The sequence below is a fragment of the Leptinotarsa decemlineata genome, unplaced genomic scaffold, assembly GCF_025532065.1.
Source record: "Leptinotarsa decemlineata unplaced genomic scaffold, Ldec_3_MD MMD2_tig00026369_RagTag_RagTag, whole genome shotgun sequence".
Classification (NCBI taxonomy): domain Eukaryota; kingdom Metazoa; phylum Arthropoda; class Insecta; order Coleoptera; family Chrysomelidae; genus Leptinotarsa; species Leptinotarsa decemlineata.
In genome coordinates, this window is record NW_027412709.1 from 1,536,731 (window position 1) to 1,608,819 (window position 72,089).

General features: G+C 35.5%; 3 protein-coding genes across 3 annotated transcripts; all 3 read right to left on the reverse strand.

The window, feature by feature from the left end:
* Positions 1-18,488: 18,488 nt before the first annotated feature.
* Positions 18,489-20,545, reverse strand: LOC141486751 (uncharacterized). Its single transcript, XM_074185264.1, has 2 exons — positions 20,331-20,545; positions 18,489-20,267 (listed from the first exon to the last, which is right to left on the reverse strand). Exons 1-2 carry the CDS (start codon positions 20,480-20,482, stop codon positions 19,556-19,558), a joined length of 864 nt encoding a protein of 287 aa, XP_074041365.1. The 5' UTR covers positions 20,483-20,545; the 3' UTR covers positions 18,489-19,555.
* Positions 20,546-21,924: 1,379 nt separating this feature from the next.
* Positions 21,925-26,558, reverse strand: LOC141486748 (uncharacterized). Its single transcript, XM_074185254.1, has 2 exons — positions 25,280-26,558; positions 21,925-25,217 (listed from the first exon to the last, which is right to left on the reverse strand). Exons 1-2 carry the CDS (start codon positions 25,836-25,838, stop codon positions 21,934-21,936), a joined length of 3,843 nt encoding a protein of 1,280 aa, XP_074041355.1. The 5' UTR covers positions 25,839-26,558; the 3' UTR covers positions 21,925-21,933.
* Positions 26,559-27,097: 539 nt separating this feature from the next.
* Positions 27,098-47,715, reverse strand: LOC111507246 (fork head domain transcription factor slp2). Its single transcript, XM_023162533.2, has 2 exons — positions 47,366-47,715; positions 27,098-28,017 (listed from the first exon to the last, which is right to left on the reverse strand). The coding sequence occupies exons 1-2, from the start codon at positions 47,631-47,633 to the stop codon at positions 27,242-27,244; spliced, it is 1,044 nt and encodes a 347-aa protein (XP_023018301.2). The 5' UTR covers positions 47,634-47,715; the 3' UTR covers positions 27,098-27,241.
* Between the last annotated feature and the right edge of the window lie 24,374 nt (positions 47,716-72,089).

Here is a 72,089-nt window from a genome sequence, read left to right on the forward strand (position 1 = left end):
CTGAAGGTCTTGATCTGCCAATATCCTCTCTCTCATAAAACAAAATGTAGGGTGTCTCCAGAGGCTCCACTAAATTCAATGCATCGCCAGAACACTTAGTGACACGACTATCGTCAAACTTAAACCAATCCGTTTCGTCTTTGACCAAGGCGTAATAATGACCAGATTCAACGCCAGAATCACAGTGAACAATGACTGCATGGATATTACAATAGTGGTCTGCTAGATTTAAGTGTTCATCTTTTTCGAACATTCCTAAAAGAGTTTAGTGTTTCCGTCAGAGTTTGAGTCATGTTTCAAGATCATCAGTGTTATTATTAGATTGACTGATGCCTCAGCTATACTTGTTTTTTATAACAGTCAGTTAGTTTGGCGCATGTTTGGCAATACAGTCAATCATCACTTGTTGAAAGTTTCATTTTCAGAAGATTTAACAATGAGCTTTTCACGGAGTGGTTATTAGTCATATTAGGAAACGCTAGTTGAAGTTCCTGAAATTCACATACGTTTTTGCTACCTCTTGAACATTTACTACAAAGTAAACAAATGACGATTCTTACAGCAAAAAATATACAAACTCAAGACGAGTTAGACTGTACGGAATCATTCAGTCCAGAGCGGTCAGGAATATTGATTCTGCTATTGTTCTGCCCAAGAAGAGTATTCATCAAGAACCCCAAGAATTCGGAACAATCCTCTTATTGTCCTAACGAGTATCTAATGGACTTCATAGACTCCAGAAAATCGGTTGGAGGGAAAGATGATACATTCTTACAAAACTGCCGCTGCATGAACAGGTGTTTGAGTTTGGTGAATAAGTAGAAACATTCTCGTTCTCGTTCATCGTTAAAACCTCGTTCTTGAAATTGTAAAATGCTATTCATATAGCAAGTGTTTCCTAAATTATCTAATTAAATTTTCTTTTCAAGATTTTCAGAACAACTCTCTACTGATTTGTACGGAAGAACATGTTTCACAGAATCTGACTAAGAATCATTTCTCAAGCTGCAATCGATCCTTCCAAATGATGAAGGATCGATTCGGCTCTTGCTCCACGAAGCTCTTCCATTGAAAGGGAACCAGAACCACTAGGACTGCAACTCTCATTTGGGGGGCAAGAATGAACTGATTCCATTGGCCGCACTGAAAAAGATGAAGGTGGATCAACCTTGATAGGAGACTGACGAATATCTACATGTGTCGGCTTGTTTCGAAGAGATTTTAGTTCCGTACTGAAATGAGGGCAATGCATGATCTCATCAAAATTATGTGAAGGAGGAATTATTCCAAGGACCGTAGCAGCATTACCACGTTGAATAGCAATACTGATTCTTTTTATCAAAAAAGTGGTAGAACGGTAATCTTTTGTTGCTTGGCCTATTCTCCTTTCGAGTTCATAAACGAATAACAGAGACTCCGGGTTATAAACATCAAAAGTTTCAACCACTACTGGATGGAACAATTAGTTGTTACCAAAGTTTTGGTACGTTTCAATTTTTCGCCAGACAATGCTGCAATTCCAGCAGACTTCGAACTTTCGGCTAGATGGGAAGCCGCGACCGTGTCAACACAAGTGAAGTCTCATACCACAGGTTTGCCGTATTTCCATGATATGAGATACATATCACCTGATCGTTTTCCATCATCTCGACTGATACCTAAGGGTTTCAGAATTGCTGGAACATTCGCTGACACCATAGCTCGTTTCAATTTGTCGTTCACCTGGTGATTTCGAGATGTACGCCGTACACTTCTCCTGCAACTCAAATCATGTGTATCTTTCTCATCAACTATAACTACCGCAAACACAAGTATAAGGCACACAAATACATAAACCTATCCTAAGTCCTACTGCTATTCTGAAAGATTCATTGTCTAATAGTGTTCCAAGAGATGCACCAGGTAAAGCAATCAGCCAAGCACCCGATTCCTTGATCATTGCTGCTTTCAGATGAGCCTCATCGTATACACTTGTAGATTTCAGAAGTTTATCAGTTACAATGTTTAGAAGAGGTCGGTCCCATGCACTTTATATTTTCTTTTTATCTGTAGAAGGAGCAATATTAGTTGCGGCATACCAAAGTGATTCACCTTTAGCATAAAAAACGTCTTTGATATTGATAAATATGGAAGGAAGGATGGAATCGATAAGATCAGAAACACTATCGACTGACGACAGAAAAGCTGGTAAAACTAAGGAAGAAGCCGAACGTAGCCCTAGTCCGCCAAGATTTACAGGAAGCGTTGCTTGGAACTATGAATCATTATTGAAACGATTGTTCGTAACATTTAATCGTGTTGCGGAGTAAATTATCCAATTCGTCAAGCTCTAACTGACTACACCAAGTGGGGGAACATCTGAGGGCGTACATGTGTTTTGGAATCGACAAACAATTTTCAAAAGAAAAAATGCAACGTTTTCAGGAAGTTCATTCAATCTGGTGATCACCAATTTGAGTGATTCCCGTTTTTCTCGAAGATATTCTGAATGTGAATCGTTAGAAAGGAAAGCACCGAGAAGACTCCATTTAGACTTTTCCAAAATTCTTATACCAGGAGATAATTTCAAAATGATGGATTCGGAAATATTATTCGGAGTTGAAAGAGTAATCAATTCGCATTTATCAAAATTCTTTCTAAATATTTTTAAACAATGTTTTCATCGCCATCGATTGAGCCATCGTCCAAATACCCACAATCAAATTCTGAAGAATCGTGTGGTGGTTGCCAATCCAGAGAATACGTGAAGTAATCTGATCGAGAGTGTTTTATCGGTGAACTGAAAGTGTCGATTAATGGTATTCGGCCAACGTATCACTTGAGCTTAAGATTCTGATAGCTGACCTATTGTCACCATCAGCTATTTTACTCAAAACAAGCTTAGAAAAGTTTTGATTATATTTCCTTTTATCGATCTGAGATGGAATGACATTGGTCTTGGAATTAAGAAGTTTGATGTTTTTCTTTATAAGAAATGTGGGAGAAGATCTACGGGAGTCCTTGGCATGTGGGATGGAGAACAAAGTATAAGGAAAATTTATCAAGTTTTCCCAGCTTGTTGGAAAGTTTGTATGTAAACATCATGTTTGTGTGTGACACATCATCAGAAACGACAGCTCATGTGAAAGCTGATTTATTCAAAGAATATTTTGTATTCGAAATTTTATGAACTCCAACCATTATGAATTTTGAGACCTTTCGTTGTTTCAAAGGATTTTTCACAAATTTTACACAATTTGTTTTCAAGAGAAGGGACATCATCGGTAGTCATTGGAATGAATGATATACAACTACGGAATTAACCATAAATAATAGAATGATTATATGCAAGTTGTTGAAAATGAACAAAGTATGTGTTTGATATATTGAAAGATATATTTTAAGAATACTTAGCTTTTGGTTAAACTGGTTCATCAAGTTTTACTCCACTTGAATTTGACAAACTAATTTAGAAAAATGACAGTTGTCAGAAATTTCTTCATATGGTAATATTTTCCTTATATCGATGAGAACTGGCTGAACTGCAAATTCTATGGGTTTTTCTTATTGTTATAAATTGTGAATTATTTTGGCAGTGAAAAAAACTATTTTTTTACGGTGAAAAAACACTTTTTTTCGTGGTGAAAGTTTTTTTGACCGGTATGACAGTTTGACAGTGGTTTAATTTTTTTATTTTTTCATTTGTTTTTTAACTTTTTGCTTAATTTTGTATTTTTTTCATTTATTTCTACTCTGTGATTATTTTCATTTTGTATCTTGATTACTTCATTCGTTTCATTGTATTTTCATTACAGGCTTTATTGCCTAATATTGATTAATATTTCAGCTATTCATTCTGATTTTATTTGTTTTTTCATACATTTCGAAACATGGTGGAAGTCCGAACTAACAAAATTCTCCGAATATTTTTCCCTATGATTTTAGCAATTGTAGAGAAGAATATCTCAAAACTTGGCAAACAACTTCAAAAAGTGAGTGGTTCACAATTCGGTTATTATTTTGATGGACAAACTACTTCCACGAAATAACTGACCAATGGTGGGAATTGTCAAAACCTATTCAGGAAGAGATTGACAGGAACCTACAGAAGACCCAGTACTGAAGATATGTCTCTTGAATCTACTGGAAATGCGTAATGACTGAGCCAGATGCCATTACAGGAGGGAGAAATTTTGAATTCAGATTGGCTTTAGTTTTATTTCCCTTCGTATATTTCATTTGAATTTCCATCAGTTAATATCAGAAACCATGTATAAATGAAGTTGTTATTAAGTTTTGTCAGTTCTGAATAAATGAGTTTCATAGAACAAGTCGTTTTAAAACACTTGGAATTTTACCTTCTGCCGGATCAAACAAAATAGTTAAAGCTTATAACGCAAGTTTTATCGAAGTAGTTGGTTGTCATCAGAATGGTCGTTCACAGTGTGAGCATAGGCGAAACAATTGATGGAAAGAAGATTCACTCATACGCGGAGTCATGAATAAAAGTCAGTTGCACATTTATGGTTTTGGTTATTTAATAATAATAATGGTACTGATTCATTGAATATATAATTGAAAACCCTCTCATCGACTTACATATTCTGCAACACAGTAAAAAGTAACGAAATCAGGAATTCTTTCAAGATTTGTTTGAAATTATTTTCTACATTTTTACTTTTCATGCAATCGGCAAGATTATTGAAGAGCTTTGTAGAATGGACTATTTTTATATAAGTAACTTGAATGTTTTTTCAACCTAATAAAATTACCATATCTTGTAGGATATGCATGCAAATCTTTATTGCGGAGATGACTGTGAAAATGTTTTCTCAAGTTCAGATACATATGATATACGTTATGATCTTCCAATACATAATCCTTAATGAAAATGTTTAAATCTACACGCGGAAGAAACTTCAACATATGGCGTTATTGACAAATGTCGAGATTCATTTTTTGATGTCAGGTTTTTACGCATTTCTTACCGCTGATAACTAGATGATATGAAAAATGCTTATGTACTAGCGATTAGTTTGAATATCCGAAAATTTTTTTTGTGGTTACAACAATTACTAAAACTTGGTACAATTTGTTAAATATCAGTTTTTCGTATAATATATATCTGATAAAAAATATAGTGAAATGTTGAAAAATTTTATACAAATGAAAAAATATAGAGTGTTTGTTCCATTCGAAAAAGTTGAAATATGTCTGCTTAAAAATGAATGAAACTTGACCGGTTTTACCGAGGACCCTATATATTGTTTCCGAAAGTTTAGATTCCCCAAATTATCATAGTGATGTTGAATAACTAACTATTCCTAAAAAATCCACTTAATTGCTGTAGACATGAGGGTGATGAATTAATTTAATTATTGTCTGAAAAATAGGTTTTTCTGGAATAACTTGGCAATGCCGCAATGGAAATTCTAAAACAAAACTTCCTCAGAGAGCTGAAAAATATGAAATCGAATAATGTATTTATATACTGGGTGTTCTATTGAAAAAAATATATCTTTGGTTGGCCACGCTTGGCTGAACCACCCAGTTTGAGAAAAAATAATTTCAAAAGATAGTATTTATCAAAATGACTGCGAAAAAATTTATAAGGAAACGAACAAAAATTCCGATATTTTACTCGTATAGTAATGCCTTGCATTATTGCTCTTCTAATTAGTGACGTAGGAATAATTCGGTTTAATTCGTATCATGATATAGAGGGAGTTCGATGTAGCGAGACTCCATGCTCCTATGCAAATTATTCTTTTTACGTCGAAATGTCACTTCGACGAAATCTCACTACGTCGAATTCTCACTACATCGAATTGTCATTTCGACTAATTCCTGCAATCTAAAATTAAATCAAATTTCAACAGCTTTCGTATTTTTTTACGTCACTGGAAGAGATGTCTTTCGACGTAAGTAGTTGTTTACAGCTGATTCTCGGCCTCCCCCCACCACTATGACGTATTAATTGCTTTTTTTATTGGTTGTTGTTTGGTGAAGTTTTTTTGTTGTGCAGTGAAGTCAAGGCATTGTGACCTTGAAGTGTCTGGTGCATGGATCGTTCAGATTTTTTTTTTTCATATGAGATTTTGTGTGTTTATGTGTGTGTGTAGGAGAATGCACGGTACAGGGTTTCATCATGTGCTTGTTTGTCTATGTACAAACATACGTCTGCATACTTCGAAGATCCTCCAAGTAATAAATGCTCCATCGGTGTTAGGGCACCAAGTTAGTAGTGGAGTGACGTCACAGCAATAACCGTTCAACGGCTAGAGAGCGACATGTTCACTCCACGACGTGTGGCAGAGTAATGCGTATTCATCGGTCTGCCCTCACCTCTCCTGAAGCGATGAAGGTTCGCTCTAGCCCCGCTATCGATGGTGACACAACGGCAGCCGAGGACTGTTTGCCTAGCGTCTACCCTCTCCGAGACCGCAACGACCACTGCTTGCTCGTACCGGCAACTGTTATCGCATCAAGTTGGGAGATGGGCTTGGCTGTGACGTCAGGCATCTCTAGTGGATAGCAACTAGCAATGTGAATCTTTCACGGTTTCATGGTGGGGGTGACTCACACTGTTTAATATAAAAGAAATGCCTGGCACACTATGAAATCAGTAGACGAATATATCTGCAGCAGTTAGCAATTGGTAGAGTGTTATTCAGTTCGTAATAGAAGGAAGACGGTGAGTGTATTTGTCTGTTGGAAATTGTTTATATTTTCATATATATTTTCATCATGTCCGTTTCAAAAGTAGACTTGAATAAAATTAATAATTTGATTGTACAGGAGGTTGAAATACTAGAGCAAAAGGCCTTATCATCATTGCCAATTGATGAAGTGTACATAATTAAAAATATGTCAACTTATTCTACACGATTTGGTAAATCAATTTTATTAACTTTGCAAGATGTGAGCAATGATAAATTATTTAAAACATGGCTACCAAAACGTATTTCGTTGCAATTCAGTGATGACGATATATCTTGTATCAACTCATCAGGTGGTAAATATACGATGATGTATTTAGGACAGAGCCAACAAAGTTTTGCTGGCATGAAAACGCGATCTCTAGTCAAATTCAATATGATTGAATAATAGTAATAATTTATAGTGAATTTCTTTAGGTCATAGCTTACAAAGTTTTTTTGGTGTGAAAACGATAACTCTAGTCAAATTCAATATGATTGAATAATAATAGTAATTATAATGAATTTCTTATTGTTTTATTAATATTCATATATTAGATGATAATTATATGGAAATATAAACATTACTAACTTAGTTGAATACACTCACTTTGTAACTACAAGTAAAATGGGAATGTGAGTATTATATCACTGAAAAATTGGAGGTTGCTTATTGTTTTTTTTATTCGATTTCAGTTCCACCATTTAAAGATGTGGATGCAGTACGCAAGTCAAGATTGGGTCGATATTGTAGATCTCAAATCATCGGTTCAACATTTGTCGTCTAAATTGAAGGTGTTGGGTGATGGAGCCGAACATGCAAGCGTTTATGATATGAGTGTATGCTATGATGAAAAACAAATCGAATTATGCCTTCGTGATGCTGAGAACTATTGGAGTGGTGCAGAAGTTTGCAACAAATTTTTGGATAATGAATTGGAATTGTGGCAACTTTGTGAGGTTATGATTGAACTGAACCTAAGAAGATTCCTGTATAGCCTCCAACCATACTTGCCAGAATGGATTATTCATCACTTTGAATTGAATGATGAAAATCGAGAGGAAATTGAAGATGGTCGCGAAAATGATGATTATGAGGAAGAAGTTATTTTAGATAGTCTGTATGTTCCTGTGAATCATAAATAATGTCAAATAAAAAACTTTGTATTATTTTCATGTTTTATTTATTTAAATCTGATGAAATACAATAGAAAATGATTACAAAACAATAAATATGATATAAAATACAATACATGATATAAGTCAGTTACAAATAAAAAAAAAAAAGATCATAAAACAGTACATGATAGAGTGAAAAAAAAAGTGTCAATATCTGCTATGAACTGAACCATCCAATGCATTGTATGTTAAAACTGTATCATGCAAAATTAATGCATATACTTTAGTGTTGTCTGGAAACTTGGTCTTCCTCGTCTCAAACTCAATCTTTATATCAATAGTTGATGATTTTGTTGCATTCGGTTGATGGGAACAATCGATGACGAATAGTGGATTCTCTCTAAATTGTCCAATGTCCATCAGAGGTTCACTCATATCTTTATCATAATAACTTCGCTGGAAACTCTCAAAAGCATAATAAGCAGGAGCATCAAGTTTTTTATCGAAATTCAAATTCCAACGCTCATATGGATAAACTTCAGAATTCAAGTATACTCGAATACTATTGATATCAGCAGTTGTGAATTTTGTAATATCTTGTGTTCTATCTTCAGATGTGGTAGTACTTTGGAATGCGATGATGACAAAACGAGGAGTTTCCAATGCGTTAGTTGTTTTGATGGCCCATATGTCTGAAGGAGTCCCACGTAATGATGGTAGTTCATAGAGGTCCCACATACGATACGCCAACTTGATTTTGGCATTCAGACCGCTTTTGTTTATTCTACTCAAAAGTTTGAGCTTGTGTTTATCATCTGGTACAATATGCCTTATTTTCCATTCGATTTTATTTATTTCCAAATCAGCATCAACCTCACCTATATATGAGTTTTTGAATGATCGAGCGATAATCAAAATCAATTCCTGTTTGGCATTCAAGATACTTTTGTTGTAATCTTCAGCAAAACCCATCAAATATTTCAGTGGTAGTTTTCCACTAAAAACATGACTGTTTGTATCCAAGATATCTTGCTTCAATTGTGAAAGTCCCCAACCAGATGTCAATAATGTGTTAGCATGAGATTGTCCAAATGATATCATGGTTTTCATTGTAGATGTTATCCCAGGTTTTCTAACAACAGCCACTTGTTCACCTCCCATTTCATAACGAATTTCGTCAAAGAGAAATGCAATTGCATTATTCGAGAGATAGCATGTTTTCGCTACATCTTTGGGGGTGAATTTACCTTCTATGTAAATGAAGCTCTCGGCAATATCTAGTATAACATCTTGATTATTGATTGCAATTCTGATTTCATCCGAATTCCTGAATAGCGGTGATCCATAGGGCTTATATGTGTGCTCATGTAAACTTATGAGAGAATGATCGAGCACTGGTTCATTGAATATATTCAACTTTTCATTGTTTGTTTCGAGCACCATTGTTATTTTCTCACTTTCAATCCAATCGATTTCAAAAATTTAAGATCACTCACAGACAGAGCGTTATGTGCTAACTGTTTAGCATACACTTGTGGAATGAGCTTCTTTTTATGCACACCTTTCTTTTTGATAGTGCAACTCGTTTGGGATTGTTCAATGCGATTTTGTCTATTATAAATGAAACCCATAACAACAGTTATTCGATTTTCTTCAATTCCAAAATAATGAAAATCTCTTCTTCACTTCCAAAATCGATAAGGTTATTTTTTTCATCCAAAATACGCACTGTAATGTTGTGAATCAATTGACGACCTTCTGGACTGACAGGCATATATATAATACTGTGTGGTTCTTTAGTGAGATTGTAGCCAGGTTCAACATCAATATCGAATGAGAAAAGAATGTGGGATTCTTCACCATTTATATATGAACCAGATATTATATTGCAATCTAAGCGGATAAGTCTCACAGTTGTAATGTTTATTGGTAATGATGATTCATGTATCTGATTTGGTGGAAATATTTCATGAGCGAACCCCATCATTTCTGCTATTGAATTTGGATGTGTCAGATCAATTTCATATTTGGATCGCATTTCACATTTGAATGTATTATTATTGGCGTGTAGATAGAAAATATCATCTGCAACGACATCATTTGGTTTTTTATCATGAAACAATCTGAACATGATATGTTTCTGTATGACGGCATTGATCTCTTCTATTTCATAAGCACCACATGGAATTTCAATTGTCAACTTTTGGGGTATCGATGGGTTGTCATTACTGATTCTAAAACTAACTAAGTTATTAGCTTCAGTTATATTATTGATTGTATTGCACCCATAGAATCCCAAAAGTCCTAATCCATAACGACTGTTCCTATCCAATTCAATTGGTGGAAAAAAATCCGCACTCAAGACACTTGTCCCGACAGCTTGTAGCTCGAACTTTCGTGACATGACTGATGAATATTTTGAAACACATTTCAATTTATTATTGTACACAGCAACAGCACATTTGAGACAATTTACACTTTTTGGAAGGTGTTGTATTGTAATAAGTATCATTTTTATTGATACCAATATTCACATCCTCTATATTACAAATACAACACATAGATTTCCGAGGTATAGGACCGTCATTAACATCCGATTCTGAATTTTGATCGTGGTGGTGGTGCTCATAACAATATCTATGTTTCATTATATCGATGTCATCTTGCAGATGCTTAGGCAACTTTTCCCAAACATATGCAATCTCATGTGCAACACATGCAAGTATCACTTCCTTAGGCATATTTGCAAGCATCACTTTATCCATTTTTTTCAAGGTACCATATTTTGAAAACATTCTAAGTGAAAACCCCATTCCCTTGATAGCCTCCCGATTCAGTTTTGGTGTTGAATCCATTTTTATTTGGAAAATTATTTAGAGAGAAACTGCAAGCACAAGTGACCACAGAGAACTGTATTAAATTTCTGTTGTCGATCATAGTTATATTTGATTTTTACATTCGAACATTTTCGAAAGAATCGAGTCAATTCCAATGGTGGGGGTAGATCTCCAAAACTATCGAAATATGTGACTTCTTTCCCACATTTTTTATATGCCACCCAATGTGTTCCTGGTCCACTTATTCCATCTAAATTAACAATAGCTGTCTCGTTTTGTTTTGGACCTGAAGATGGTAATCTATCACGCATAAAAACACCACGAAAATGTGGAATTTTCATTTTTTGTGCATAATAACTGAGATCGAGATCAGTAAGAGGCCTCTGAGGTAGGGGTTCAATTAGTTTTTTGTTTTGTTTGTGGCTTTGTATGGTTTTAAATATAGTCCTAAACCTTTACGGTATGGTTTGAGATATATTCCACTTCCGCGTTTGCCTAATGCTACAGCCTCCATGGTTTTATTGTGACGATTGGCTTCCATTAAAGCCGCTCTGCTGGCTTTTGCCGAATTCACGGCCTTGGTAATACCAGCAGCAGCTCCCGCCAAACTTCCTAGTGCGGATAGTCCAGCAAAAATTGGTATCAATGGTAAAAGTCCACCGATCTTGGGAACAGGAATTATGCGTGGTGTGCGGATTTTCTTCTTTCCACCGGCAGCTTTAAGGTATTTACGTGCCGCCTGCAATGCCACAGTGATAGCTTTTTTGCTATTATTAGTCACAAATTGATTCCCACCAGCTTTCTTCAATACATTTCGCACTTTATGGACTATCCCAGCACCAAATGCAACTTTTTTAATTTTATTTTTCTTCGTTTGTTTCCTCTTACATTTTTTCTTATTGGTACTACAACTCATGCCCATATGTCTTTTCGCTTTCATAATGTTGGTGACAAGTAATGCAGCTGCTCTTTCCCCAATACTCGCGTCCTTCGATTTAACCCTATCCCAAGCGCTGTATTCAAGTTCTTTGTCGGCTAAATGTCTTGCTGCAAGATCGGATGGATGCTTAGAATATTGAATATCGTGTTTTTTGCATTCAATATCTAATTTATTGATTCCAGGGTCGTTACGAGCTAAACGTTGTTTCAATTTTGTACCCGGTCCACAGTATTGATAACCTCCGGTAGATGTAATTCGAAAGGAAGTTTGTTTATTAAATCATTAACAAAACCACAACCTCTTTTAATTTTACGATCACTTTCAATACGTCCGTATCGTTTGATGGTACACATTGAAATGAATAAGCTAATAACATTTATATAGTCTCCAACCACGGCACGATGCGCATTGTAAAACAGAAAGAAAAGTTTGCTGTAGATAATCTAGATGAGAAATTTGGTTGTGGATTGAATGGACAAAGGGTATTCAGACATGGTCCACTACTTCCATCATCAGTTCGAGGACTCATTATAGGACCTTCAAATTGTGGAAAGACGAATGCAATGATATCACTATTAACACATCCACAAGGACTGAGATTTAGAAATGTGTATCTCTATTCGAAATCACTCAATCAACCTAAATATCAGTACTTGCGAAGTGTTTTGGAACCTATAAAAGGATTAGGTTTTTATACATTCAGCAATAATGCAGAAATAGTGGAACCCTCCGACGCTAAGCCTAATTCTGTTTTCATTTTCGATGATGTGATATGTGAAAAGCAAGATATTATTAGATCATATTTCTGTATGGGACGTCATAAGGATGTTGATTGTTTTTATCTAGCACAGACATATTCACGGGTACCCAAACAGTTAGTGCGTGACAATACCAATTTCATTATAATGTTCAAACAAGATGAGACGAATTTACATCACATTTATTCAGATCATGTTTCACCCGATGTAACATTCAAACAATTCCAATTGATGTGTGTTAAATGCTGGGAGGACCAATATGGATTTCTAGTCATTGATAAGGATAGAAAAATAGATGAAGGTAGATATCGCAAAGGATTCGATAGTTTTATATACCCATGATCTTGTTTTTGGAACTTATTCGATCACTGAATATTGTAGTGGTCACTTCACCAACGAATTAAGCTTTAATTCAAAAAAAGGGCATTATGAATACAAAAAAAGATCCTGAAAATAAAAACAATGAAATAAATTTGAAACGTCAACTAGTAGAGACAACAGAAGCTGTCAGGCAGAAATTCAACTCTATCAAGAATGATAATATTGAAAATCGTACGACACTTGAAAGATTGTATGAGCCCATAATGAAACCATTGAATGTTTTATCATCAAACGCTACTTCTAAATCACCAGTGTTATCACCAAATCATGGAACTGTTCAATCTACTTCAAATTATCCCATGAGTACTCCAATAGGAAGAAAACAATCTTTTGGTAGTGTATCATCTGTGAATAGTGACACGAGCACACTTCAAGACGATATGAGAACAACTCTATTCGAAACACCATCATCGTCCCACATCGATTCCTCGGATCCTGACATCTCACCTGTTATGAATGAAAGTGGTGAAGATGTTTTGATGAAACATTTGAATAATAAAAAATCTAGAAATCCAGCATATGATGGAACATTTGGCGTACGTATGGATCCAATTACACAAAAGCTGAAAATGGGAAGTCTAGTGGTAAATTTCAAAGATGGAAACATTTCATTTTGGGATGCTAATAAAGTGAAAAAATATGAATGCGCAGGTAGTCCAGAATTGTATGATATGATTTTTTTGAAGAATCCACAAGATGTTGATAATGAAGAAACTCGTCAAGTATATTCCAAAATATTGAAAATAACGAATGCTCCATATAAACAATATCATCTGAAGAATGGTTTTAAAAATACAAATTCTAAAAAATTTCGTGAAGTTATCAAACCTCTATTAGACTCACGACAATATCCAATAAGAAGTAGAAGTAAAATTGGTGGAGCACTCAAACGAGTGAAAATGGAGAAAATATATAATTCTAAACCTGTGAATTATGTGTACTGGAATTCACCGAAAGAGTTAGTTGCTCGCCTACGACTATTGGTAGCTTCAAAGTCAGCCGGACATACCGGACATGATAATGAAATAATTTCAATAATTGAAGAATTACGTGAAGAAGGTATAATATATTAACATATTCACATGTAATGATCACTGTCACATCATCATTCAATGCAGTAACATTATCACCTTTTCTCTTTAATCATATTGAAATAGAATGACTAATGAAATAAGTGATGTCAAACGACAAGTTGTTAATGAATTACATAAACCTGCAAGACGTAATTTTCGTAGAAGAATAACCACCATCAAAGGTTTTGCAGATCTATGGCAAATAGATTTAGCTGAACTGCAACCTTATGCAAAAAGTAATGAAGGATACCGATATATACTTGTAGTGATAGATTGTTACTCCAAATATCTGTGGACTGTAGCAGTTAAAGATAAAACAGGTAGTACAGTAACTAATGCAATGAAACATGTACTGAAAGAAGCCAAATACTCCCCCAAACACATACAAAGCGATCAAGGGAAAGAATTTTTCAATAAAAGCTTCTCATCTCTCATGCGAGAATATAATATCAATCATTATTCAACATTTAGCACAAAGAAGGCAGCTATAGCAGAAAGAGTGATTCGTACAATAAAGGCATGGCTCTACAAGGAATTTTCGATGAGAGGTCACCACAAATGGCTTGATATTCTTCCAATTATAACTAGTAGATATAATAATAAAGTTCATCGTACAATAGGTATGGCACCCATCAATGTTGATTCAACAACAAAATTAAAATTCGAGGGTATCAATGGAATTGGAGGAAGACAAAGTAAACCCAAATTCCAATTAAATGATATTGTACGTATAAGTAAATACAAACATATTTTTGAAAAGTCTTACACTGCGAATTTTACCACGGAGCTATTCAAGATTGTTGAAATTAATAAAACCATCCCAACGACTTATAATCTTGAAGATATGAATGAACAGCCGATTAGAGGATGTTTTTACGAAGAAGAGTTATTACGAACCGAGAATCCTGACGTATATCTGATTGAGAAGGTGTTGAAGAGAAGAAAAAATAAAGTATATGTAAAGTGGTTTAGGCCTTCCTAGCGAACAAAATTCTTGGATTGATGAATCAAATATGGTTTAAATGTATATAATAGTGACTTTTATGAATAAAGTAATATTAAAGTTCATTATTGTTTTCATTTCAATTATAAGTATGTGAACTGAAAAATATTGCAGCGGTAAACATTGCCCCAGCCATTCGCAATGTTCTGTGTATACCAAACCAAATTAATTGTATACTCCATTCCCGCTTATATTTTTCAACTCACGATATTGAAAACACATTATCATTCCCAAAACTAATCGCCGTCACTTTGAAATGCAGTATCCAACTCTTTTTGCCAATTATCTCTCACTGATAATGCTGTCTCATAAAGCTTAGTCGACTCCTCAAGCTCAGCCTGAGCTTGCATTCTCGAACGTTGATGGAATTGCTTATCTTTACCAATTTTTGAACGGAGTTCATCAGCATCTTTAGACATTCTAGCCAATTCAACCTTCGCTAATGCAATCTTGGCATCTAATGCTTCAAGAGTTTCATTATTAGCATTAATAGCTCGCTCACTCTTTTCAAGTTCAGCAATAGTCATCTGTGCCTTTACAAGACGGCATTTTGCTTTCCTTTTCATTTCCCCAAACCGATGGAGGGGCTGAAAGAAGATAGCGGTTCAGCTTTCAAATCACTCTTCATTTCTTTAGGAGTACCTTTTGGCTTCCTCTTCGATCTGTCACTTTTCGTTGCGGGTTTTTTCTGTCGCACAACACTTTTGGATTCTTTCTTTTCTTTAAAGTCAGTGACAATCGATGAAGATGCCTTAGTAACCTTCCTCTTGATTGTTCTAGATTTCTTATCAACACCAAGAGGAAGGGTAGATGAAGAGTGTTTGAGTGATGATAATTGCGAAACGATCGGATTTTCAATAATAATTTGCTCATTTGGTTCTGGCACATCTGCAAAGTTAACGAAGTCGTTAATATCAAAATCATTTATCGAATCTTGACTCGATAAATGTAATACTGGAATATTTTCAAAATCAGTCTGATCGATATCAACAAGTGGTGAACCATCTTCAGCAATCAATAGCGGCATAGAGCTCATGATTATTAAGGTCTGAGGAATGATATGTGATAGCAATAGAATGTGGATAGGAAAGGTGATGATGTTACTGAGACCTCACCATTTATAGAAGAAAATAAACTAGCGCATGCGCTCTTTCATCAACTGGCACATGCGCTCTCTCACTAAACTATTCACGCATGTAACAATCTTTGTCATTTAAGAGGAAAACTTTGTGTTGCATGCATGTATTTTTAAATGTTAGAAAATAATACAAATAAATTCAAAATATATATATTTATTAATAATAGAGGACAGTAACGATAATAAAAAATGAAAAATGTTAATATGTCTCTGTGGATGTGGAACGTTCTTTGACTCTATTCCTCAATAGTTGTTGCTCGTGCGTCAAACACCAACATTGAAAAAAATGGATTCTCCTATTGGGGTAGAGTTGACCAACCTTCTCACACAGATCCCAAGTACTTCTACATGCATTGCATACATGATTCCAACAATTCATGGAATATGTATCACAACGCAAACAACGTTGCAGTGGAGTTGGAACGGCAGCACAGGTACCACAAATATTTCTACAGATACCTATATTGTTAAATATTATAGGTTCGGAACACTTCAGACACTGTAACTGTTGTTGACGATAATCCGATTTTGTTCGCTTCGGTGGATGAGAAGGAGGCGATAGTTGAATCCGCAACACGCAATCACTACACATACCAGTACATGGATTGATTGAATCCTTAGGTCTACTTATTTGACAAAAGTAGCACACAATAGCCCCTGCAATCATCATTGGGTAGACACACACTTTTGGTTTTTCATTCCACTCTTTTGGAAACGGCATTTTACTAATTCGATTAGAAATATTAAGAGATGACTTACAGAAACTCTGAATGCTCTCTCCTATACCTACGATCTCTATTTATACGAATCAACATCATGTGGAAGTATAGTGGGATAACTTCTCCTACTATTCCACTCTAAACGAGTCAAGTGGGAGTCGCATCACCTCCTATATAAGTTGACTTGCAAACCTAGAGTTCATTCATTCACTCTCTACAACTGTGAGCAAACAACAACAAGATGAATTCTGCAAAAATAAATGCTGCATTAAATAGAATAGCTGCTGTTGATGAAAACAATTGGATAGACGAATCAGATGATGAGGATGTCAATGTTCCGCTAGAGGAAGTGATAGTTGAAGCAGAAGATGTTGGAGTCGATGAAGATGAGATAGACGAAGTTGAAAACGAGGCCAACCAAAGCGACGAAGATGATGACGTGATGGAGTTTGAGAGGGTCATGGATGAAGAAGGAGATGATGAAGGGATAGAAGCTGACACAACTGAAGGTGATGGTGCTATGAGGATCGGTATGCGAACACTCAATGTCAGTGAGACACTGGAAGATCCCTTGGATTTGTATTGTGCATTGGATGCATACGTATTGATCAGCACAATAGATGGAGAGAACAAAAAACTATGTTGGTGCTGCTTTCGGTTTTATTCGCATAGAAACAATAATGGAGGGTGGTATGCCCATGTCAACACCCACAACACTGTCTCAATTATGGAAATGGGACAGAATTGGTGTGAAGCTTGCGAGAGGCCACTAACAAACTTCACCCGAGTATCTACATGTATTATATGTAATAATGTCCAACCTGTGGCACAATAACCGTGGACCTACTGGTCAAAAAAAAAACAACAGCCCTTTTCAGGGCTACATTATTCACACAAACAGTAGTTAGTTGTATTAGTATTCATAGATTATGTGACAAATGAATACTTTGACTAATAAAAGTCTAAGTTGGAAATTTGTTAGTCTTTGAATATCTATACATTATATGACAAATAAATTACTACTTTGACTGAAAAGTCGAAATTTGGAATTTGATAGTCATTGAATATCTATGCATATGATGAGTACTACTTTAAATGAAAGTTGAAGTTGGCATTTGTCAATCATTCATATGCATATAATGATGAATACTTTCACATACATATATTTCGTTTGAGATTATAATGTTAACATAATGTTAACAATGGTATGAATCTGTTTCTGTTTGAAAGTATAATGGTAGCTCTGAAAAGAGCTATTTTTTTTATTGTTTCAGTCTTTAATTGTAGCCCTGAAAAGGGCTGTTATTTTTTTATTAATCCATGCAATGATATGGACTAACGCTCCTCATCATCAGAAACAATAATTATGGTATCGTCATCTGAATCAGATGATATACTAATGATATCATCCTCATAGTAGTCATCTGAATCAGATGATATACTCATGATGTCGTCGTCGTCATAATCAGCTGAATCAGATGATATACTAATCACCGCATTATTATCGTCAACAGCATCTATGTCGTCCTGAATACCTTGTTCCACTCGTTCTGCGAAATCATCAGGAAGATCATAGATTCGCTGCAGAAATTGAGCGAAGGTTGTACTCAAATGATCAGACGTTGAATCTATTTCATGTACTTGGATGGGTCCTGTACTCGACATTGTGGAAGAATGATATAGAACTGGGATTGTTGCTATATTTATATTGGAAGAAATGAAATGGAGGGGGTGAAATGTAGAACAGTGTTTGAGATTCGAAAACATCAAGAATGAAACTCTGAGCGATTATTAGGAGAAATTCTAGTGATTATTATGGAAAAAAAAACTAATAAGAGGGAGAGGAAGGGAGGAAGACACTGCCCCAGCCTCGCAGTGCCTCGTGTACACCAACCAAAAAGTGTGTACTCCGTGGAAGGAAAGGAAAGGAAATGATGGACGAGTAGATGATTATATGTCATCATCGGAATTGAGGACATCATCATCGATTAGGATTGGGGATGGCGGAGGACTATCCTCGATGAGGATAGGGGATGGTGGAGGACGTCTAACGTCAAGCTCGTCATCAGCATCATCACCAGAGTCGTCGTCGTCATCATCATCGTCGTCGCTACTCATTGGGACAATGTCATCATAAGCAGGGTCCCACCATCCGTCAGGATCTGGATATTCCGAGTCATCCAAGTGTCCTTCGTCACTGCCAGTGACATGTTGAACTTGCATCCTGATGTCGTGATCCCGGTATTCGTATGGCGGACTGTGGGGTTCCGTGGTGGAAGAGACTACCTGTACCTGGCTGTTATCCCAGTAATTGAAGTTGTACCCCTGATCCGGGCAGCTATAGGGTTCGGAGGTTGAATCGGGTTCCATCTCGATGCTAGCTGATCAACTGAATGTTTCATCAGATGATTTCTACTTTTATACTTTCGAGAGGGAGTGGGAGAGGAGTGGAACATTGAGTAGGGGTAAATTGTAGTGTGACATAAGATATATTCAATGAGTAGGGGTAAATTGCAAAGTGACATAAGACATATTCAATGAAAGAGATACTTGAATGGATAAAATACAAATGAAATATACTTGTCGATTTCACTATGAAACATGTCTATTTTTTATTTTTTAAATTTTCTTCACATGAAATTATTTACAAGTGATTAGAGGACACAAAAATTGATGTGAGGTATTTGTCTAGAAGAACTTGGAATTGAAATAAAAAAAATAATAATAATAATAAGAGGAAGTGAAGAAAAATGCTCCAACCATCGCATTGTTCAATGTGTACCAAACCAAAAAAACAGTGTACACCCTTTATTTCACTTCCTTTTCCTTTATTCAATATAAACTTAACAAATATAAACTTAAAACTACCATAATTAAATACTCCTAACTAACCTAAAACTAATCTTACATTTACACTTCATCTACAAAAAGAGTGTCCATAACTGTCACTATTTTTTTGTACAGCTTTATCGAAGAGGTCTCTGCTTTACACCTTTCCTGCAGAGATGCATAATTCCGATCTATTTCGGCCATTTCCTTTTGGATTTCCCTCCGTCGGTTATCCATTTCAGCCATTTGTCGCTTCATGGTAACCAACGCGGCCTCGCTAGATCGGGCAGCTCGTTCTGCTTTCTTGCATCTCTGCAGAAAAACACTCATCTTTTCACTAACCTCTCCGATAGGCTGTGGCACCAACACCTCAGGATCCGCCGGTGTCGCTGGCAGCGGTGGTAGTCGCGTCACCAACGGCGACAATATCACCAACTCCGGAGAAGGACTCCTCGGAATTTCCACTGCTGCTGGTGCTGCTGCTGGTGTGGAGGCCCTCTTACGAGAGGTCGAAAAACTACCTGCATAAGGATTAGTCCTATTGCAAGTAGCTCGGTACTTTGAAATAGGACCAACCTTTGCTGCAGGTCGTTGGCAAACCTTCTTCACAGCCCTGACTTCCTCCTCCTCCTCGAATAAGTCAGGGCTAGAAGATCTGCACCTAACTCGCGAACGCGAAGTGGTTGGCTGGTCAACCGTCACCGCTCTCGAAGATGCTGCCTCCTCCTGGTCAGCGGACACCGGCAGAATAGACGCCACAGCATTATTCACCTCCTGTGTATTGGTTGCCATTCTGAAAAAGAAGAAATAATACAAAGTTAGTTGATATAAAAAATAACATTCCTAATTTACTTACTCAAATATCAAGTTGGTCGTTGGAACGTACTGCCTTGTTGTGGAGTGGACTGCTCTCGATGAGATGACTTCTCGAACTGAATGTTGTGGAGTGCTCTCCGGAGGGTATCGACTTCGATGCGTGAGCGGTGGGAAAATGGTGGGAGCGCACATGCGCGATGAGGGTAGGGGTGTACATGCGCAAATGTTGGGAGTCGGGGGGCGGGGCTTCGGGGAGGGGAGGGGCGGGGCTTGGAAAGGGGGCGGGGCTTCGGAAAGGGGCGGGGTATCCGAAAAGTTGGTGGCGACGGGGGGGGGGTGGCCCTAACGGGCCCGCCCACTGCCTGGGCTCCGCCCAGGTGGGTGGGGCCTCCGGCCCCAGGTAGGCGGGACATCTGGAGAGACATCTACGCCCTCTTCGCGCGCGCGTTCGTAACATAATATGCAACCGAACACCTAACCTAACGTATTAACGTAACCTAACCTAGTACGCTAACCTACCGCTATGCAACCGAACACCTAACCTATCGTATGTATTAACGTAACCTAACCTAGTACGCTAACCTACCGCTATGCAACCGAACACCTAACCTAACCTAACCTAACCTAACCTAACCTAACCTAACCTAACCTACAGTAACTATTAACCTAACCTAACGAGGGAATACTAACCTAACACCTAACCTAACGTAAGTATGCAGCTAACCTAACGTAGCTATTAACCTAACCTAACGAGGGAATACATTCACCATGTTGGTTCCATTAATACATCATCAGTTGGTTTTGGTTTTGGTTGTATTATTCTATGATTTGGATTAATGTTCAGTCCTGGATATCCCAGTCCACCTGATGATGATGGCCTGACTTTATAGTTTCTCTCCAAAACTTCTTTATGGTTTTTCTCCAATACTTCAACTCTCTGTTCCAGTACATCATACTTTTTCATTGTAGTCCCTGTTATGTTTGACATAGCATCAAATTTTTTATTTGTAGACGCTGTTATGTCAGACATTTTTATGTCTACATCACTTGTAAGTTTGTCAAATTTACGAGTGAAAGTTATCCGAGCCTCTGCAATTTTATCGTCAAATGCTTGCCGGGCGTCCCGAGCAATATTGCCTATTGTGGATTGTATTGCAGCTTGTAGGGCTAGAAGTATAACTTCCTTTGCTCCATTAATTTCCCCCTCAAGATATGATACAGTTACACAATCACTCTTGTCAATTGGTTCACTTGTATTTTTCAATATTTTCCTTTGCATGTCATAATGACCATCTTTTGTTAATTTAAAACCATTCCCAGGAGGACCTCGAATGACATTACCACCCCATTTTCTTTTTCTACCAAACTTATCGATTGTTTTAGACATTGTGCACTCTACGATGATTCTCTTCAAACTGATATTTCTGTCATTTACATTATACTATATATTGCAGTAATTGATTAGGGAAATAGAAATAATACAAATAAAATTTTAATCATTTTATATTCATTACAGTAATACATATATATATACATACATAATACATTAATATCACATTACTTTTATCATATATTATTAATTATAAATGGCTACATAAATATCAATATTGAATTTTCCGGTTTTGAAGATATTGAATGATATTTCAATCATTGATCTCGGCAGATAATAAATTAATCAATTGATCCAATGGAGTCTCCTGAGATTGTGATTGTTGAATAATATTACTTATCCAACGAATGTTCTCATTTGGATCGTTTTCATAAAATTCAATATCATTATGACCCCAAGGAAGAGTGTGGGTAGTATTCGGAATGATAAATCGTTTATCGTCGTGATATGATAATGCAACTTTATTTTTTAATTCAGTATACATATCATGTAACACGCTTCTAAATGAATTCATCTTTCTGAATATCATACCACCTTGTTCGACGATTTTTTGATAATCTTCGCATGTCAATTCATTCTTTATTACAGATCGTTTAACCCCTTTGGCTTTCTTAAATTCACCATCAACAGATTTCACATAATATGCTTTAGCACCTGTACCATAAAAACTCATGATTGGATCATTTGGAAATTCATCTTTGAAGTTACCCAAGACTGAACTTGTTACTGGAATATTGAATTGGTTAACTATACTGTAATTGGATGTATCAAATCTACTTATGTTAGTTTTTATGAATTCATAAAAATTTTCCGTGTTTACTTTAAGAATGAGCGAGTCGGTATCTGTGTAAAGTAAAGAGACATTTTCATCAAAGTGTTGTTTGATGCATCCATAGAAAAAGTCATACATGACTGTTTTAGATAATTCTAATATGGAAAATCCCAAATATAATGGTTTATCGTAATGAACCTTCACTCTACCCAATTGAATGGCAACGAAATTATCAGTGAAAATTGAACAATTTTTGAAATTTGGTTTGGCTATGAGAGTGCTGGCACCTATATTTTTCTTTATATTTTCCCAATGTGTAACGAGTCTAACATCAATTCGATTATCTACATTCTCCATTGTCTTTCCATACACCGCATTATTCATTAGTTTATAGAAATCTTTAACAGATTTGTTGTTAGACCTATTACGCATTTCAGTATTAAGATCTATATAGGGTTTCATCCAGCATGATTGTTTGAATTTCAATACTCTATGTGTATTCATTACAATCAATCCATTTTTGACAGCTTGCTGTAGATTCCTATAATGAACAATATATTTTCTTTTATCATTCAAATTTGGAATTAATTTGGGAATTTTCGATTGTGTACGAGGTGGTATTATTTTTTCGACTAAAAATGGAAGGTCAGAATGTTTATCATGCAACTCTTGTGGATAATGAATGTCCACTTCAAATACATACCCATACGGACTATCAGTACTCACATCCATCACATCGAGATTAAGAATTTCATTTGGTGTCAACCATGTAAATTCACTTGTTGGTAGAGGTTGTGACATACTGTGACCGTATAGATTTGTTGCATCTAAATATGTAATGAATGTGGAAGGTTCGTTGGGATTATAATTGGGTAAAAATCTATTATTTGCTATATGTTTCCTCTCGCTACATTGACTAATTCCACCTCGTATACCTTTTTGAAAAAAGTGAATCATATCAATGTCAGTTAGTAATTCCAATTCAACATTAGTGAACTTCAACATGGCATCCCATGATAATCCAGGTGCAGTGTAATATTGTGCCGGATCTAAGTTATATATCTCTAAACTTGTGGTGCGGAAGTTTTCAAAAATATCACATAGTAGCAATACATCCGACTTCAAATACAAATCAGAGTATTCCCCCAAATTCTGACACTCGAATAAATTCCAAACTTTTCTAGCCCTATCATAATCAGTTTCCGATATATGTTCACAATTGAGTGTGTCATAAAACTGATTTTTTGTCGGAAGTAATGGATAATTCAATTTGTCAATGTCATCAACAAAACTATATGGAAATACACCTTTCTGTCTCATCAAATTGAATTTCTCAATTTGTGGGAAATGTTTGTGCATCTCCAAACATTGATCGGAGGTCAAGTTTGCACCCAACTTCTCCAACGAATTAGTCATAAATTTATAACTATCGATAAATCTCATTTTGAGATAATTCTTCCTAACCACACCATCTTTATCGGTATAGCTGTGTGTAAAGAGATGCTTCGTGAAAGATATATATTTCTCTTTAGTTTGCGGGATAACATCAACTTTCTCTTTATTCCTATACAATTCTTTTATGAATAAATGACAATCATAACCACTTAAATTATGAAAAATGATAGGTATGAAGTTTGGTATTTTGAAATTTAAATTACATTTCGAGTGAGCGGCATGTGATCTTTTCTTTCCTGTGACATGACAATGATCTCTTACTTTGACGTCACCATCAGTAAATGCTTTATTACATATACCACAAGTTCTGGCTGCAACAAACTGTTCTTCTTCTTCGACAGTTTGTGTATCCATTGGTTTAGGGTTTCTGAGATGATTTTCATGTATCTCTTTCAAATCATCTTCAATGCTACTCACAAATTTCTGAGCTGCATCTACACCCCTATATGTAACAAATTTTGTCAAATCATCATTATATGAACACTTTATCAAATAAGCAAATGAATATGGGGCATGTTTGAATGTTTTAATCGTGTATGAACTTCCAGGATTTGGCTCATTCACATGAATCGGTTTAAGCACTGATTCAAAATCAGCATACACTACAAATGGCACCCTCATTTGCCTCTCAAAGTTTTCAAACATTAGTTTATTTTCCGCAACCATTCTACCATATTTATTGATCTTTAAATTAGTAGTTGGTGTTGTGGTACTAATGTGATTACAATCATACATATTATGACGTAAAAGCAATCTCTCATCAGAAAAATATATCAAACATCCGTCACAAAAATATTTTTTCTGTCTATGAGCTGATAGTTGATTAGAAACTAATCTTGAAAGATCTTTGATCCAACAATAGTGACCATTACCGGAGTCATCAGTTATAAACAACAAATTGACATGTCTCCGGAGTCTTCTCTGTGAGTATCGCAATGGACCAATCACTTCATACTTCATTTTACCCTTCTCAAATGTACTCTCTAAACCGTAAACATTAATTGAAATATCATTCCTATCTTCGAATATTTCGATACTCTTATTATTAACTTTAACCGGAAAATCCATACCTGTGACATCTAAAACAGTGGAAAAATGTGGATATGACGTAAGTTCGGACACTCGACTATCTGCAGGATATAATGCTGATGTTATAGCCCAAGCAAAACAATATTGATCTTCATTACGAACATTCACAACAGCTTTCTTCCATTGAATACATTGAGGCAGCTTCACATATGAACGTCCTTCCAGTGGACTGTATTTATTAATGTTGACCTCGAGAAACAATATTTTTTCACAAGTCCAACCTGAATTATAAAAAAAAAAATATTACTATTCAATCTTATTGAAATTTTTAAAAAATAAATACCTGAGTCACGATCCTGGAACTCAGTCGTTTGAGCCACAATTACATCACGGAATCCATCAAAAACAGCATTCAAATCTGAAGATTGGTCCACTATTTTATTTTGGGAATTAAATGACTTCGTGTCCCTCGAATCATCAGTCTGAAGAATATAATTCCCAAAAACTTCCATATTCACCTTGATGCTTTTATGGATCCTGATGGCTGATTCCAGTAATTCAATGACCTTCTGCCTAATCTTATTGAAAAATGACATGTAGTCACTGGTTACAATCGAACTCTCCACCCTGTATGTAGCAATGCGGCAATTGAATGCATTCGTTATAATTTGAACACCGTCAGACAATTGAACACATGCATTATTTTTATGACTCATGGTTCTTCGGTGAGAATTCACTTGGCTCATAGGAATTGTCACATTACAACAATTGCACGTATACATAGGTGTTGCATTATCCACTCTCACCCGTTTCACTGCAGGCCCTCCTTGGCAACTCTGGAGCTGATGCCGACGAAGATTATCACTACGAGTGAAAGATTTACCACAGTCACAGGAATACATTTTATATAATAGTTCTCACTAACTCACTTGATGTAAACTGACATAGCCAACACTCGTACGCTTCTTAAATACACTCTGATAGGACCCGTCAAGACGTCATAGCCAACCCCACTTCTCAACTACATGCGCCAAGATTACCTCCCAACTGAATGCGATAACAGATGTCGATATACGAGCAAGCAGTGGTCGTTGCGGCCTCGGAGAGGGTAGACGCTAGGCAAACAGTCCTCGGCTGCCGTTGTGTCACCATCGATAGCGGGGCTAGAGCGAACCTTCATCGCTTCAGGAGAGGTGAGGGCAGACCGATGAATACGCATTACTCTGCCACACGTCGTGGAGTGAACATGTCGCTCTCTAGCCGTTGAACGGTTATTGCTGTGACGTCACTCCACTACTAACTTGGTGCCCTAACACCGATGGAGCATTTATTACTTGGAGGATCTTCGAAGTATGCAGACGTATGTTTGTACATAGACAAACAAGCACATGATGAAACCCTGTACCGTGCATTCTCCTACACACACACATAAACACACAAAATCTCATATGAAAAAAAAAATCTGAACGATCCATGCACCAGACACTTCAAGGTCACAATGCCTTGACTTCACTGCACAACAAAAAAACTTCACCAAACAACAACCAATAAAAAAAGCAATTAATACGTCATAGTGGTGGGGGGAGGCCGAGAATCAGCTGTAAACAACTACTGACGTAGTGAGACTTCGAAGTAGTAGGATCTTGACGTAGTGAGATGCAGACGTAGTGATACCTATAACACTGTTACACATAATGCTTTAAAATTATTTTACTCATTCAAATTCCTTTTATAAACACTCACTGCCATGAACAAATACTTTCAATAACAAAATATTTTCTGAAACATCACGCAAATTTATTTCATTTGTAAATGTCCCCTGGCATTTTGAATGAACAATCGAATGTCGAAATTTCTCAGAATTCAATTTGCACATATCTTTATTATCTTTATCAGAAATTCTTTTTAATAAATAGGGAAAAGTTGTAAACTAATGTTCATCAAATCTGGCTTGTAATAATGACTAATCATTTTCAAATAGTCAGAATGACAGTCTTGACCAAAAATAGTAGGTCCTTTCCAATTTACCTCAATTTTATTTTCTAAAACCTACTATGAGTTAAACGATGTTCAATAATTTCAAATCTATATCAGATTCTCATGTACCCAAAACTCAGAAAATCATACTATATTCTGAATAAAAATGCCAAAAATACAACAATTATTTTTTATTTATTTTACAGTTGTTGTTCACTAATATCGTTCTAATATTGCGAAAATACGAATATACACAAACTTATCATTTTTACAAAAAACAATTTATACAGAAATATAATATATACATTCAACATGAACCCGGTAATCACTAATTGTTCCTTGTTATTACCGTAACCGGTTTCAACAGTCCTTCGGGGTGAGACCTCGAATCGGGTGAACTCGAGCAACTTGCAGAAGGTATAGTAGATCTATTTGTTGATAAACTTGGAATTGGTAATTGAAGAGGATATTGTGATGGTGTTGCAAGTCTGAAATTATTGTAAATTTCGAATAATGAGTGCGGAGGTCTCAAAAATGGATTACTTGTTATGTCTATAGTAGGGCCTGCTATTAAATTTTTGTCAACAGCAAAGTTATGCGGTTGAATTTGAATGGGTGTTGGTCTAAGAAAAGCACTGGGACTACTCGGGGTATGTAGATAGGGATTGAATCTAGAATATGCTGCGGCAATAAGATTTGTAGAGGGCGGGTAAAATGGTGGATAATAGGACGGTAAAGGGGAGTAAAGAGATAGAGTTCTCTTGAATGCCGCTAATCTAGATCTTGATGCTGCTGTAGATCTTCGCCTCAGTTTTCCTGTGGTACCTCCAATGAATACGTCCTCAGCGGAGGGATCCAACATCCAATAATTTCCTTTTCCTGGGTCATCATAATGTCGAGGTACTTTAACGAAGCATTTATTCAAACTCAGATTGTGTCTTATAGAATTTTGCCAACCTTGTTTATTTTCTTTGTAGTAAGGAAAATTTTTCATTATGTATTCGTAGATTCCGTTCAGGGTCAATCGTTTTTCTGGACTATTTCTGATTGCCATTATGATGAGAGCATTGTAGCTATAGCGTGGTTTTTCATTGGGTATTTTCTCTGAAAACAAATGAAAACACAATGTAAGTACTACCATTTCTTCAGAAAAAATTGTTTTCGAAATAGATTTTTTTTCAGATTGAATTTATTATTTTAAGATTTTGAATATGATCATTCACATAAAAACACAAGTAATTCTACAAAAATATTCGTTCAAATGCGATGTCAGTACCAATTTTAAAATTGCCTTTGAATTCGATTTTCTAAAATATAGTGTTCAAATAATGTAACCTATACAAGGTAATTCAAATTCGACCCCAACCATTGGGATCTCTTAAATCACAGGAGATACGTTGAAGCTCAAATTGTGGCAAAGTTGCGTTTTTTCATGCTCAACAAAATACTGTTCTGAAACTTTTAAAATTCCGAGTATTTCCCGAAATATACGGAATATTATGAGCGCCATATTGTTTTTTTATACAGAAAAAAAGGCTTCTCATTTTCATTGCATTAATGTATAATTTGTTATGATTTGCTCTTCTGAAACCACAGGTATTAAAAAAAATTATCTGAGATGGTCATGACTCCATCAAAGATTTTGTTTAATAAAGACTATTTGTCAGAAATCATCAAACTCGCAGATTGCAGGAAGGTCGAATATACTTTGGACTCTTACCTACTTACCTATGAGAATAAAATTTAAATAAAGAAAAAAAATACACATTGTAAAATCACATCAACAGAAATACATACATAAAAAATAGAAAAAAAAGGAATGAACATGAAAACAAATTAAAAACGGATTGTATAAGAGAATAACCATTTCTTTCACTCTTCGAGTTGCGAATTCATTCAAGTCATAGAAGCATCCTGAGGGATATAATTTTTTTCAATGACGTGGGTAATTTATTGTAGAAATAGCTACCTGCCACAATTATTGGCGTGAAGTTATCCACAGATTTCTGGCCACACATGCTGACGTAGAGGAAAATAAAAATCTGTGGTTGGGATACGAAATTATTAGCACCCGTACTAATATCTGTGGCTGGAAATACCTATTCACTATAGGTTGAACGTGGAATTATTGAGACTATTTGGTGTTATCTTGACTAGATTGACGCGTCGATAATCGTTTTCTCATCAACAATACAGATTTAGGGAATAATAAAATTGTAAATATTAGACTTACTTTCCAATAACCCATATAGAAATGATATCAGATGATGTGCGTCCATCAAAATCACACAACTTCTATAGTTTCTTGAGAATATTAACTTGGTGATGACAGTTTTCTTGTCATCTAAACAGATTTCGAAAAAGAAATTGTTGAAATAATCAGACTCATTTTTGAGATTCCTTGTATTCATGAAAATCACACAACTCTTATAGAATCTTGGGTAGATCGATAAAGTGAAAACTGTTTTCTTGTCACCCATACAGATTTCGAGAGAAAAATTGTTGCAACAATTAGACTCACTTTTAAAAACACGTGGTAGAATTGGAACCAGAAGATGTGCGTTCATGAAAATTACACAACTGTTATAGAATCTTAGGTAGATTGATAGAGTGCAAACTTTTTTCTTGTAACCCATACAGACTTCGATAAAAAAAATTGTTGCAACAATCAGACTCATATTTTGAGTCTGTAAATCTGTATGGGTGACAAGAAAATGGTTTTCACTATATCGATCTACCCAAGATTCTAAAAGAGTTGTGTGATTTTCATGAACGCATAACATATGGTTCCAATTCTACAAGGTGTTTTGAAAAGTGAGTCTGATTGTTGCAACAATTTTTTTCTCGAAATCTGTATGGGTGACCAGAAAACGGTTTTCACTGTGTTTATCTATCCAAGATTGTATGAGAGTTGTGTGATTTTCATGAACGCACATCTTCTGGTTCCAATTCCACAAGGAATCTCAAAAAATGAGTCTGATTGTTTCAACATTTTTGTTTTCGAAATCTGTTCGGTTGACATAAAAATTGTTATCACTACATCAATCTTCCTAAGATCCCATAAGAGTTGTGCGATTTTTATGCACACACATCATTTGGTTTCAATTCCACACGGTGTTTCAAAAAGTGAGTCTGATTGTTGCAACAATTTTTCTCTCGAAATCTGTATGGGTGACAAGAAAACAGTTTTCACTCTATCAATCTATCCAAGATTCTATAACAGTTGTGTAATTTTCATGAACGCACATCTTCTGGTTCCAATTCTACAAGGTGTTTTAAAAAGTGAGTCTGATTGTTGCAACAATTTTTCTCTCGAAATCTGTATGGGTGACAAGGAAACGGTTTTCACTATATCAATCTACCCAAAATTCTATAACAGTTGTGTAATTTTCATTAACGCACATCTTCTGGTTACAATTCTACAAGGTGTTTTAAAAAGCGAGTCTGATTGTTGCAACAATTTTTCTCTCGAAATCTGTATGGGTGACAAGAAAATGGTTTTCACTGTATTGATCTACTTAAGATTCTATAGGAGTTGTGTGATTTTCATGAATACAAGGAATCTCAAAAATTATTCTGATTGTTTCAACAGTTTCTTTTTTGAAATCTGTTTAGATGACAAGAAAACTGTCATCACCAAGTTAATCTACTCAAGAAACTATGGAAGTTGTGTGATTTTGATGGACGCACATCATCGGATATCATTTTTATATTGGGTATTGGAAAGTAAGTCTAATATTTCCAATTTTATTTTTCCCTAAATTTGTATTGTTGATGAGAAAACGATTATCAACGCGTCAATCTACTCAAGATTCTATAAAAAAGTTTTACACCAAATAGTCCTAATAATTTCACGTTCAACCTATAGTGAATAGGTATTTCCAGCCACAGATATTAGTACGGGTGCTAATAATTTCGTATCCCAACCACAGATTTTTATTTTCCTCTACGTCAGCATGTGTGGCCAGAAATCTGTGGATCACTTCACGCCAATGCCACAATTGGCGATTTTTTATAAAATGAATGTTTACATTCATTTATCCATAAATTATCTTTATTTCTGGTGTTATAATCATGCTTGTCACTATGTTTGATGAGGTTTTCCCTGTTTATGAAAGTATATGTGAGTAGCTTCATGAGGTATATACACGTAACTGTCAAAATATAATTTTTTTAAGGTTTCTCTGCAGGAAGTCTGGTAGGAAAGATTGTAAATGCGCCGCACGATTCTTTTTTGAAGAATGAAAATTCGTTGGGTATCCTGAGCTTGTCCCCATACTACTATGCCATACGAAATAGCTGAATAGGCAAATGCATAATACACATTCAGGGGGGATTTGCAATCTAGAAAATTTTTCAAAGAGCTTATTATATAGAAAGTTTTATTAAATTTTCAACAAACATTGTCTATTTGTTTATCCCAAGAGAGATGTTGATCAAGGACTGTACCCAGAAATTTTGTGTGGTATGTTGATGTGTGATATGTTAATATATTGCTCCCCAAACGATATAATTGCCTTTGGAGGTGTTCTATATTTGTTGTGATCTAAGCAAGCAGTCTTTTTATTATTGATAATTAGTCTATTCTTGAAGCACCAGCTTTTGAATTTCTCAAGAATAATTTGTATTTTTTGTTTTAGTTCATTTTCGGATATATCTGAAACAAGTATACTTGTGTCGTCGGCATACATCAGAACATTCCCCCATGCTATATGATCACTAGTACTATGTTGCTGTATCGCTGCTGTTCCAATGTTTTGACAGAATCAGAATCAACGAACTTAGGCGTGCGCAGCGATATAGAACAGTGCTTTCAAAAAATTGTTCTACAGCGCCATCTAGTGGCGAGTTACAGAAAAATCGATAGCCTAAACCTTATCTATGAAAAATTACTTATGAATGTCAAGTTTCATCACGAATCGGTTGAGCGATGTAGAAGTTTATCACTTACCAACCAACCAACAAACATCCATTTTTATATATTAGATAATCACCGAGGCTAACTTCAAGCTCGAAGGGAATTTCCCTTGGGTGATTGAGGAGTTAATAATATGTGCTAAAGTTGGTGCAATAATTAATACGGATTTTTTAATAACTGAAACTGGAATTTTATCCGGACCGGTAGACTTCTTGTTTTTTAAATGATGAATTATTTCCGCAACTTCACACTCAATGACAGGTTCAAAAACAATGAATTCGCATGTGCTCTGTCCTGCTGTACAGATCGTTGACAGTTCTGAACTAAAATGATTGAATAGTTTTTCTTCAACTGTTGTTGATAGATGGTGGCCAAAGGCAGAGGCCATATCTAGCGGTTGGGTCAAGGTTTTTCCATTATAGATTATTTCTTTGATATTTTTCGATTGTTTGCCTTTGAACGAATTTACTATTTTCCACACCGTTTTAGTTTTGTTTTGTGCTGCTTCAATGATTTTACCATAAAAGGTTTTTTTTTCATCCGCGATCTGTTCTCCAACCTCTTTTTTGAGCTCTTTATATTTATTTTTAATGTGTTTATCTGGTACCCTTTTGCGTAGCCAATCTATGTTACGGAGGTTTTTTCTGTTTTGAGTCAGATTTTCTGGAAATTGAATTATTTTATTGGTAATTGATTTATTTTGTACTACGTGCGTTTTTTCCACGAATGAACAGTTGAAACACCACAAGTAGTTTTCCAAGAAGCTATCGAACATAATATTTATATCTTCTGAGAAGTCGATGTTAAAATCTGAGTGGGAGAGATGGAATTTAAATTCGTTCAGAGAGTTTTCCGTGATTTTTATATAGGTGTGTCGTGTTGGTTCAATTGGTTTCTCTTCACTTAAGATGAGCTGACACTCTGTTATTTGTCCGTAGTGATATGAGAGACCAGGGTCAAAATTTTTGGTTTTTATAAGGTTAGGCACGTTTGAAACTACATAGTCTGTGGAAGAATAGTTGGTTAATGTTTTTGTTGTGAATATACGGGTATAATCTATAATTAACGAGGACATTTCATTTGAGCTGAATAAATCGAATAAGATTTTCGAATCGTTCCTACCGAAAATTACTACTCGCACCATGTATATGATCACTATGGCTGAAGTAATTTATCAGTTTGAAATTATTGATTGAAATGTTCTCAATATTTAGTTTTCCAAGCCAATGTTCACTGAATAGCAAAAATGTGAAGTCATGATCGTTCAGAAAACATTCAATTAAGTCGAGTTTATTTGAAATGCACTGTATGATAATGCTAAAAATACTCAACGAAGATGGAATATCCTTTTGGTCACCTGGAAATGGGTTGTGGTCTATGCTGGTATCTGTTGAGCCGAGTTGGCTCCGAACCCAAGTTTTTTGGAAATGTGAAACATCATACTGCACATTAGTAAGGCCATATTTCAGGATCGTAGACATATTTCATGTTCGATATTGGAAAAGACACTTTGAATGATGATGTTGAATTATCTTTTTTTGTTAGCTTCTCACATGTGAACTTGATGGCAGGTGCAGTTTTTTCAAAAAAACTGCTGAGAGATTCCGCTGTTTCTTCTGGTGACATCCTGTATACATGAAGATAACCTAATTTCGGTACCGTTTTGATTACCTACTCCTGAACTGTTTTTCCATATGACATGATTTGTTTTCGTTTCTGGCTGTTTTGGTAGGTCGTTGAACCTCTATTGTTTTTTGTTGCTTTTGTCGGGTGTGGAGAGTTTTGTTGGTTTTTTACATTTGTATTGATTTTGTTAGTAGAATTCTCCAATGTTGACACAGGCTCATATGTTTTGAGAACTTTGGAATATGAATTTCTGGTAGATGGAACTCGTAGGTCAATAACAGTATTCTCTTTTGGATTGATGTTGTAGTTTAGTTTAGTTTTCGTATCACTGTAAGATGTCGATTTCATATTTTCGGGAGATTGTTTACATTGTGATAAATTAAAAATAATTTTCTGATGGCGGATTCGTTTTTCGAGATGTTCAACAAGTTGTCTCAGTATTTGGCATTCTCGACTTACTGTTCGCATTTTCGCATTTTCGTCGAAGACACTCTCCATTGGAGGTTAGGTCCGAGTCTTGGCGAGTTTCTAAATCATCTTTTGATTTTTCACAACGATCTCAGATAAACTCTTTCACTAATTCATTATAGTCACATTATCGGCAGGCACTATTTTATTCACAAATAAATTCAATATCTCACTTTTTGTCAGGTTATTTAGCTCAGCACAAATAAGTTTGTCTGTTTCGTCGGCCATTTTGCAGATACCGCAACATTATATATTTCATTTGAAAGGGTTATATTATCAGGAGTGACTATCCATCATGATAGAAAAAAATGTGGGAATCTTCCAAAGAAAGGAATGAAGTAATCAATTTAAAAGAAGTAACTGTATACATATTTCATTCATGATTCCTGCCTAGACTGTTTCTGATAGGCAACTGAATGTCTGTTTTCTGTATTTTCAAGAAATAAACTATCATTTATGTTTCAGAAAATTAACTGTTGAATAAATTTGTTTTTGACTGAAATCAAGACAAAATATTAAAGACATGAGAAGTAATTTTTTGGGATATTTTGACAGATATTTCGAGAAAGAAAGATGTATGAAATTTCAGCGACACTGGTTTGAAATTTTTATTGTTGTGAATCAAAATACAAATTATGAGTGTGACTGTGGTCTAAAGGACCTCTTAGAAAACCTGACTGGACATGAAAGGCCTATTTATCATTTTCCAATATATCTGAACTCAATTTATTGTGTTTGAGATATTTCTTTAATTTCCTTCTCATATTTTTTGTTGTTTCGTTCAAACATAGTTTATTTGAAAACGGGACTGTATAAAATGTGAAAACTGATGATGTCTGAAACTCTGGGCTCTGCCTTGAGATGAAAATTTGGTCCTATACATACATAATTTATCAAGATATAAGTTAGCTCAATGATTGGCGATCCTCAACCCTCTGGCTGACATATAAAAGCTTTCAAGTATATTTTTCTTCAACAAAATCATTTAGATTTGATTTTTTATGTGAATCATTCCAATAATATTATTTCGTAATACTTGTTTTCAACTTCGAAAGAAATAATGAATTTGTTATTTCGATTTCATTTCTTCTGAAAAAACAATTCAAAACTGGGAAATGCGTATTCCATCAGAAAATTATAACATTTGTACAGGCTAGAGTCTAAACAGAATGGGTCACTTTCAGAAGAGGTGTGTTTCAGGGCGATTCCCTCAGTCCCTTTTTTTCTGCATTCCACAATTGCCATTATCTGTTGCTCTAAGAAGCACTTGAAGGTATAACTGGCACGACCCCGGAATCCGGAGGCAGTCCATATAATTTATATGGACGATCTTGAACTTTGTGCCTCTGGAGAAATGGGTCTTCATTAGCCCTTGAGAGTGGTGGAAGAGTACACGCATGCTATCGGAATGAAATTCGGGATAAATAAATGTACAACATCTTGAAAAAGGTGATGCTGGATTTACGGAGAGAATGTGCAGTTCGTTGAGGGAAGCATCTTGCACCATCTGGATGCCGGAGAGACGTATACATAGGTTCGGTTAGGATAGGTCCAAAGTGAGTGGGTCTATTTGACCCTTCACCGCAACCCGCAACGGCTTATTGTGGCTAACACCTATTCACAATCGACCAAATGAACCCAACTTCTTAACGAAGCTATTAGTTTGTATGGTGAGTGGTCTTTCAGGTCAGATGGTAAGAGTACGTCTCTGTCAAAATCTAAAAACCTGATTCGGTCCCCAGCGGGACAGGCACAAGGTATGTTCTCATCATTTGCGACTGAAAACACCTGCACCAGAACCGGAAGGTGTTTATGACCATCTATGAGCTAACAACTTTCTGCTCTTAATATTTCTTTCTCCCGAAGGATCCAGTCCTGTCTACTCAGGAACAGTACTTTATAAGGCAGTTCGTAGTTGACAGTTGGAGGCATAATGTTAGAGGTCATTTCCAGAATGCTGTGACTTCCAGTGTTAACCAACAGTCTGTTGCACTCTGCATTAAATTAATTTGCGCAATTGTCCATATGCAGTCCATCTAGCATCTCTTTCCAGTAAAATGTAGAAAGGAGGTAGATCTAGAAGGACCACCATGTCCGCTGATGGTGTGATTCTGATGGCACCACTGATGGCCAGACAAGCCTGTCTCTGTAAGGGCAAGCGCACATTACAAACTTTTTATCGGCCGATAGTTAAGTTGGATGCTTATTAGTATAGAATCGTAATGTGAGTCCGCACATCTAAGCGATTCCAGTCGGCCGACTAAATAATCATAAACAAGTTGGATAGGCTTCCCAATTCTGATTCAATTACAAAGTTGGACAACTATCGGCCCAGTTCTAATCAGTGTGTTTATGAGAGTGCGCAAACTCACTAAACATTCGGTGCCTGCAGACTCCTCACTCTACATTCCATTGTTGATATATGATATATGTTAAAAGGCGAGCTGCATTACATAATAAAACATTAAAAGAATATTTCGATGTTAATATTAAAAAGAAACTATGGAATGAGGTTTGTGCAATTGTTGTTCCTGCATGCGGTGAAATGGATGCTGAAGACAGAAAAAAACAAGCTTTCCTCGATAAAATTCTTCAATACTTTCAATACAACGCGCCAAAATATTATATACATCAACAACTGTTCAGACTTTTCAGTTGGTGGTCTGTGCACCCGCACCGAACCGAACAGTTTTGTTTGAGTAGTGTGCCCCCACCCAACCCAACCAGACTAAACTATCGGCCGATAAAAAGTCTGTAGTGTGCGGTTGCCCTTGCCAGAGAGCTTAGCTTGGGCCGATTTCTGTGAGCCTTTGGCCAGCAGGCAATTGCACCATAAGTGATCATTGGTCTGACAATCATCACATAAATCCAATGGATGTGTTTGGGACCTAAACCCCAAGTTCTACCACAAATCCTGAGACATGTCCATAGGGACAGTCTGGCTTTGTGTAAATCTTTTTCCAAATGAGCGTTCCATGTGACGTATATTCACTTCGAGCTGAAACAATGCAATCACAAAGGTAACGGCAATGAATAACTATCTGCGCAAGTATCTGCAAGTATCGTGAAAAAAGAAAGTTTCTGCTATGAATATTTTTGCTGTTCTAATCTCACTCTACTCGTTTGGAGTAGTGGAGTGCACTCGAGAGGATCTATATCAATTCGACGTTAAGACTTGAAAAATGATGCATCTTCAAAAGAGTTTGCATTCCAAGTCATCAGTTCAGAAATTGTGCTTCCCCCGACAACCGGTAAGCCATGGACAACTGATCCTTGCTCTCCTCAGGTCAAGTGGGCTGAAGTCGGAAGGTTCATCATGGCTTGCCGTATAGACGTTCCTGACACTAATGCCAATGAGGGCATTTACACTTATTGTGAGCGTGTCCAGTATCAGAGTGCTTCATTACCATTCACGTCACATTTACGATATTGACGAGACACCAGTGTTACTTTACGCTCCGAGGGATACTGAATCCATTGTGGGGAATAAGAAATGCCGAATTTATTGAAACTATTCAATTCCCACCCTCATGCTCATACACACTAATAAGCCCGATATTGTCCATTTGTCATGGAATTTTCAACTTCTAGCGTCTAGCGTCTAGCTTACTCTCCGTTTACCATCATTAAATGCATCAAACTGTAATAATGAAGAGGATAATTTCACCTAAATTCATTGTATATTGACGAAATGAAATGTGTATATGAGGTGAATCGAAAGCTGAAGTGTGATCGAGTTCAATGAAGTTCTTCGATTAAACAAGGATTTTTATATTTTCACTGAAAAAAACGGCTTGTCACAGAAAAAAGTAGAGGAATTGTTTGTTGGAAATTGAACCGAGGATTCAAAAGTAATTTAATAGCAGTGTTTATGGCAGAACGCATGCCACTGTTGAATTGTAGAATTGTTTTTGTAACGAAAAATGTGCAGAGTTATCAAATATACCTTCCTAACTTATTAAAAAAATTAAGTAAGATCGAATTCAATTCAATACAATGTTTAAATAATTTCTCGAACAATATGAGGGTTTTTTAGGTCTCATAAACGTCGTATTGTGAGAATAAAACTCAAGGTGACTTTTTTATCACAAATCAAACGGCGATGTCAACAATGAATTTCATTTGGAAAAATACCTAGGCGTATTATTTTTCCTTCAAGGATACCGAATAAAATTCCCGTACCCACGCCACTGTTGAAGTTGACATTTTTTTATCGAAAACTATCAACTTTCATCAACTGTCACTGTTTATCAAGAATTACTGAAATCTCCTGAAGTTTTTTGGAAATATTGAATAATTTCCATTTTTTTTATTAAAACTTTTACACCACGTATTTTCGTAACGGAACACTTTTGGATCATAGTTCCTATAGCAACCTATCATTATTTTTTCATGTAGATCAAGACCCTTACATATTGGAATATTAGCAAGGAACACAGGGAATACCTATGTGAAAGCTATTTCCAGTTTTTTTTTACCCTGGTCTCAAGGTTCCTATCCTGAAGTTTCGTCTACCACTGCGGTATGCATCATCAAATGCGATGTGGTAACTGTCGCAGTGGCCGAGTTGGTGCTCGATCTGTTGTTTCCGTTGTTCCGAATGCATTTACTACGATGCTGCTTTTTGACCCTAGTTTTACATTATCATTGGTGGGCGTGGCTTGGTTTCTCTTGATTGGATTACCTGACCTTGTTTGTGTACTTTCAAAGACAGGTAGCCAGATACTACTGATATTCATTGCCTTTTTTTCCTATTGAAATTATCCCTGTGTTTTTGAATTTCTATTACCTCTCTATATAGGTTCCCTTGGATAATAATTTTGACTTCAATCGGGTATTACTGAAACTTCGAATGAGATAATGTCAGTGCCTGGTGTTTTGTGCTTCTCTAAACATCTCCCCCAATCTGGTCTGTCACATTTTTAACATAGGAAAGAAAATATTTTCTTTTGACCAGCCTATCTGGGGTTACTTTGGCGACGTGAAACCAATATTTAGGCCAACAAAAAACTACCAGACAGAGTCTGAGGTCAGTTAAGGACGCCGAAAAATCTTTAGCAACACCCGGGGTATCGGATTCCTTGTATAGCTGCCGGTCGGTCTACATTGAAACACGAAAAGAAAGTATAGGTACCCGTCTCTCTGGCGAGTTGGCTATTCTTGTTCGTCTTTCACTGCCTGAACCACTGTGCGTGCTGTTTTTGGCGAGTGCATTAGCTTGGAATGTGGGGGTTGAGCAAACCGGCCACCGGATGCCTGCTTCCACGTAACCCCGCTGGATACGGGAATGACAGAATCACTTGTGGTTCTGTTATCCCAACGCATGCATCTCAACAATGGCTCAATCATAAGGCGTGTGTATCCGTGCCAAGAAGATGAATGACACTGAGCCTATCAGCTGTCTGTAAGGAACCTTCGAAATACCAGGCGCCCTCTCGTCTCAGCATCGCCTTGTCACGGTAATGCGGGGCTCTGCCGTGATTGATCTTCTTTCCCTAGCTACTCGTGGGACTTTTATGGACAGAGTAAACTTAAATAGTTGTCAAGCTTACGACTCCAACTGACCTCCCTGTAAATTTAAATCAAGAGCGAGTCTACAGAGGAGATGGATGTCGAGCTCATGACCTCAACTGACCTCCCTGTAAATTTAGATCAGGAGCCAGAGCTTCTCAACTCTCCAACTTCTAATCCAATAACTGAACCTAAAAAAAGGTTTGGTGGTGCAGCCAGGAAACGACTGAGTCGTCTCCTCAAGAGTGGGGTACCTTATGAAACCGCCTTGCACCAAATTCTAGAGCTGCGTACGCAGAATCAGGTGGAAAAATAAACATGAGCAGGTCAGCAAACGTTTGCGCTCAAGTGATGACTCACCAAAACCAGAGACGAAAAAGCCCTACACGGTTGAATCTAAGGCATAAAATAACGGTTTGGTGTTGGAAAAAACTCCTGTAATATTCATTACTACACCAAAGGTACCAAACAGTGCATCACAAGTACAAGAGAAATTGTCGACTTGGACAGACCGACTAATCAGCTGTAGCCGAACATGTTCTCAACAAAGAAGGCAAGTACATTATAACACTCGAAGATGTAGTAATACTCGATAAACCTCAAAATAACTATCCAAAAGTATATAGAGAAGCAATAGAAATTCAAAAACACAGGGATAATTTCAATAGAAAAAAGGGGTAATGAACAATAATAAAATATGGCTATCTGTCTTCAAAGATACACAAACAAGGTCAGGTGATCGAATCAAGAGAAGCCAAAGCACTCCAACAAAGATAAGTAATATAAAAACTAGAGTCGCATACAATGATCGTAGTCAATTCGTGCAGAATAACAGGAACAACAACTCAAGCACCAACTCCGGTACTGCGACGAATACCACATCGCTTTCGATAATGTCTACCGCAGTAGTAGACGAAACGTCAGACATAAGAACCTGCCGACCACTGCCAAAAAAAAACAGAAAAATAGCTTTCACACAGTTATCCCCGGCCATGGAAATTTACATTCTTTGATCGCCCTATTTCAAGTTTCGAAGGCATCATGAAAACAAATAACTAGGTATTCAATGGAAATAGTACTCGGTGCAACAATTGAGAGTGAATAGACATGGAATTAAAAGACATGGAAAAAGGCGAAAATTTGGGGAAAAATCAAAACAATGCAGAAGAACGAAACAAAACAGCACAACGATTTACCGAAGAGCTAGAAGTTTATCTACACCTAAAAGGAAATATATTCCAAAGTGAATAGAAAAATGGTGGGAAAAATTGACGAAAATACTCGAATCTTGTGAATATTGTGTAAACATATCATGAAGGAAGCACAAGAGAAAAATATATATGTTTACCACATATGGGAGTATCTATCAAATAGATTTTCAATAATGATGATTGATTAATTCTAGTTGAAAAAGAAATTTCATTTGTATATAATGAGGGTAAAATTGCTGGTATTTGCTGAATCAATAGTGGATGAATTGAATAAGAGTTGCCTGAGGCAGGATATTAGCATCAGAAAAATAGTCAAAGTACTAAAATAAATATATTGCACAGCAATAAAACACTTCCTGATTTTTGGACTTGAATACTGAGAAATAAGTAATTTTATTTCATACAAACAAACAGCCCTCGAGTCGTGTACCTTTTACGATTTAAGAGTCTATCAGTTATCTTCTCAAAAAAGTAACATCTGATAGTTTTGTGACATTAAATGTCAACAAGATACCTAATAGACTAGTCAATTGGAGCAGATACTTTTTTCTTGAGAATCCAAGTCCAAAAATCAAAGAATGCTATATTTCTGAATAGAGAATTGAAACCATCCTCAAAGGCGATATCACACGCTACCCCATTCCATTTGAAAATTTCACATCAGGAGAAGTGATGAGGTGTTCATAAAAACAGAAAAAGACAAAGAACAAAGGAGAATTGCTGGAAGTATGAACCTAAAAACAATTTCAATGACCGTGTTAGGAATCACACGTTAGAAGGTAAGACCTCGTTAGTCCTCAGCTCGCACAAATTTCTCAACTTCTGAGAGTTGTCGTTCGTATGGGGGCGACAGCTGATTAACGGAAAAACAGATTCAAACAAAAAAAATTAAAAGAGACAAATAAAAAAAAGAGACATGATGACTGTGAAGAGAACATACTCGTATATGGTTATAATTTAGAGTTAAAAAAAGTGTCTACGTCCTAACGGAGTCATAAAAGTGAAATGAAATTAACCAAATTGACAACTATATATGCAGATTCAACGGAGAAATTAAAAAAACCTTAATCAGAGTCTGTGTCTGTGAATATACTAAATTGTGAGATTATTCTTATCATCAATCAGGAGTATTTGATCCTAGACAGCTGTTTTACAAGTCACTGGTATTGAATCAATATGTGGAAAAAAAACATTGTGTAGGCCAAGCCATAACTACGCCACTCGAAATAAAAACAGGTACATAGCACCATTTGCACACAAGTCAATAGGGCAAAAATCTTACCTTTTTTGGGCTCCGTTGTGTATAATTCTTTACCAAAAAATATTTAAACCCTTGGGTCGTATTGTCGATTGAAACATTCATTAAATGAATACATACGCACATACCTCGCACAAGAATTTGCGAAATATTTGACTAGAGTAATTAGATGTCCATTTCATACAATTCTGTGTACAATTGGGTGTAAATCTGAAATTCAACAAGTCAAATATGGTTCCGCTGAGACTTTTCATTAATCATTGATGAAACTGCATGTATTCATTGTGCATTGCATTTTATTTTATTCCACCACAGTTTAGTTATATATAATTTAGACAATACCACATCACTTTGTTTTGTTTCATTCTCCAATAATTTTATTCTTTACATTGTATACATTTTAGATTAAGCTTTTGATATATGTGAATATATGTACCTATATCTGTATATATGTATATTCCTTATTTATTACACCACACACAAGTAACATATGTTGTTTCCGTGGATTGAAAGATATTTATTTGCAATGTATTTCTCTGCTACTTGTCTTATATGTGAGCAAATAAATATATTATTATTATTATTATTTATTTGGTTCTTTCATATCGGTAGCCAAGCGGTTCGGCGTGGGTGCTTTGTTCACTCACTCGAATTGACTGCCGTGTTGGTCGGTGGTTCAAGCCCTAGTCTGAACGATCGATCTTCACTTGCTATCGTCCAACCCGTGTTAGGAATCACACGTTAAAAGGTAAGACCTCGTTAATCCTTAGCTCGCATAAGTTTCGACTTCTGAGGGTTGTCGTTCGTAGGGGTGCGACAGCTGGTTAACGGAAAAACAGATTTTAAACAGATTTTTCAAACAGATATGTATATTAAATTCAGTAGACAGAGTAATTGTTTGGGGAATCAATGGGTGACCAATGTGGTGAACCTTATTGATCCTTTGCTCATACAAGTCTCATGATTTCTTAGCAGACGAAAAATAGGTGTTTAAAAACCAGTTACAACTTATCGACTTCCCATGACTATCATGATTAGCCCAATAAAATATGAATACAATTGGAAGTAAGTATGCATATTCCTAACAGAATTCACTCAAAGGGACAATTGGTGTAGAATGAATCCAAAACAGACACTGAATTCTCGTACACAACAGAAATAAAATTTTTTCTCTCTACTCTCGATGTACATTAACTTTCATTAACAGTGCAAATTTTCTATTCAACATTGAGCTTGTTGAACTCACGGAATATGTTATGTTATGTTTAAACTATCTTTTCAGAAGTCGAAGCTTGTGCGAGCTAAGAAATAACGAGGTCGTACCTTTGAACATGTGATTCCTATTGTGAATATTTCATACTATTATTCCAAATTTTCGATGGAACGACTTTTTTACAAATATTGCAAACTTGAAAACTGTTCCCTCATATGCTTAAGTTTTGATGGCCTGTTTCCGCTTTTTCAGAATACTATTGATATATTCTGGACTCAACACCTAATATTTGAACCTTTAAAATTCCTTTTATTGTCTATTATCCATTGACGATAACTTTGCTGAGTTTAGCCTCCCAGAAAAAAAATCTGTTCAAAATCTGTTTTTCCGTTAACCAACTGTCGCACCCCTACGAACGACAACTCTCAGAAGTCGGGCTAACGAGGTCTTATCTTTTGACGTGTGATTCCTAGCAAGTGAAAATCGATCGTTCAGCCTGGGGCTTGAACCACCGACCAACACGGCGGTCGATTCGAGTGAGTGAACAAAGTACCCACCGGCTACCGACCGACCGAAGAAGTGATAAATGGAAAAGTTGAACATTGTCTGTCATCTCATCACTGTTTAAGTTTTCAAAATGTTTGATGAACGTAATATCTCATCAAAAGTGACCACGAAACATCGACATGAACCTCAAACTTCCCTCATCCAGGATGCCCTATTGCAATGCCAAGCTACAACATTAACGGTAGACTGAGAAACCCCCTTTTTCTGTCTTTCAAAAATTAGATCACTTGTGTTCCAACAACAGACACTTGTTCATCTTGCATAAGTAAGATATTTCTGTCAATCCTATATGGTGTTTTCACATGATAAGATGTCAATATGCTTGATTATGCTCAGGTGATTATAATTGCATTGTTGAATCCAACAATGAATTCGTAATTCAAAACTCCTGCTGAGACTTATGGCAGATCGAAATAGCTCTGCCAGCTCTTTTTCATAGAAAAATTCGTGAATCCACGACCTAAAGTTACTGAATTGTAAATATAGAAAATTCCGAAATGACTATTATCTCATGTATACTATTATACATATATGTGAAAGTTTGTGGGGATGGATGTATGTATGTATGTTTGTGGCTCCAGATTCAGATGAAACTTTGCATAATACAGCTCATACATCAGAATAACATATAGGCTACAATTCACAAAGGTTTTGTGTGATTTTGGTCATAATATAACGATAAGTATTAAGGGAGTCGGAAAAATTCTTGCTCCTTGAGAGCTATCTTGCCGTGCGCTGCCTATACCGTTGGAGTTACATGCAGATAATATACCGTAAGATTATTTATCTTAAATAGTTCTAAATGAAAGTCCATGATAACATATATCTACCTCTCATGTGGTAGCCACTATATGCAAAACTCTGAGCCATAAATAAAATTAAATTGGAAACTTTTTTTACAACACACATATTAGAAAATCTATCAAATTCTTATAACAATTGATACAATTGTCGTATGAGTATTCCATATAGATGAACTTAGTCTTTTACACCAAGTAATTTGGATGAATTGTTTAAAAGTTATCAAGATAAGAATAACTTGATGCAACGCAGTAAGCCAATACGCGTCGAGCCTACTGTAAGACGAAGGTGGACAATGCGCGGTGGCATTTTTGAAACTATTCATAAGCCCGCAGCTTTGCCCACGTGGAATTTGGTTTGTCAAATTGAGTTTCGTGACAGACCATTTTGAACAAATAGTTACAATATTTGCCGAAATATTTGCTGAAAAAATATGCCAACTACATTAAGTAGTGAATAGCTTTGAGAATCGAATTATGTTACCTATGAAGAAATTAGCAAAACTATCACAACTGTCAACCACGTCTGCCCGCGTTCGGGTCGCATTCTTGGTGATCGCGCTTCATTGTTTAGACCGCCACTCTACCCCGCGCATCGTCCCCTCGTCGTCTTACAGTAGACGCGACGCGCAATGACCTACTGTGTTGCGTCAAGTTAATCTCATTGTGATAACTTTTAAACGATTCGTCCAAATCACTTAGTGTAAAAGACAAAGTTAACCATTATTGAATATTTAAAACGACAATTTTATCAACTTTCATAGGAATATGACAGATATTCTAAAATGTGCATTGTCAAAAAGTTATCCAAATTAATTGTATTTATGGCTCAGTATTTTGCATACCTATAGTGGCTACCACATAAGAGGTAGCTACTATTTAAGATAAACAATCTTACGGTACATTATCTGCATGTTACTCGAAAGGTATATGCAACGCATATCAATATAGCTCTCAGGGAGCAAGAATTTTTCCGAAGTTCTCAATACTTATCTTTATATTATGACCAAAATTACACAAAACCTTTGTGAGTTGTAGCCTATAGATTATTCTGATATATAAGCTGTATTTGTGAAAAGTTTCATCGAAATCCGTTTAGTCGTTTAGACGTGAAAGGGCCACAAACATACATACATACATCATCACAAACATTCACATTTATAATATTAGTATGGAGTGTAGATGATGATATGATAGATGTTGCATGTTTTCTGTGTCACGTTGATGAAAATTGTAATGCCTATTCACGAGGCCACTATCATTATTAAATGTAGATTCAATTTGTGAATAATAGATACTTAGTCAAAAAAAATTCATTCAACCTGCTCATTCACTTGCCCATAAACAAATATCAATTCGATGCTGAAAGTCATGACTATAAGCAAATTCCTGATGAAGCTGTATGCGATAGGGATAATATTTGTGTTCACACAAGATTCTTCTGGCGCTGGACTGACCCAGTGTAGGTAATTTGAAATTTTCTGGAGCTTACGTTTGGATTCTCCTCCAGAACTATGTGCTCGATGTCTTCATTTCCAGTTACTTCGGGTCCTCTTTCTTGTTTCGGATGAACACCGGAAGCAGATTAACTAATTATCTGCAACAATCTCTCGAAAACCTCCTTACGTGGACGTTACTGATCTAGCTACTTCTGAGCGTATATGATCTAGATGTCAACAAGCAATTCTGGAAACACTCTCCTATGGTTAAAACCATATCCACTTTAAACGTTGGTATTCAAAAAACACTTTATTGTGAGATTTTCACTAAATGTTTTTTGGCCATTTGGTATTTCAAACTTATCCTACGATGTGCTTTAATGACACAAAACATATGATTTTTTAACCAATGTATAAAAAACGAAGTAGATATACCCCGAATTTACCGCCCTGAAGACCAACAATAGACGTTTAATGAAAATCTCACAATAAAGTGTTTTTTGAATATGTTAGTTGTGGGATTTTCATCAAGTCTCGGCCAATTCCGTTATATATACGTTATAAGCTTTCATTATTATCGAAGGTGTATTCATGACTTCGAATAAATGATAGCCAGAGGAGATCCAATCAAATGTTTCGCAATAAAACTCGAAAACCTCAATGAAAGATACATGGATATTTACGTAGTTGTATAAAAATGTGTTTAAAACAGTATTCAAACGTTTTCGTTCATACTTCGAAGGTTGTATAGACGATCGAAGTTAAAGTAACATTGATAACAAAGTTTGAATTTTAATTGGCATATTTTTCATCTATTAATATTCGAGAAAGTACCTCGAATTGGATAGAAGAATAGATATACTGAAGAGACACTTTTGAAGCAAATCCCAGAAAATTATATTTCTGATTTTCCAAAAAAAAATGCATTATCTGGAAATTAACTGCATTTAGTAATGGATAACCGTAATGAAAGTCCTCTGTGAAAAGAATTGAGATGTTCCATCTAAAAAACATAACTTTGATTTTCTTAGATACCTACATTTTCCAAAAACACCTTGCATAAAGAAAAGTTATTTAATAGTATGCCTGCAAGTGACCTGCATCGTCTATAAAACATCTTCTGATATTTCGTCTAGGCACTAGAGACCGTCCCATTATTCATGACACACCCTGTCAGAAATGGCTTAGGTACCCATATAAATATTTTCATAAGCTAGGAATTGAAGTGAAATTTTTCGTTTCTGTTTACAAATCATGTGCAAAAAATGAGGATTAGGTATATCTAATTCGAACTTGAGGAAAGAGTAATTCAAGCAAAATTTTCAGATTTAAAAAGGTATGTGTTTCAGAAGAAACTGTTTTTGACTAACTTGAAAATTCGAAATTCGAAAGGGTACTTAATATGCTAAATACTTGTTACCATCATACATATAGTTATTACCTTCTTTTTCACATTCGTCGCCTTCACCACACTTGTTTGAACAATCCAACGGTGGTGTTGTAGCTGTGACGTCTAGATCTGATTCACAATCACTCACTTCAGTATCAGATACAGTTTCTTCCTTCATAAAACAGTCGTCTTCCGGTTTTGACCTGCCAGTACGCATATCAAGAAGTGTTTCGGGTAATATAGAGTTTATGGTGAAAGACTTGAGGGGTGTGTGTGACATTTTACACGGTACTGTTATGGATCCCTGAGATACCACCATATTTGCATTATCACAAAATGTATAAGACAATTTTATTACTCTGGACACTGACTACTTCCACGTATGTAATGCGACTAATCATTATTTTGGGTAGATTGGTTCACTCTAGGGTTTCATAAAGGTCGAGAGACGCCTTATCACATTTATCGGCCAATGAAAGCACCGAGAGTGGTATAATAAGGCCGGCCTACTGCTTGTTTGCCGACAGACGGAGGGTGTGGTTTCGAAATGGCATAGAAGACTTCACTACCGTACGTGTTTGTATTAATGATTATGCCGTATATTAGTACACAAAGTGGTAACATTATAAAACACGTTTAATAATACGACCCGCCATTGTTAACATCGGTAGGGTTCAATGGTCTTTATTATGCATATCAATCTTGTGTCAGTGTCATTATGAATTTCGTTATCACGTATAATCGCGGTTTTTCAGGAAACTAACAAGGAAAATTTGATTTATGGATATTTCTTGTTAAATGAGAAAACCTGTTCAGATATTTTTATATGTTTAAAAATGTTAAAATATTTTTTTCCGTTAACCAGCTATCGCACCCCTACGAACGACAACCCTCAGAAGTCGAAATTTGTGCGAGCTAAGGACTAACGAGATCTTACATTTCAATGTTTGTTACCTATAGGTGAAGATAAATTAACTTGACGTTCTACTTATAACATTTTTTTTTTGTATATTCTCTGCAAAACAATACATAAATGAAATATGCAGTCCTGATGCAAAAATTGTAGTTACTGTTGGTTAAGGGTCTCCACGTCACAATTGATTCATGATGAACTGCGGTGGCCATATGCGTTATTTTTTTTAGGGGATGATTTACAAAAATACTTTTGTTAAATACACACCTACAGAGTTCCTGAAGAAGGATAGATAGACTGCTGTAGATATTTGTGGAAATTGAGTCGATATCCCAGATACTCTGACCAATTTTCATCGACATCAACAAACTATGTTGGAAATAATAGTACCTTCTTCAGATGAATATTAACTTATTGTATTGAATATTGAAACTTTGACTATTGTTTGAAATTGTTTTCTATTAGGACTCACAAAAAAAATGTTCTTTGTGATTATCTGGTGTGGGATATTGAACAAACGAATTATTGGTCCTTTCTTTTTTGAGGTAAACAATAATGCGCAGAGGTTTCTAGAATTTTTAAACACATCAGAGTTTTGGGATGCTATTCACGAGCTGCCAATCAATGAACGATCAAATTTAATTGTCCAGTTAGATGGGTGTTCAGTTCATTATGCCAGAGCTGTGAGGCTATGGCTTAACGAACATTTTCCAAACCGATGGATAGGCCGTGGTAGTCCGTTTATAGAGTGGCCACCCAGATCTCCAGACCTCACAGTTTTGGACTTTTTTCTCTGGGGACTTCTCATACGGAAGGTTTACAAAAACCGCTCAAGAGATAGAAATGAACTTTGTGCAAGAATTCGACAGGTATGTGCAGATATTAGCCCTCAAGAACTAATGAACGTAATTAGAAACATTCGTAAGCGCTACGATACATGTATCGAAATACGTGGTGGATTAGTAGAGGCTGCTAGAATATGAGTTAGAATCAATTGTTGCACTGAATCGAAACATTTCAATAATTAGTTATTAGTTACATTTATTAAAATTTTTTGCTTCATTGTTAGTTTAATTGTGTGAATGTAATTCCATTATTTTCATTAAAAATATTTACGCTATTTTTTTTTTATCTGGCGGCACTTTATTGTTGAAATCATAAAAAAATGATATATTGTGACTGTTAGCTGTGTGAGTTTTCGAATTTTTGAGTTGTCATAACTTTGTTAATAATGAATATTTTTTCATGAAATTTTGGTCACACCTATTTAGAGGCACTCTGAATCCAGTGGCGTAGTGATTTTTTCAATAAAAAATCGCTAATAAAAAATCCCGATTTTCGACTAAGAAAAAATATTGTAGTATGCCCTGAAACTTTAATAAATATCTCAAATTTTGTCCCAAAGTAGACCTTTTAGTACTTGACATTTAAAAAAAATTATTAAAATCGATTTACAACGTCAAATTTTAGGGGGTTGTTTCCATTAAAAATGGGTCACACTGTATATATAAAATCTAGAAAGGTTAATGCAGTCAAGTTGCTGGAAAATAATTTCATGAAAATCAAAAAATAAATAGATAATCACTTTTTGATCATTTCCATATTGATTTCAATTTAAGAGCCACCGGTAGACAGCTGTTTCAGCCTATTGGGCATCGTCAGTACCGGGCAGGCGGTCCTCGATTGAAAAGAAAGTACTTGATAAAAATAGCTGCGTGAACGCAAGCAAAACATAAGTGGAACCACCTATTGGTGTGACACCCAAGTCAACTTGCCAAGTTTATATGTCAGTGTTGGTGGTTTGACCAATCAACCGACAATTGCGGTAGCAGAAATTTGGGAAGCTAACCTGAAATGCCATCGGAAAACGAATCCACATGTTTCTAGAAATGATATGAAATCTAGAAAGGTTGATTCAGTCAAGCTGCTGGAAAATAATTCCATGAAAATCAAAAAATGAATTTGGAAATGATCAATATGTGTTTATGAACATCTAAATTGTAATGAACAATTCCACAGATTTCCCAAACCCACACTCTTCTATCAGACATATTACCTATCTTGACATTAAATAATCCTTTGGGTTCCGTGTACATAGCTGTCAATCAATATGGGAATGATCAAAAAGTGCTTATCTATTTATTTATGATTTTCATGGAATTATTTTTCAGCAGCTTGACTGCATTAACCTTTCTAGATTCCATATCATTTCTAGAAACATGTGGATTTGTTTTCCGATGGCATTTCAGGTTAGCTTTCTCAAATTTCTGCTACCGCAGTTGTCGGTTGATTGGTCAAACCACCAACATTGACATAAAAACTTGGCAAGTTGACTTGAGTGTCACACCAATAAATGGTTCCACCTTCGTTTCGCTTGCGTTTACGCAGCTATTTTTATCAAGTACTTCCTTGGTTTTTCACATTTTGTCTTCAATCGAGGACCGCCTGCCCGGTATATTTATATATATATACATATATATATATATATATATATATATATATATATATATATATATATATATATATATATATATAAATATATGTATATACAAAAATATACCTACAATCTATCTTATAAACTATTTATATACATATGTATTCATAATTCAGGCGTTTATCTTCAAAACCAGAAATAAAATATTTTAGGTATTCGAAAAATTATCTATTTTCCCTGATTTTACGCCAGCACCTATCCGCTTTGAGCATATCAATAAAATTCCCTATGTGTTCATGAACATCTAAATTGTAATGAACAATTCCACAAATTTCCCAAACCCTCACTCTTCTATCCAACATATTATCTATCTTGACATTAAATAATTTTTTGGGTTCCGTGTACATAGCTGTCAATCCATATATCCTAAATAGTTTGTTCTACTAAATAGTTTGTTTCTACTCCACTCCTATATACCTATCCCTTGCTGGACCACACGTTGTTAACCTATGTCCAATATTATCGGTAACATTACATTTACTGCAATCCGCATTAACAACGTAACAAAACAAAATAAAATCTGGAATCCCTAATCGCTTGAAACTATATTATACCTGTCTGCAGATTAACCTCTGCACTCTTTCCAGTGTGAGAGGTTAGTCTTTCTGTTTCGAAAGATGGTTCTGCAGCATTAGTCTCTCATTCAGTGTCAGAGTTTGGTTTGTCCGTTACAAAAGATAATTCAAAGTCAATTTTTCGAAATATGTTACGATTGTAAGAATAAATACTAGTTTTTAAAGGTCCGGATGCGGATCGATCCAAGGGCTGCATTTTGTGCGAGCGATGCGGACGAAATTATATTCAAGGTGGAGTGGGGTACGTGCAGATTGTTTTTTATAAAGTTATACTTCAAACCTATAAATTTCCAATGTGTAACAGGAATACCTACGTAATATCGCTGATGAACAAAGCATTATGTAAGTATTGTTTCGGAAAATTTGTTATCACTGTCCCCGTTTTTACTTTCATACTCACATAATAACAGAAAATTTCACTACATGTCAATAATCCGCACTTCCCCGTCAAAACGGGGCAAGAGCGTACATGCCAGTTAAAAGCATAATTGAACCTTATTGAAACATTTATACGGAGCAAGAGCGTAATTTATAAGAAATCTATATTCAACTGCTTTTCGCCGCATTCAGTTATCTTGCTTGGTTTCAGAGTTATTTTTTTTTGAAAAATACAGACATATTTTGGTGAAATTTTCAGCAAGGGATTGGTTAATTGAAACGTTTGCGTATTGTGGAATATTTAAACAAGCTCTTTTGTACTCGTAAATAAACTGTTATGCAGTAAGTATAAGGAAAAAAAACTCTAAAACTACTACTCTCTACTAGGTTCATTTTCTAACTCTAACTCCTTTTATTAAAAGTATTACAATATCTTTTGCGGGCTACCTTCACGCTTTGTGGCTTTTTTATCCTTGAAAGGAGTCTTAATCTTGTTTGACTGAACGAACTGCCCAACAAGCTGAAGTAATTTATTTCTGGACAAACCAAAACCATATTTCTCCAACTTCAGAAGACCCTCAGCTGATCGTTTTTCGTCTTGGATTGAAATCATGATGCTTCTGCCAAAGGATTTTGACATTATTGTGTTTAATGGTATAGCATATTGTTTGCTAGCTTTATAAGCATTGATATGTCCGCCTTGAATCTCCCTAATAGCTTCTTCTAGCGATTCTCTCGAATAATCACCCCTGTTGGTTTTTCTAACATAATTGCGGACCAGCATGGCAACCCTAGAATAAAAACAATAATAAATCATAAAAATCAAAATAAAGTTGATAAACAAAAAAAATACAAATGCGAAGTCCCTATCAAAATTCTTCGCCAAATTTCAATGGTCATTCAACTAAATTATTAAGTAAGTGTATAACCAAAATTAATTCAACAAGAAACAAAGCTGGGGCAAGAGTAGACCGATATGCAGTTTCCCCGCCACGTTGGTCTGCACAAGCCCCAGATGGAAATATCAACGGGGCAAGAGCAGAGTAATGATTTTTGAGTAGACTTATGAAAAAAACTAAATATTTCCATGTCTAACATAGAATTCAAAATATATTCTCATGTACTTACCATAATTTATCCTTCAACATAATATTGTACAATTAATAAAATAACTGAAACAGCACGAACAACTTGTTCACCTGTTTCTATCGGTTGGTTGAACAGGCGACTTCTTCACATTTCACTGAGCTATCTATATTAAAGAGGTAACAGCAACCGTTTCTCTCTTTCTACATGTGAATAACTGTAATTTGATTCATATAATAATAAATATAGCCGATAAACGCATTTCTCCCCGTTACGCACTCACCCCACTTCACCTTACTATAATAGTGAAGTTATTCCATTTTCTTGACAAAAGTCCAATCAAATGATGTGTATATGCGAGGAATGGTTACTCAGCTCTAGCAAGACTAGCGTTGGAGAAGCATGTGGAAATTTCTTAAAATGTTCAAGAAATACTAGGAACGATGTAGATTCGTTTTGCGATGGCATTCCAAAATAGCTTCCCAGATTTCTGCTAACGCAGTTGTTGGTTGATTGGTCAAACCACCAACACTAACATAACATTTTGGCAAGTTGACTGGGGTTTCACACCAATAAGTGGTTCCACTTATGTCTCGCTTGCGTTTACGCAGTTATTTTCATCAAGTACCTACCTACTATTTTTGGTTATTCACATTTTGTCTTCAATCGAGGACGATTGACGATGCCCAAGTGGCTCTTGAATGTATGGGATCAGAATAACACTTATCTATTCATCTTTTGATTTTTATGGAATTATTTTCCAGCAGGGCATCCATGATCATGTCATAATACACCTCTCCGGAATATTAATCATTATTCCGACTCCTGCTCTGGAGTATGTTTGTGGAGTTGTTTTCTGGCTCTGTCTGCAGGTGGCGCAGTGGATATCCCAATTAATCAACTGCAGAAAGATTTCATGAGTAGCTGTAATTATATTTGTTGGTTCATACCGTTCTGAAGAGGCCATACCCGGTACTGATGATGGGAAATCACCCAAAACTCGTCTATTGGTTGGTCGCATCGACCAAACAAAATTAATTTCTGCTTTTCATAGTGGGGAATAACTTGCGACGGATCTTCCGGATCGAAAGACGTTGCTCAGGTGCCCGGTGGTTTTACTTCAACTCTTTGCGCGGCATTAGCTGGGTTAGGTCTCCATGAGAGGAAAGGTGCAACTTTGAGCATGTCATAATGCACCTCTCCCGAATATTAAATAATTATAAATAATAATAATAATAATATATATATATATATATATATATATATATATATATATATATATATATATATATATATATATATATATACAAATAGAGATTTTATCGAGTGTGCATGATATAAATCAAAAATTAAACAATTTGTGGACACAACACTCAAAAAAGGGGGGCAAACCGCGGACACGTGTTTCTGGCTATTGGCCTCATCAGCGCGGTGCAGCCAAGTGTAAAGATGGGAAACACTTGTTTGCCGAAATCAGGAAACAACACAAACGCATGGAGTCAACAACAGGAGCCAACCGCACATTTGTGGTTCCAGCCTGGGAATTCTAGGTCTTCTAACTGGAACCACAAATGTGCGGTTGGCTCCTGTTGTTGACTCCATGCGTTTGTGTTGTTTCCTGATTTCGGCAAACAAGTGTTTCCCATCTTTACACTTGGCTGCACCGCGCTGATGAGGCCAATAGCCAGAAACACGTGTCCGCGGTTTGCCCCCTTTTTTGAGTGTTGTGTCCACAAATTGTTTAATTTTTGATATATATATATATATATATATATATATATATATATATATATATATATTATAAAATATATAGATATATATATATATATATATATATATATATATATATATATATACATATATATATATATATATATACATATATATATATATATATATATATATATATATATATATATACATACATACATATATATATATATATATATATATATATATATATATATATATATATTATAATATGAAAAATGATGATGTTATTTGATTGTAAAGTTTGATTGGGTTTTGAAAAATCTAAATTTTAATTTTTATTATTATTATTATTATTATTACTTGTGATGAAAATTTTACTCGGCTCGACTCTTATGTTGAGTTTAAATCCTATACCACAGTGTAAAGAGATTTTTCTCAACCTCTCAGGTGGATTCACACACAAACACAACAATTACTTACCCAAACTTGACTTTTCTTGTAGATTTTCCTGTGAGTAAATTTGGAAAAAGACACAATTGATCTTAGAAAAAAACAGTTTTAATTATCAGAGTAAAAATATGTTGAATTCAAAAATTGTATATATATATCAATTGCCAAAATAGAAAATTCCCTAAATCTAAGAATGTCCTAAATCTACAACGAACAACGAACTATTCAATGTGAAAACACCGAACAAATGTGGTAATTGTCAGTTTATGAATTGCAGGTCACTGTAATTCGGCAGAATCCAATTCTGGTTCTGATTTCAAGTACTTTTTATTGTCTTATTCAGTTCGTAGGTCTTTTCATTAATATATGCATATATTGTTTATAAATGGTTTAAGTAAATACCTTACTTTCCTCCAACGCTGGTGTATGTGTGGTGTGATTTTCCTGTGAAGCTGGAACTCATGGATTACTTACTCGACTTGGCTGGACAGGTAGGTTTTTTCACTGAATTTATTATTACTAATCAGTATTCACGACTATTCTGTTTAATTCTTAATTCATATACTATATAATTCAAATTTTACGGAGAGAAAAATTTACCGTAGCGTCTCTTTCGTTGCTTCAAGAAGAATTTCGTTGTTGATAAAAAAATTGAAAATCTATCTCGTTCCCCTAGTTACCATCTATCAATTTTCACATATACAAATTTTCAACTTCTTTATTCTAACTTAACATTGGCTCTTAAATTTAGATACATTTTCATTTTATAGTTTCGTACAAAAATAGTTAACCTCACTTTTATGTAAATATGAATATTGTCCAAAAGCATCACTTCATGTCAGTTTCTAAGGAAGTGATTCACAATAATAAATTTTGAATTTTACATCATTCCTTAATAGTAACAATTAGTTTATCATGCCTTTTTCGTTTTTTCATCACAGATGTTAATTTAATTTTATCTGACATTTCTTTCTAACCTATATCGGTTATCAGTTTTTAATATTTCGATGCGTTTCAATGTAAGAATGTTAATATTTGAATTTCCCACTCTTATTTGCTTGTTTCCGGTCAAAGCGGTGTATTGTAAATTCCCTCCCTCGAAAATTTCGATTCATCAGTGCAAATAATTTTATTTATGAAAAAAAGATCTTAAATGCATATCAACAACATTTCACAACATCCAACTCTCTATTGAGGGTTTCAAGGCTTCATTGTTTGAATTTTGGTGAATTTATAATCGAGCATTTCATGTCTTCGCAAGATTCTTTACACCCAAAAATATTTTATGCCCAATTCTTCTTCAGTACTCCTTAACGATGACTCAGTAAATTAGTGAAAATATGCTAAGATTATCATCGGAAGTTACGGGTCGTGGCAAGTTTCTTGATCCTGTTAAAGTTGATCCAAATGCATTCACCTTTCTCTGACATCTGTTGAAGAAGTTGAGAAATAAATAAACAGCAAAGGAATAATTGCAAATATCTTTGAATTCTTTGTCCATTTCTGAAAACGGAAGATTTTGGTCTTCGAAACGTCAAGATAAGTACCTACCTATTGTATTATTTTTTAGAAATTTTTTTGATATGCAAATTTGTTAAATACGACAAGTTCCTGATGAATAGAAAATTTTTTTTTGAGAAAAATACTTTGATTTTATGCAGTAACTTATCGGGGTGAACTGAAAAGTTTGCTCTTTGTATACTTATACTATAAAGTTCTCTATTATAATATTTATATTTTTTCATATTGTGGAAGATAAAAATACCCAAAAAATGACTTTCGTTGAGAATTGAAATTGTTTTGAATGGGGGTACATTTTGTTGAACTTTCTACTTATCCTGCTGATAATTTGATCACATTGTCCAAAAATAATAAACAAATTCATATAAACTTCGTTTGAATAGTTTTGTCCAATCTTTTCGAAGGTATTTGCAATTTCTGAGAGGAATGGCACAATGTTTATGTCAAATGGTAAGCATGGCTCACTTTCAAAAATGATCGTGAGTCCGAAACTTGACTAGTTAGGTGTACGCATGATATACATAAAAAGGAATCAAATTTTTACAGCTTTCTGAATCTGTAATAATACACAGGGTGGTACACTTGAAATAATCAACTTTCAGTCACTTTTTCAAGTAAACGAAAAAACTGTGTTTTTCACCACCCTGTATTGAAGTAACGGAGATTACGCTAAAGTGTGGGAAGATTCCAAGTATCGCCCAACTCCAAACCATAGTATCATAGTATTCCTTAACTCAAAGTATTCATATCATAGTATTCCTTAACTCAAAAATATCAGCATTTTCAGAGGTCATACTTTCCGAAGAAAAAAATTTAAATTAATTCATAATTCAAAAACGGTATCATATAGGATACAGGATAGATATAGGAAATTATCAAGAAAAATTGTCGGTGATTGTTGTTTATTGCAAAAATAATATTATATATGAGTTATTCCATTTAAAAAATCAAAGTTGCTAAGACTTTCTAATGGAAGTGGCAATACCGCGTTGTCGAAAACATTTTAGTTGGGTAGTGAATGTACGATATGCTCTTCGTTAAATTTCAAAAGTGATCCGTTGTCTGGTTCACCAGAAACGTCTTATGTGCCATTCACCATGAATCAGCCAGCATAACTTTAGGGAAATCCTAGAAGAAATGCTAATATGAACCAAGAACTCTCAGTTGCATATAATTCAACACAACCTAGATGTTCGAATGAGAACGAGCTAGCGATTGAGTGAGGAATAGTTTAGAATATTTATGAGAGGAAATCCCGAACTGTATGTATGCGCAGCGCAAGCCACATGCCTCTCTAGAGAGGCAAGCTTGAAAAAAACGAGAGTAGATCTTCCTAAGATCCAAACTCCCTCCTACCTTTATAGAAAGATTGTGTTCCGCACTGACGTTCACAATCTTAATATAAGATCGAAAGGTACTATAACACCTCCACTCCACAAATCATCATTGTTTGAGATATAATATAATATATCTACCACTTACAATGCTATTCCAAATGATTTCAAGAATATGAAACTCTCCTCCTTTCGAAAACATTTGTTTGACTTTATGGAATCCTCTAATATCTAGAAAGCGGTTACTTGAATCAGCACATATATCTATAGTGCTGACTCATATATAGTGCTCAATTTTTATTAGTTGTCTGCGATCTTTTGTTCTTTTGATCTGCTTGTCCAAAGGTTGAGTGGAAGACCATCTTTGTGCACTCCAGGTGCTCAAGATGAACTCTGCCTTTTCAGTTTGCATTGGAAATGTTGTAAAGTATTTGATAGATAAATTTTTTTTGTAATCCTGTGTTCTACTGAATAAAGAATATAATTATTATCATGTGCCCTGAACAAGCGCAGTGAGCCAAAAATGACAGCCTTCTGCATCTGTGCGGCTAAGATTTCTGCCTTAGTGCTGAAAACCGGTATGATTTTAAGATTCGAGAATAGAGAGAACATCATTCCACCAAGGACTCCAATAATCAGAACACCCATCTTGACAGAGTGATCTGGATGAAGTCTGCGGAGTTCGAATTATTATTATTATTATTATAAATTTTGTTTCACCGTAGTGTACGCTGGTCAGGCCCTATCCCCCGAATCCCCGATACATTCGGGAGGGCGCGCCAGCATTATCAACCAATGACCACTCCCCACACCGTGGGGTAAGTGATCATTGGGTTCGAGAATCATGTGCCCTAAGCAAGCGCAGTGAGCCAAGAATGACAGCCTTCTGCATCTGTGCGGCTAAGATTTTTGCCTTAGTGCGGCAAGCCGGTATGATTTCAAGATTCGAGAGTAGAGAGGACATCATTCCACCACGGACTCCAATAATCAGAACAACCATTTCGACAGAGTCGATAGAGTCTGCGGAGTTCGAAGAGAAAATCTCGATATTTTATCCGTTATTCCTCCTCTTTTCTGACGATATTCGTCTCGCCAGGAGCTGAAAACTCCACGACAAATATCGTCTTGGTCTGGTGGTCGAGGTTGCCATTGCCAAGGTTGTCATTAGTAGGCAAATCATCATTATGGGCCCCACCACCTTGCCTCTGACCCCTCCGAGCGGGTCGATTGTGGGGCCCCTTCCTTGATCACTGGGAACCAAGTGTTGGGTCCACCGTGTGGTTAATAATAATAATTATTATTATTATTACTATTAATTTGACTATTGCCATGGGTCGTCATAATGTTGAACCACAAGCCATTCATGATGCTGACGAAACAGGCATATCTGCTGTTCAAAGGCCCCACAGAGTGGTGGATAGGTTCCGTAACTAGGCATAATTTCATTCGCCATTTTGGAAGTGAAACTTCTGTACACGCTCTTGACTTGGGGAGTAAGCTGGTGAATGAGTGAAGATAGCGTTACGAAAAGTGTGATCGGGCGAGACGAACGGAAGTTAAGAGGGAGGTATAAGTTAGTGAAGATTAAAAAAAATTTCCTTTCGTAGTTTACTGTCACTGCAGGGGTAAGAGAGAGAGAGAGAGGTGCGAGCACACATTTAGGCTCTGAACAATAAGGAGAAAACTATCATAAGTTGCCACAGATTTTAGCAGGAGATTTCGATGTTAATTTCGCGTCCGGAGATGAACAACTCTTGGTGAACTTGCTACACTATAAATTAAAACTACAAATGAATTGTTACCGAACTGAACCTGCCACAAGACATGAAACAACAATCGATGCAGGTCAATTGAATAACACTCCTTCATTAATATTTTCCACACAATTAATAAGTGTATTTTCAATCAAATAAATTCCAAGTTGATGCATTTGACATTGGGTTTTCTTACAGGTATGCATACATAACAGCAAATTTCCCTGATCACACTTGCACCAAACTTGTTCTCATTTGTTTTATAGTTTCAACATAGACAAACTAACAAACTCATTTTCAAACAAAATCTCATGACAGATATCAGTGTCATGTTTCTTGTATATCTCTTTTGGTCCGCAACACATGACTTTTACCAGTAAATTATAATTTTAAAACAAATTCGAGTTTTACCGAGAAAATTTAAGTAATCCTTTCAGCATCAGTTAGGAGTCAACCTTTTTTAATGTAGTGACTTGTTTTATTGTATTGTTGTATTATTTGTTCAAACTTAACATTCAGTAGTGTGCCTCTGAACTCAGCTGTAGACCTGTGAAACATTCATGGATTTTTTTCAACATATTGAAAAATAAACAAATGTAGGTATGTCCGTCACATAAGGTGTTACTCCTCTTCATAGGTCCTAAGTGAGGCATTATAACTCTGCAGTACCTTCTCTACCTCATTGCTCTCACATAATCCAGTCTGCATATAGCTCTGTGAAGGAGGCTGTAATTACAGATAATTCAGTAAGGACGATGTACATTAATCATATTCCAGAAATTATAGCCTCTGTTATGCCAAATGCGCTCACTCCTCCAAATATTACGTATATAGCAAGCCTTCGCAAAACAGAAACTCATCCATGTAGTTGGAATCTGTTTACTGAGCTCAATTTTGCTCGTGCATCTGTTACGGACAGTCCAAATCCCAGATATACTACTGAAATAGCTCTCGTTCCTATTGCACCCGAAGAGCCTTTGTTGATATTTGATGGGCAAAATCGAATAAATACAGCAGAGACACCAATTGTTCGTGTACCAAATCCTAACCCACTTGAAGACGGAATGTCGCCTGTATCGCCGTCATCTTAAATCATGAACCAGCATCTTTTTAAAGAATTTACCAATCTCCGGAACTAGACAGGAAAATATAAATGAACGTCCGTATTGAGTTCTTCAGAAACCAATAACACAAAACATTCTTCTAGTATAACATCGCTTATTGTTCACCGGAGAAAATATGACCATTTTCAAAAGCTCCGCCAAAGAAAGATAATGTAAGAGGGCAAAAAATTAAGAAATCTACAGTTTACACAGTGTGATTCATAACACGGGTTGGACAATAGCGAGTGAAAATCGAGCGTTCTGCCTGCGGCTTGAACCATCGACTCACACATCGGCCAATTGACTGAGTGAACAAAGCATCCACGTTGAACCGCGCGGCTATATTCATGTATTTCAAATGAACCCTATGACTGTTTGAACTGCCCCTGGTATATGAGGATGCTTGGGAAAATTTAAAATATTTTTCAGTTTGATCTACCATTAAAAATAACACTCTCCAGGGTCAAAGCACATTGCCGATCAGTAGAAAGAAACATGCTCTTCCATTTTACGTATTTCATTCATCGTTTGGATTATAAAAAACATAACTATGAACGATATAAGTGAAATTGTTTCAATAGTATCCAGTCTACCCACTTGAAAATACAAATTGTGCTACTTCAGAGTTTTGTCGAAAATAATTTTTTGTGTGCTGTTTTTTCATTGATTCATGATTGAAACATTCAGTTGTGAATGAAACAATAATGATATTAATCATGGAAAAACAGCTCTAAAGTCATCCATCCCCCCGAAACAAGATCACAGTTGCACTCGTGTGGAAAATATAGCCTTTTTGTAACATCAATAACTAAACATCCTATATACTCACTATAATGATACCATATTAATAAATAAAACAATTTATTTCCTGTAATATAAAAACTGTTTTTTTTATGGAGTTATAACTTAGCATATAACTTATATCAATATAATAAATATATACTAATCTGATTTCATGTATTTTTTCGAAAATTAATGAATACTTTTTTGAATTCATTTAAACATCCCACATCTGTAAAAGATTAAAAGTTCCGTAACCGACCTGACAGTTCTATGAAAGCAAGGACATTATTTAGGTTGCCATTGAAAAAAGTCAATTCGTCTGTTCGGTGCCGGCTGTCCTAACAGAACAATTGAAAATCGCTTATCTGCGTGTCTAATGTGAAATGTCAACGAAAATAGTAATAAACGGCTCTATTTGTTGCCAAACACTTTGAGAACGCCGCTAAAACATGTCTATTATGGGTTTCCTGAGTCCCGAACAAAAACTCGGATCTACATAGGTACAGTGTTGAATAACTTTGTGAAGCATTCCTTATAGAAAAGTGTAGGTATAGTAGTTATTTTCAATGTTTTTTCACTTCAAGAAAACGTTTTCTGAAATAGACGTGGTTAACTATTTTATTTAGAAATGAGTCATTCATATTCTGAAGCGAAATCAAATTGACTTCGAAAGCTACTTGTCGAGAGAAAACTAGTTTTGTTGATATCAAAACCTTCGAATGAAGTGAATTTCAGGGAATCATTTTTCCACGTATCAGTCACACTCAACAACATGTTCGTTTTTATTTGAAATAGGTATATGATAGAACAGACCGATATCTACTTGATGAAAGTATTGAATCGTATTCAAAAAACACACTTCATTGTGAGATTTCCACCTGAAAGTTTACAAAACTGCGACACATATTTCTTGATACAACAGCATCTTCAGGCGTCAAAATACTCCCGTCACAGTATTGTGATACTTGAAGATGCTACTGTATAGCAAAACACATGTTGCGGTTATGTAAACTTTCAAATGTATATCTCACATTGAAGTACACACATCGGAAAAGTCTAGGGATATTTTTATAACATACTAAATATCATAAAAATAAATGCATGAGGTCGTTTAATTTCGATTAAATTGGTACACTCGACCACCCTGTAGATTTCTATGGGTTGAACAAAGCCTGCAAAAACGGTAACTAATTTTTTATCAATTTTTTTACAAACTGTAGGTTTACGGCTAGAATGAATAATCTGAAAGTGTCGAGTTTGTACATTCTATGCAGTTCTTGCTCAGCAATTAAACTGGAAATATTGTGCTTTAACATAGAATGCCATCACTTACCATTGGCTGAGATGAATAGAGCTGTAGGGCTTCTTCAAGATGGCATGCGACAAAATGATGTAGCTCTTCGTTTGGGAGTCTCCCAAAGTGTTATCAGTCGATTGTGGCGGCGTTTCCGTGAAACTGACAGTCCAGCCGAACAACATCCAGGGCGAGGACGCGCTACAACTGCAGTTCAAGACCGATTTTTGGTCTTAACCGCAAGAAGACAACCGACAATCACAGCACCTGAGTTGGTTAACGTGTTGCAGCGGACGCACCAGGTAACCATTGGTCGTGATACTGTCAGAAATCGACTGCATGAAGCAGATCTCCACAACAGAAGGCCACCTTTGTCGAGAGGCAATTGCGGTAGAAGATTAGAGTGGTGTCAAGAACATCAAAACTGGGATGCAAATGATTGGGCCACAGTTTTGTTTACAGACGAATCCAGATTTGGATTTCATCCAGATTCTCGTCGAGTAAGACTGTGGAGACGACCTGGAAATAATGAACGTTTGAGACACGTCCAGGAAGTCCACACATACAGAGGTGGTACAGTAATGCTATGGGGCGGAATCATGATCGGCGGCAGAACCGATCTCGTTTTTCCAAATCGCTCCCTCACAGCTCGACAGTACCTCGACACCATTCTTCTACCTATCGTCCGTCCGTTTGCTGGTGCTGTTGGTGAAAACTTCCCCTTAATGCACGATAATGCTCGTCCACATGTCGCGCGTCTAGTGACTGACTGGCTCACCAACGAAGGAGTTGATATATTGCCATGGCCAGCACAATCACCGAACCTGAATCCCATCGATCATGTGTGGTACATGCCTCAACGAAGAATTACTCCGCATATGGGGAACATTCACACAACGTTTCAATTGAGAGAGCTTTTAATCGCAAATGTACCTCAACAAGACATTGACAATCTCATTTTGTCGATGCACGATAGATGTAGGCCATACTTTGTACTGATTCCAATTTTTATGTATTATGATTTTTTTTCGGGGTGCCAAAGAAGAGCCATATTTTTTTTAGTTTTGCTTATATGCGCACTCAGTATTTTTGACCATTTAATAAATTTTGTTGTAAGTTACAATCGTTCAATAATCACCCGTCAACTTTTTTTTCCTAAAGCGATCTAAAAAAAATTATTGCCATTTTTAAAAATATCCCTAGACTTTTCCGATGTGTGTATGTTTTTTGATAAACAAAAAATCGATAATTGATAATATAAATCAAACTGGCAGTTCGAATAGGAAATTTTATTTCGAAAACGTTAATCTATATGGTCGGGTTGACGTGGATGCTTTGTTCCATTGTGTGAACAGCTGTGTGAACCGGTGGTGCAAACTGCGAGCCGGTCAATCGATTTTTACTTGCTATCGTTCAACTCCTGTTAGGAAACACACGTTAAAAGGTTGAACCTCGTTAGTTCTTAGCTGGCACAAGGTTTCAAAAACTAACCATACTAGTATTCCTTCGAAGAATAAAACCGATGAAGAATGGGATGATAGAGTTTGACACCGATTAAATTCACTAGATCGTGAATCCTAGAATTTGGATTCTGAAACATTTATTTTTGGATTCATATTACCATTTTCTTTCTCTGGAAATATTCCTTACATAGATATATGTCTCCTAGACCAAACTTAATCGATCAAAATGCGTGCACTTCAATGATTTTAAAACATTTAATTCTAAGCAAATTTTTACATGTATAATAAGTAATTCAAATGAAACAACTTTTATCGAATTATTGTCCACGCAAGTTATTTGCTAAGCAAAATTCCAAAAATCACGCACACATTTTAACCGATTTACCTTGGTGCACTTGGAACATAAAATTTCAATATTAACTACCGTTTGTGGAGTTATCGAACGCTTTTTCCACCTAAAAATATTTTTGAAGATAAGAGCTTCAAGAAGCATAATTTCACTCTTCTTGGTCCATTGGGCGTTACTCTCGGTGAAAAATATTCATATATCTGCTCGCCCATGCCACAATTGCTAATTGAAACAATTATTTTCTTGAAAATTATTTTGTATAAATAATATTATTCTGTTCATTCTACTTTTTCACAATTTCTCTCAAAAAACTATTTTTAAAATGCACAACTTTTTTATAAACCACTTTTATACAATCTGAAATTTTTTAAGAATAATTTTAAAAATCGGGTATTTTGTTTTTTATTTTTTTCTCCTACAAAAATCAATTATTTTTACGATATTTGGTGAACATTACCATTTTTATATTCTAAAACTGTTAAGCCTGAATAAAAAAACATTTTCAGACTGAATTACCCGTGTGCTGAAAACAGTTTTTTCAAACTCAACTGTGTTTTTTCCTTGAAATATCTACTCTGAAAAAGAAGTAACATTACTACCTGGAAAATAATCCTGAAATTTGTTTTCATAATCTTGGTAAAAATTTATCAAAGGCGATGTAAGCACAAGAGAAATTGTCGACTCGGACAAACCGACAAATCAGCTGTAGCCGAACATGCTCTTGACAAACAAAAATCACAGTATCCCTTTCCAAGATACAGTAATTCGATAAAACTCAAAATCATTAACCTAGAATATACACGGTGTACAAATGTAGGTTAAAATATTCAAGTGATGTATTCCTGAGACAATTGAAAAAATCTATATAAACTTCTATCTGGAAATGCTTTGTTTAGGAGGTACAGGGTGTAGGAATTGAATTGTTTGGTTCGTTTATTAGAAAAAACTTTTGCAAAAAATGAGTTATTTGCACGAAATTTGGTACCTGGGTTCTTTTGACGTGTGAAATCATAATTTTCTATTAATTTCCATGTAACATCCAGAAGGTGCTGCATACGATGTCATTATTCATTTCAAATTGCCCTAACTTTTTTGACAGTGAACTTTTGATACTTTTCATAAGAAACCCTAATTTCCACACCTATTTTCGAGATATTTACAATTTTCTATAACGATGCATATTATTTAGCACCTAGGGCGCTAAGTAAAGTTGCTGAGAATATTACAAAAACCAAGTATGTGGTGGATCTCATCAAAATAAACAAGCCACGCTCATTTTTAATAATATAAAACCAGAGTCAAATACCAACATCGTAGTTAATGCGTTCGGAATAACTGGAACAGCAACTCGGGCACTGCGACCATTACCACATCGCCTCTGATAATATCTACCGCAGTAGTAGACGGAACGTTAGGCATAAAAACCTGCAGACCACGGCCCAGAAAACCCGGAAAATCGCTTTCAAATAGTTATGTCCGAGCGTGAAAGTTTACATTTTTTAATGTAATAATGTAGGTAAACTGCTGAGTTAGGTAATTGCAAATCGTTGCGACGTGAGGATTCGAATAGTAAAAAAATCACTGTAATATTTTTCGATTCATAAAAATTGATTACTATATAACAATTACATTTATATAGTATATTATCAATTGAAAATTATTTTTTTTTTAATAAAAAAATAAAACTGAAATGTAAGCCACACGCAGTTATTCCACAAAAAATTGAGTTGAATCAAATATGAATGAAAATTTCTCCCCGAACCGTCACTTCGAAATACTCGGTCGCCTTGAATCTGATGATCAAATAACTAAGTTCAAAAATTATAACTTTTCGTGTATTCATGCGATATGGTTTCACAGGACAGTTTCAAGGCCTATCAGAGACAAATAATAGAAAATTAATTTTTTTCAATAGTGAGAAATTATTAAATTATCAATATTATGACACAAAAATTATTAATTTCTCATGATAATGCAAACTTACATTTCGGTAGAGATACGTGAGATACGTAGAGATACGTGATATTGAAAATACATAATAAGAATTTCATTTTGAAAAATATCAATATCCTATAATTTTTTTTTTCAAATGAATGTGTGTGTGAGTATTTTTTTAAGCATCTTCAGACAAGGGAAAAGGTAAATATACTTTGGGTCCATAAAAATAAACTGATTTTTGAGTCGAAGTTTTATACATTAAGGGAACTGTAAATTATGTATTTGTAACACCTCTTGTTGTTCGGGAATTTTGTAGCAAACATTTTTGGCACTACGTTTGAGACCTCATTGAGCAACGATATTCTTTTAATGTTTGACATGTAAATTTTTGCCATACTAAGCGGGTCGGATGATCTATAAACATTTTCAACAAACTAAATAGATGAAAACCGATTGCCAGCAGAAATTTACAGTTCATAATTTCAAACTTCATTCCACTGGATTAATGGAAATGATAACATATACCTGAAGTTTTACCTGTATCATGTTTTTCTATCGATGATCCATATTGATTTATTCAGGTATTGATACAGGTAAATACGGGAAACTGATCCTACAAAAGTTCATGACCACATCTGTTTTACGTTTTACATATTTACGTGACTTAGCACGGAACGTACAACCAGAAGACTCAGTAGATACAAAAAGAGGATAGCTATGAATTCTAATTGGAAAATGGCAGTTGTCGTCAATAAGATCCCCAGAAAATGCTTGAATAGTGGCTGCAACTATTCAGGATATGTATTTGACCATCGACTGATTTGTTCATTCAGGCATGTTACGTGCCCGTTGATGTTTCAAATTGGATGTGCTTGGATGGGACCTTCGAAGGAAGCAAATCAACATTGCCATGAAGAACACTGGGGACTTGCGTTCTCGGGAACAGTGGAAATTGGACTGTGTAATTTTAGACATATAGAATTGAGTCCCTGCAGGATGTTCTCCTATTTTGCATTTTGTGTTCAAGTTTTCTATGGAGTTTCAAGAACCACAAAGAATGTTTCGAACAGGATGCTATTATTTTGGCGAACCAGTAGAAGAAGGACGTTTCAGGTATGAAATATCGATCATTGACAAGAGCAGTCCATTTTTTGATAACATTTGCTATTTGGAAATTGATTACTCATCCTGGGAGGAATTTTGTGATAGTGCTGGGACGTTGCATTTGAGGATCAAATTATTTGATAATGCTGAGAAATAATGACTTGATGTGTTGCTTTGGAATCGACGTACTTGAAATAAATTATAGTGATAACTTCACGTAATATGGGAGACCGAGATCAGTTAAGATGAATTCATTATATGTTTCTTTCAATGAAGTTGATGTGCTGTTATAGAGAATTTTGTAGTATTCGCCTTCTGCGAATTGTCATACTTATTTCAATAGTTTTTCTGTTCTTGAAGATGGGTTTTTAATTTTTAGGTACTAACAAATAAATTATGATTATAATCATTGCCAGAACATGTGTGGAATGAAAACTTGTTTTTCAAAATCAAGTTTTTTCAGTAATTCACATTTTTCACAAGTTTATCAGTGTAATGATACTTTTTTTTCACACCGTCTCAAAGTATATAATTCAATAAAAAATAGCACCGTTTATTTAAAAAATATTTTAAGCGCATGGGTATTTTAGGCTATATACAAGTGAGATATTTTTTCGAATCAACCACATAATTAAATTTTATGCTCAATATTATAGTTTGAAAAATGTCAGCATATTTATTATACAAAAATGGAAATTTCCACCAAATGTCGTGAAAAGCAAAATATTCGTAGAGGAGAATGAAATAAACGAAAAAAATTCTCTGTATTTTTCTCGGAAATACTAAATGGTAGAACTGAAACCTTCTTCTTGGCGTCAACGTGGTTGCTGAAACGCGCATCTAGAATAGTGTTACAGTTCTGTTGTTGGCGCACAGTGTTTAGAAAATGTACAGTAATAGAGAGCAATACAATAAATTATATTATGGAATATCAATATTGTTGTCAACTGGTACTAATCGAAATCGATGTACTTTTCAATTTGTAGTGTAGTGCTGTGGTTACGTAAAGAAACCCTCACCTGGATAAGAAAAATACGTCATACATCGTTTCGAATGTAGACAGTAGTAACCACAGTATAACACTCAGTAAGTTATTATAGAAAACCCTGCACTGTTCAGTAACGGATAAATAACAGTAACTTTGATTGTTCACTTATACGATTCTTTGTTTTATAGTAAATTGGTTCCGATTTACTTTATTCATTATATTTAAATGCAGATATTGTGAGATTCAGGGGAACAAATAACGTTGATTACTTTTGAGATGCGAATGAAATTTCATCCTTTTTCAAGGTCACTGAAGAGTAAATTATTTCCAATGAGAACAATATAAATTTATACTTCTTGGGCCATCGCTATGCAGCTCCTTCGTTTCGAATCAAATATGTATATGGGCTATGATCTTTTGAGGGTTTTGGAAAGAAAATCTACGTGGAAAATTGGTGTGATGTTGATCATAATGATTTTAGTTTATATATATATATATATATATATATATATATATATATATATATATATATTATATATTATTATATTATATATATTATTATATATATATATTATATATTATTATATTATATATATTATTATATATATATATTATATATATATTATATATATATATATATATATATATATATATATATATATATATATATATTTCAGTAAATAATTTTCTCATACCTGTTTTTACCCACCAAAATACAATTCCAACAACATATAGAATTATGAATAAAGATATAAAAAAGTACGTTCATTCACTATTAAAACGAATAAGGGGAGGGTGAAGGCGAATTTCATTGTGGAAGTCAAGTATCGCATGCGGCACCCCATAGTTGTCCTAGTGGGCTTCAGCATTGTCGCAGTCATTACACGAAACCCCACACGGTTGAAATCAAAACATCGTTCTGTATCTACGATTTCATCAACCGACACACACCGTGTTTAGCACAGCATGTTGGCACAACTGGTGCTGTTTACGGCATACATCAGCATATTTGCTATTCTCACGACACTCAACCTTTAGAAGGTTTTGAGAGGTGTTTCAGAATTTTAACGTCGATGTTCTTCAATAACTAGTCAATTGTGCATGAGAAATTTTGAATGATTCGAATCACACATAAATAAGAATTTATTTGAAAGAAATATCTAGGTAATAAACCACAAATAATTAGGGGTTTCTGTTGATGATATCTCTCCTAGCACAAAGAAATAGCCTCTATTTTTTTCATCTTCGTTCATGACTGTGAATGAGAATGAAACTCAATCTTTTTCATCCAATGAAAAGTTTCATACGTGTCGATAGTGAATAACTTCAACGTGTTATATCAGCTAGACACTATCAAAATAAAAATCATAGATGATGATGTGAAATTTCAAAATTTATAAGAAATGTGTTTTCGAAACATCAGATCCTATAGACTTTTTGAATAAAAATTTGACTGAAAAAACTCGTGTCTCAACTCAAACATTGTGATTTTGTTCGATGGACCGTGTTAAGATAAATCTATCAAATATGAAATTCAGAAAGTCCAGATTGTTTACGTTTATTTTTGGTCTACGTAATTATGAACACGAATCCAAAGAAATGAAAAATGGACAACCGTTGAGAATAGCATTTTTTGTAATTTGTATCTCAGCTAATATTATGAAGGTCTCCGTAAGGTCTCCATTGGGATTCTCTGATCACAAACTCATTTTAGTGTTGAGTGAATTATCGATGATCCGACTTGTGCTTCTGAAGTAACGGAAGTTATTCTATCATCCATGGATGCATGTAGGTATTCTATTTTCAATGAAACGACCTTCTAACGACAAACCTCATGATTCAATTGCAACAACAGCCATAGAAAAAGCAAATCTAACAGCTCAACAATTTGCGTCCCACTCTACAGCCGATTTTCTGGAAAAGGCACCACTCACTATTCTCACACAATGAAGGAAATTACTTTTCGACAGCGTCTAGTCAGGCGAATTTTGGAACAGTTAAATATCAACAAGGCACCTGGCCCTGATGAAGTGCCCTTCATCGTATTTAGAAAGTGTGCAAATGAACTTGCACCAGTATTTTGTAGAATTTTCAACCTGTCTTACAAGAAAGGGGTCTTTCCTTCTTATTGGAAGGTTGCTCGCGTTCAGCCTTTTCCCAAGAAGGCCAGAAAAAATCTTCCAAATAACTGTAGGCCAGTCGTTTTGCTATAAGTGATATCAAAAATCATGGAGAAAGTCGTTAATTACCATAGTTTCAAATATTTGGAAGGCTTCAACATCTTGAGCGAACGTCAATATGGCTTTTGGAAACAAATAACAGGCGACCTTCTATCGTATGTCACCCATATTTGGAATAACGCAATCGAGAAACAAGATGAATCAAGAACTGTTGCGCTTGATATTTCCGAGGCCTTTGACCGTGTGTGGCATGAGGCTATGGCTTTTCGGATCATTTTTGTGTATGGCTGTTTACCTAAAAGAACGTTTCCTGCAAGTGGCCGTCGATGGATATCTCTCGAATACTTTAGCCATCAACACTGGAGTTCCCCAGGGATCCATATTGTCCCCAAACCTCTTTTTATTGTATATTAACGGCTTATTGAAAAAACAAGAATCCAATATATTGCTTGGACTACAATATCACACTTGTCTCGTCGTTTCGTTTGGATTACAGGACATCGGCTACGGAGGCACCGGCAGCAGGAGGTTGCATATCTTAATGAGGATCTAGAAGTGATTTTGAATTGGGGTGAAAGAAACCAGGTTCAATTTAACGTCAGGCATCAGTTTTCTCCAAGAAGATGAATGTCTCCGAACCGAATATAATGTCAGGTCAGACAATACCGCTTTCTGATTCGATAAGTTTGTTGGAACACTGTTCCGAACCAGTGAACTGTACATACCTCAGTAACTTTTGATGCTTTCTGAAGCTCAGATCCTTTTTTTTGGAGTATTGTTCTCATGTATGGAACTGATAACCTGGAAAATCGGAGAAAGGTTGGAGATTTGTCTCTCTTCTATAGATACCTCTACGGGAAGTGTTCAAGTGACTTGGCACCAAGAAAGGTACATAACAGAAACAGCGACAGACTATGGCTGCTCATCGTTTTGAGGTTCAACTCAGTGTACTTCAAACTTCACTGTTTAAGAACTCTTTCATTTGAAAAAATGATTTTATGTGGAATAAACTTCCAGAGAACGTTTTTCCAAATGAATTTAATAACCAGCGATTCAAATTCAATGTGAATCGCTACTTTCGCACAGGCACCGCTCTGAGAGCGCCTTGAGGATTCTCCGATAGTGCTCGAGTTTTGTCCTTGAAAGAAGTGAAAATGAATTATGAGAGTTGTATCAGACGAGCATTATAAAAAATGAAAATAAAAACCGAAAAGTTTATTTCATTTCATAATGAGAGACATTCATTGGCTCATATGATTCAATCCCACACTCCTTGTTCGAACTCGAACTTGAACTTTGACAATCTACCAGTTCTCTCATTGATCAGACCCAGATAATAAAATTCAGGTGAAAAA

Bases quoted from the DNA above. Each gene is read 5' to 3' on its own strand.
- LOC141486751 (XM_074185264.1), bottom strand. From the start codon at position 20,482: ATGTGCGCTCCCACCATTTTCCCACCGCTCACGCATCGAAGTCGATAC. The intron at 20,268-20,330 runs GTAAGTAAATTA...CTTCTTTTTCAG, and splicing joins ACGACCAACTTGATATTTGA to AATGGCAACCAATACACAGG.
- LOC141486748 (XM_074185254.1), bottom strand. From the start codon at position 25,838: ATGTATTCCTGTGACTGTGGTAAATCTTTCACTCGTAGTGATAATCTT. The intron at 25,218-25,279 runs GTATTTATTTTT...TTTATAATTCAG, and splicing joins GTTCCAGGATCGTGACTCAG to GTTGGACTTGTGAAAAAATA.
- LOC111507246 (XM_023162533.2), bottom strand. From the start codon at position 47,633: ATGGTGGTATCTCAGGGATCCATAACAGTACCGTGTAAAATGTCACAC. The intron at 28,018-47,365 runs GTAATAACTATA...ATTTGTTTTCAG, and splicing joins CGACGAATGTGAAAAAGAAG to AGAAAATACCCAATGAAAAA.